Source organism: Cryptomeria japonica, chromosome 10, assembly GCF_030272615.1.
Source record: "Cryptomeria japonica chromosome 10, Sugi_1.0, whole genome shotgun sequence".
In the NCBI taxonomy this organism is placed as follows: domain Eukaryota; kingdom Viridiplantae; phylum Streptophyta; class Pinopsida; order Cupressales; family Cupressaceae; genus Cryptomeria; species Cryptomeria japonica.
In genome coordinates, this window is record NC_081414.1 from 680,644,785 (window position 1) to 680,716,873 (window position 72,089).

Here is a 72,089-nt window from a genome sequence, read left to right on the forward strand (position 1 = left end):
GTATTAACTTGATATATCGAAATCCATGTAAGGAACACTCTGGTCATCTTGAATCATTATGTCAAGTTGCTTGTATTTTCTTACAATTTTTAGTTAGAGGATTTTGGACTAGCTCATTATTCATCTGCATTATAAGCATTCATTGTTAGTTGCATTATAAGCATATCATTTCATTAACAGATCAACGGTCATAAATAAAGATTGAGTATACTTGGAAAAACAAAACAATTTGCATTTAATCATTATAGGTGCATTCATTTTATAATCATTTCAATCATCCTCCATTTCATTTAGTTGCATTTTATCATTGCATTAGTTTGCATTTAATTAAGTGCATTTCATTAATCATGTAGTGTATCATCATTTCATAAAGATCATTTACTTGCATCTTTTCACTTAGATTCATAAACATTATAAGCATTACATATAAACTCAATCATTGCATTTGCCTTTGCATCATAAAAATAAAATACATTTCATATAGATCATTTGCATTTATATCATCATAAAATAAACCACATCAATCATTCATTTGCATTTCCATATAGATCATTATCCATCTAATCATGCATCCATATAAACAAATCATGAAGGATCATCATCAAATACAATAACATGCATGGTAGAAATCATCATCATATAGAGTCCATGTCTGCATATAGATCATCATAAAACAATAAAATTCCAAGTATACAATGATATCAAATAAACAATACAAGTGCCTTCAAATCAAGTCACGGTTGTCCTGTACCACTACCACCTGACTTTGTCTGTCTCTGTGGTTGTGGGCGAGAAGATCCTCCAGATGCCTGTCTCACATGATCACCACTCCTCTAAGGAGGTCCAATGACCCCACCACTGCTAGTATCCATCAACATGGTGGTATGATAACTACCTGCTCTCTAGCTCTCTGCAATTGCCTCCTCATATCATTGTCACCAGTATGAAGTCTCCTTCCCAGCCCGAAATAATGCTCTAATAGTGTCAACTGAGAGAATACCTGATCCAACCTGCTGAATGTGATCAAGATGGCCCTGAGTATCCTGTTGTCTCCAAACAGCTCTATCCCTCTCAGTCATAAGAGTCTGCACCTGTGCTCAAAGCTGATCAATCTATGCTCTCAGACTGTCAATGGTATCCTGCTTTGGTACATCATGCTCTGGTGCATCCTGCTCTAGCATGTCATGCTCTAGTGCAACCTGCTCTGGAAAATCCTATTATGGTGCATGAACCCCAATCCCCTCACCGCCAACCTGTCCAACTATTGGAATCTTGGTCTGAGTAACTCTCTGAACCCATCATCTAATCAGGGGAGCATGATCCTTAGGATCCTCATCATCTCCACCATGCACTGCAATAACCCTAGGATCTGGCTGAATCTATCCAAAATAAATGCCTCTCCCGCAACCCCCACCAGTCCAGTCACTCTGCCTCTTGTCAACGACAACCCTCTCGGTGATCTCATAGTTGTCCTGCCATGCTCCCTCCCAATCCATCCAACATCTCTCCCACCCATAGGATGTGGTCTACCAATCCTGTCAGCCAGTCCAAATGGTCCTCCATGGACTCTCAATCGACCTCCCCTCCGTCCAGGTCTCCTACCAACACCACCTCCATCCCCACCCTCATCTCCACCTCCCCCAGCCTCCCTAGCATCTCTGAACTCTCATCTCCTAAAAATTGGATCATCTGAATCATCATCCTCATCTCCTGAGCAAGGAGGAGGATCTGCTAGATTAGTAATACAAGGAAATGGATGAGCTAATATATACTGAGCATAATCTGCAGTAACCCCAGGATCAAGAATGTGCAATCTCATATCATAAGCCACTCTCGGAGTAGCAACAAACTCTGCACAAGCAATCTCAAATGATAAAGAAGGTCCCCAATCTCGTCTATCTTTGTACCGTCAAGCATATACCGTTACACCAGTAGGCATAGGTTGGATCATCCCAAACTGTCTTAGAATACGACTAATCACTTGTCGCTCAATAATGTATGACATCCGACCAATGAGATATCTACTCTGCATAATAAATGGTAATGTTTGTGCATCATCCATCCATGGTTCACAATCAAGACATGGTCTCCAAATAATGCTATCCAATGAATCAAACACCCAATGCCAATACTCCATCTTACCCAGCTTATGTTGAGTAAGGATACCTACATAAAAATATACATATGGTTGTCTCTCTCCATGAACTCTGTGATGGATAGGCCGAGTAACAACAATGTGCTCCCAACACCAGATCTGCAATAAAGTGCATCCTGTAGAAAAACTCGCACTCTCGTCATACACCACCTGATGAAGATCATGATATAAATGAGTCAACATACAAACACCCCATGCATATTGAGTACGATGCTACATCATACTCGGGAGAATCTCACCCCATCCAATAGCAAAACCTTGTGATTTCCTATCAGGACAAATAAATCCTCCACTCAAACCAGCAAGAATCACGAGAAGAGCCTCATAATACATCACCATATCTACCCAGAGGATCTCTCCTCTACCAATGCTCTCATCAGCAAACATGACTCTGCAAGCCTCTATCCCAACCCGATCCTGAAAATCAACTGCACTAGCTCGCCAGTCACTAGGATGTGTAGAATCCTATAGACATCCTTAAGAGTCACACTAATCTCACCCATAGGCAGGTGGAAAGTGTTATGCTCGTTATGCCATATCTCGGCTAACACCGTCAATAATCCTCTATTATGCGTAATCTCAGGCATATACAACAAATGGCGTAAACCACGAGCATCTATGTGTCTAACCTCTACCTGGGTCAGCTCTGGAACTAAATGACGCACTGTTGGTAATTTCTCCCGACACTGGAGAACATCAATTTTCTCCTATTTATCCATAGAAATCAAATTGAAGCAATCAATTATCAATCAATCTATCAAATCGATCAACAATCATTATCCATCTATCAAATCAAACTGGAGCAATCTATGCTATCTATCTATCAAATCAAATTGAAGCAACTTAAGCTATCAAATCATTTTAAAACCTACCAATCATGGTTTTCTATCAATCACTGATTTCAATCAAAACTCTACTAAGCTCTTGCATCAGAAATTAAATTGCTTTCTTAGAGCTAATCAAATCTATCAATCAAATCTATCAATCAAACCTATTCAATCAAATCTATCAATCAAACCTATCAATCAAACGATCAATCAACAATTGAGCAATCAATTCAATCACGCAATCAATCTATCTATCCAACAACATCATGCAATCACTCAATCAAGTCCCTATTTCATCATCAATGTGTATTAAACACGTTAAATCTAATCATCAAAGTGATTTTTAGCCTTTGCATTTATCAAAAACATCAAATTTGAGAAAAAGCGTTATCCTATTGAGCATTTGCGCTAAACTACAGCAAATGTGCTAAATCTAAAAGCATTTGCACTAAACTAGTGCATATGTGCTATCCTTTTGAACAAATGCACTAAATCTACAAGCATATGCGCAAACCCGTGTAAAAGTGCAACCTTAACAAGCAAAAGCGCTAACAAATGAAACATTTGCGCTATCCTATGCATTTGCACTAACATCCTATGCATATGCGCTAACAAAAAGAACATTTGCGTTAATCTATGCATTTGCGCTAAACCTAACTGCATATGCACTAAAACAAATTGCAAAAGCGCTAACCTAACGTCGAAAAATTCAAAAAAAATTGAAAATTCAAAAACGCACCTAAAAACATGAAAATTTGCACGAAAACTTCAAAATAAAGCTCGGGATAAGATACATACCGGATACCCATACTCGGCAGGTCGCTGATATCATTGAACACGCTCAAAATGATAGTTCTCCATGAGAATCACCATTTCGCCACCTCAACAAGAATATTTTCAAAACAAGCTGACAAGGATAACAATGAAATAAAAATTAGCCTTGGTTAATTTTATATTTACTATTTGAAGAGTAATTAATGCTATTCAATAGGACAATTTAATTTATTTTTTACAAATGAATATAATTGACTAAATTTTTCTCAATTATCATGAGATCAATTGTTCAACCCAAAGTTTTCAACAAATTCACGATCAATCTCCTGAGGGGGCACACAATCAAGATTTTCAATCTTCATGAGGTGCATTATCGAGACTTGATTTAATCTTTGAAACAATGTTGTCTCGACATCATTTCAAAGAGGGGCAAAATGTATACACATAAAAATGGCTGAGTGATTAAATAAATATTTTATATTTATTTAATGATTATTCTTCTATTAAATAGTTAATTTGAAAAGATTAATTTATTTAATTTATTTTCGTATCTTTCTATTAATTAATATTTTATTAATTAATTCATCTATTCTATTCTTCTAATTAATTAAATATCTAATATTTAATTATCCTTCTAACCAAGTTAATTAAATATTTAATGTTTAATTATCTTCCTTCAATCAATTAAATATTCTAATATTTAATAGTTATTCTCCTATCCCATAGTCTCAAATATTAAATGATTTCCTAAATTATTTAATCTCTCTTATCCAACTCACCCTCCATCTCCACTTCATCTTCCCTTCGCCAACTCATCAAACATGTGGCTAAGGAAATTAATATTTCTTAAATATTAATTCATCATTTATCTCTAACTTCCAAAATTTAATGAAAATTGTGTACGTACACATATTTCATAACCATTTCCTATATTCTCTCCAACACCCCCTACATCTTAGGAAGGACTTGAGTCCACTTGTCCTCTCATGCCTAAATCTTCTCTAATCATCCCTAGATTCTCTCAGTCAGCAACCCAGTCAAGGTGAGATGAGTGACACTTGTCTTCTCCTTCCCCCTTTCTCTCAATCTTCACCTTTTCTCACAGCCATTCAAATCTGTAGATCTAATCATGACCATTGATCTAAGCCACATCATCTAATCCTCTCAAGGTCTATAAAATCAAGAGCTTCAGTTGAGAGAGAGTTAGTCTTCAAATTGATCATATGCATCTGTGAGTTTTTGAAGCAAATAGAAAATAGCAAATAGTAATAGAAAATATCATATAGCATTTTAGCATAATCATTTTAGCTTAATCATGTAGTATTGCATATCATAGTATCAGTTAACTACAAGTTACCAGTCCATTCTTCATATGTCATCTTGGAAGTCATCAGTGCATTGTTTGAGAGCACACCATCTGCAACCAGGAACAGTGGAGTTAGGACACAATGAGACATAAGCCATGAAGGTAATATTAGTATTTTATTTTAAATGTATTTCATGTAGTTTCATTAGTTGAATTTGGATTTCCTGTAGTATTTCCATTTGTATTTTGTGAAACTAACTTATTACAGGTAGCATTCTGAGGATGAAATTCAAGTCGACACAATAGATACTTTATGTTGCTAATTGATGATTATTCCAGGATGATGTGGGTTGTCTTTTTGAAGGAGAAATCAAAAGCATTGGATAAATGCAAGATATTTAAAGAAAAGGTTGAGACTTAGTCTGGATTGAAGGTGAAATGTCTGCGATTTGATAAAGGTGGAGAATTATGTTCCGGTGAATTCAACTCATTTTGTGAGAAGCATGGAATTAGAAAACAATTATCTTCTCCTAGAACCCCTCAACATAATGGAGTTGTTGAAAGAAGGAAAATAATTGTCTTGGATGCTGCAAGGACTATGATAATTGAACGAAATGTTCTGAAAATCTACTGGAGAGAAGATATTAGCACTTTTGTTTACACATTCAACAAAGTTCATATTGAAGGTGATACCGATAAGAATCCTTATGAATTGTGGTTTGGTCATGTTCCTACTATGAGATATTTCAGATTATTTGGTAGCAAATGTTATATCAAGAGAGATGAGGATATAGGAATGTTTGATGCTAGAAGTGATGAAGGAATTTTCTTGGGATATTCAACAAAGAGAAAAGCCTACCGGTACTACAATAAAAGACTAAGAAAGATAGTAGAAAGTACAAATGTGAAAGTGGATGAGAACCTTGGAAAAGAGATCAGAGCATGTGGATATGATGATGGACAACATATTGTTCTAGCCCCTACTCGGACTGAAGAACTGAAGCAGACTGATCCAATAGAGACAGTTAACCCGAATGTTGTTGTTGTGAGTGAAGATGTGTAGGAACCTGAGAATCAAAACAATCAAAAGACCCCAAGGTATGTAAAATTGAATCATTCTAAAAATAAAATTATTGGATAAAAACAAAGGTGTGATGACTAGAAGAAGGCTAGTTGTTGAAGAAGTGTGTTTGATTTCTAAAGTTGAACCTAAAGATGTTGTTGAAGCTTGCAAAGATGAAAATTGGATGAGATCTATGGAAGAGGAATTAAATTAGATTAAAAAGAACACATGAAAGTTTGTGCCTTGACGTAAGGATAAGAATGTTATAGGTACTAAATGGGTATTTAGGAACAAATTGTATGAAACCGGTGAAGTTGTCAGAAATAAAGTTAGACTGGTTTGCAAAGGATATTCACAGAAAGAAGGAATTGATTATGAGGATACTTTTTCTGCAGTGGCCAGACTTGAAGTTGTTAGAATGTTGCTTGCATATGCTTCTTATAAAGATTTCAAGGTATATCAGATGGACATCAAATTTGCCTTTTTGAATGGTGATCTTGAGGAAGAAGTCTACATACAGAAACTTGATGTATTTTAATTATTAGATGATAGAGACATGGTATGTAAGTTGAAGAAAGTTCTTTATGGATTAAAGAAAGCCCCCTACAACCTGGTATGCTAGATTAGATAAATATTTTCTAAAATTGGGATTTAATAAAGGTGTTGTTGACACTAATCTATATTTTAGATTGAGAATGATAACATCTCAATTGTTGAAGTCTTTGTTGATGATATTATCTTTGGAGGAGATGATGACTTGAGCATGAAGTTTGTTGGTGATATGCATAAATAATTTGAGATGTCTATGATTGGTGAGATGAAATTTTTCCTAGGTTTGCAAATTTCATAGACTAGAAAATGTTATATTTATTGTAGACACCTGAAATTGTCCAATCTAATTAAATAAATATCTTTATTTATTTAATTACTTTAGCCTAATTCATCTATTAATTAAATAAATCCTTATTTATTTAATTAATTCATTTATCCTCTTCTAGCCTTATTTCTCATTTCGATAAATACATTTATTTATTTTAATTTTCTTTTTTCTAAATTAAATAAATATCTTATTTATTTAATTATCCCACTTCTTCTATTAATTAAATGAATCTTTATTTATTTAATTGATTCATTAGAATTTTCTACCCATGACACATGTCATTCATCTCTTAATTCATACACTACCTACCCCTTTCATTATTTTATTATTTCTTTTACCTACCCTCTAATCATAGCCGACCTCATTTTACACCTCTCAATCTTATCCCTCCATTTCATACAGTATCTTCTATATAAGGAGATGCTTCCTTCATTATCAGACCCCCCGTTGACTACTTGACTACACTACGCTTTTGAACATAGGCGATCCTACTTGCAACCACATTCCGTTCTTTGTTGAGCTCTTGTGCACATAAAATCTGAGAGCAAATATATCAAGCAAGATCAATGGAGATAGGAAGAATGGAGATCCAAACCCTATTGGACATATGATGGTATAATCTTTGTGATTTCATTTGATTTGTATTGTCTTAGGTAATCTTCATATGTTATGGTGGATCTTTGTTGTTGTTAGGCTAGGGTTTTGTGATTGAATTCATTTAGCCTTTCAATATCGTTATTATTGTTATCCATTTTCACCATAAACATTTTGGCACGCCTGGTGGGACATGGATTTTTGTTAGATCTTTATTTTTTGCATATTTTTCTAACCCTATATTGTTGTTTTGTAAAACAATTTGGAGAATAACCTTGTGCAGCTAGGGTTTTGGACACAAAATCAAGATCTTGGAGAGATTTGATCATATCTCACAAACGGCTTCGAAATTTTGCACCAAATATTTTTTGCAAGTTGAATAAAATATCAGGAGCTCTCAATACAAAATTCAAAATTTTTGGAGAACATTTTCATTTTCTATGAATTTTTTATGATTTTTCATAAAAAATTAAATTTGAGAGCAAATGAGAGAATTTTTTAGATTTTCTTACATTTTTGGAAATTTCTCATAATTATACATAGGATCTGTTCTTTGTGATTTTAATTTTGATGCAAAATATTTCCCTAAAAATTGAATCTTTAAAAACTAGGGTTTTTCCTTATTTTGATCAGATCTCACAAACAGCTTCAAATTTTGGCATCAAAGTTTTTGTGCAGGTCAAGAAAAGTATCAGAAGGCTTTATTAAAAATTTTAGATTTTTTGGATCAAAATTTCATTTTATATGAATTTTTTATGATTTTTCATAAAAAATTAATTTTGAGAGAAAATTAGTGAATTTTTCGAATTTTCTTACATTTTTGGAAATCACTCAAAATTATATACAAGATCTATTCTTTGTGATTTTAAATTTGATGCAAAATCATTCCTCAAAAATCAAACCTTTGAAAATTAGGGTTTTGCATTATTTTACTCATATCTCACAAACTGCTTGGATTTGTTGCAGAAATTTTTTTATGCAAGTTTGGTAGATTATCAAAACTCTCCAATAAAAATTTTAGATGTTTTGGATCAATTTTTCATTTTATATGAATTTTTTATGATTTTTCATAAAAAATTAATTTTTGGAGCAAATTAGCAAATTTTTTGGATTTTCTTACATTTATGGAAATCTCTTGAAATTTTACAGGTGGTATTTTTTTATGATGAATCAAATCTTTGAATTGGTCAACAAAACGCATTGTTGAAGGCCCCTATTTCATAAAGTTTTTTGGATCTAAAATTTACCTAACTTGTGTGCTTGCAGGAAGGGGTGATTATTTCAGACAATCCAAACTACTAATAGATCTTTGTTGCAGGACCTTGGCAACAGTTTTTGATCTTTCATTGTATGTCTTATTTTCATAGATTAGCAAACACTTCAATTGGTGCACTAAAATTGAACCATTGTCTTTTGTGTCTTGAGCAATAGGCTCTTTTTGTTTAATCTTTAGAGGGTCTGTCTTCCCGTGTGGTCATTAGGACTACTAGTGAGAAGAGAATGACCCAAGTGGTAGCGAGGAAAAACCACCTCTTCTGAACCACTATAAACAACTGTATTCATGGTGAAAACTATGGATAACGTGTGCTGATTAGTTCATACCGACACTATGTCTCCCCATAAACCCGTTTGATTAAATTTATTTGATCAGTTGTAGGGCATAACCCCTACTGGCTGGGAGCCTTCTGTATTTATAGAGATAAAAATGCCACATGTATGGCCACATGAGCGGATGCCCTTACTAGCACCTTTTTGTTTTAGAATCCAAAATCCTTCTAGTTGTTGAGGCAGGAGGTCGGACTTCTGGTAGCGGCCCACACACATACAGTTTTTAGTAGAGATAGAAAGTTCGCCACGGGGAGTTTTCATGGGGACTGATGCTTGGCTGACCTGAGAAGTGAGTGCCAAGGGTGGAGCTAGTGAGGTCAAGCATCTAAGTATCCACTCTGAATAGCATAGCCTCAGGGGTAAAACCTCATGTGGAATCAACAACTATTGTCTTGGCCAGCCATAAGAATTGTGCTTGACTTATTTTAAACATTCAAAACATTCAAGACCAAATAGCAAAACATTGTGTCTTTTGTGTCTTCAAGTGTATGCAAAACATTTTTACATCAAACAACACACTTTTCTTGGAGTCATTTTGAGTCTAAACACTTGCAAACATTGAATCCTCATCAACATTGTGTCCTCTTGTCACGAAAAACAGTCAAACATTCAAAGTTGGTCACAACCAACAACTTCACAAATTGGAAAAATTTTACAGTCCAACAAACAAGAGCAATCAGTTTCGGAATTCTTGAGCTTCCTAGGTTATCTCTTCAGGTTTTCATCTAGCATTCAACCTATCTTTGGGTCTCACAAAGTCCATCATTGCTTTACATCTTGCATTAAATTTACATTTGTCTAAACTTGAGTCAAAAGGTCACTTGCTTGTCCTCATCATACTTTGTCAACACACTACATACAACAACATTTTGCTAAGTGGTCCCTCATCAAGGTCTATCACCTTTGGGTCTCATTTTGTCTTACTTAGAGTCAAAGTCAACTTACCTCATCAAGAAAAACTATCCTCTCTTTGGAAATCACACCTACTCTACTACATACATACTTGGTCTTACACTTTGGACATTGCAAGTACACCTCAGATTCATTTACATTCCATCCAACTCTTGGTCTTCCATACTTTTTCCATTTTTATCTAGTCTCACACATCTCGATCAATACCTAGTTCATGGTTGAAACCTGTCTTCAAAGATCTAGGAGAGAAACTAAAGAGGCTCAAGAGTCCGCAAACATGAGTTCTTATGAGTATGACAATGATATCTTTTTCAATTCTGATCATACTACATTACCTGACATGGATACCTATAGAAACATTCCAAATGTTGAGATCATGGACACTACAAACAACAATGATGATATGGACAACTTTTCAGTACATTCAGCAGATGTGGAAGAATCCATTATGGATCCCCATTTCAATCGATTGGTTGAGGAAATAAAGAGGAGGGATAGACAATACTTCTTACAAATGATGGCACAAAGTGGAGCCAAGATACCTCATGATTTTGACATGTCTCAAATAATGGAAAATCGACCTTTGCAACAACCTCACTCCAACATGGATCAAAGGAGGCCTAATAGTGGAGGCAATAGAAGACCACATCTTATGCTTGAATCACCATCATCTTTGTTTCAAAAACCAGAGGTCCCACATACACATGGTCAAGCATATGATACTCACTTTCGCAGACCATTATGGAAGTCTTATGCAGAGAAATATGCTCAATCACATATCAATGCTAAGGATCAACCACCAAAGCAATTGGATATTCAAAGGCATGCTCAAAATTTGGACACAAGGAAACCCCGTGTCAAATTTGGGGGCAGCACATTAGAACATGACATGCCTGTAGAGTATGGTATACATGGAAAAAATAGATATTTCGTTCCTCAACATGAATCTATACCAAGTGGTCCATATATGCAGCATCACTATAGACATCCTCCATATGAACATGTCTATGATCAATATCATCCATATATGCAACATGCTCCTCCTCCAATTGGTGCCTCAAGCATAGGGTATGGTCCAAGAAGTCGATCTCCACCTAAGAACAATTTGGAGCAACAAATCAGGGACTTACAAAAGAAAATGGAGGACATAAATACACCAAAGCCAACATACACAATGAGAGACATATGTCCTTATCCATTTGACAAGAGCATTCCAATGCCTCCTTTTCCTACATACTTTGTGACACCTAAGTTTGATAAGTATAGAGGAAAAGGGGATCCTAAGGCACACATAAGACAGTTTTTCATAGCTTGCATTGAGGTAGCTTCAGAAGAGACATATTTGATGAGATTATTCCCACAAAGCTTAGGTGATCAAGCTATGGAATGGTTCTCCCAACTTCCACCTAGTATTGAGTCATGGGGTGACTTAGCAGAGGCATTTATTCAACATTTCTCCTACAACATAGAGACAGACATATCAGTCACTACTTTGTGCAACACCAAGCAAAAAGAGGGAGAGTCTTTTGCATCATTTTTACAAAGATGGAGGAATCTAGCCAACAAATGCTCTTGTGAAATTCCACAAAAACAAATGGTAGAAATGTTCACCCAAAATGTTAACAAAGAGATTGGTTATGACTTAAGGAAAGCTTGTTTGTCCACCTTCAAGGACGTCATTGAAAAAGGCTTAGCAACAGAGAAGGTCCTAATTGAACAAGGAGTCATTAAGATATTCAAGGAAAACAAAGATGACTTTAAAGGAAAAGACAAGCCAAGATTTTGGAATAAAAACAAGAACATAGTCAATGATGGTGTTGTTGATGCCAATACAGTGCGACCCAAATTCATTTTTTCCAGATCAAATCAAGTGAATACTCAAACAACTTCCAAATCATGAAGGAAGTACACCCCATTGGGAGAACCACTTGAGTCAGTTTTCAAAAAGCTAGTGGCAAACAAAATAATAAAAATTCCAGATTTTCCTCCATATGAACCAAAGGTTAAACCAAATTGGTGGAATGATGATGAATATTGTGAATTTCATAAGAGCAAGGGTCATAAGATAGGAAATTGTCATCGACTGAAGAACATCATACAAGATCTCATTGATAGAGGTGACATTGAGATTGAAGGACACTCATCCAATCAAGAACATGAAATGTTTAAGGAACCATTCCCAAAGCATGACAAGGGAAAAGCTACAGCCACAGATGACCAAACCAACTATACCAAAACATCTTATAACTATGATTCAACCATCAATCACATCTCAATGGACAATTATGTCTCTACCATTATCATCAAGGACAAAACCCCTGAGAATTCTACCTAGAGACCCAAGATCGTTCTAAAAGGCATTGGATCTTCTTCCGAACCTACCTCTGAATGTCATGTTACAACCAGTTGAGGCAAAATCACTTTGCAAGGTGCTCCAACCAAGAACCCCGCTTCCTCATCAACTAAACCTGAGTATGACCTTGTAGAATAGTTAGGGAAGACACCCGCACTCATCTCCATCCTTGAGCTTTTATGCATATCCCCCGCACATAAAGCCATTCTTGACAAAATCTTGAGAGACACTTCTGTCCCTACTGATTTGAACGTGGACCAGTTTCAAGCCATGGTGGGATACCTTTCCGTTCCACACTCCCTTACATTCACAGAAGTCGATGACACCTCCGTAAGTCAGCCACATAATGCACCTTTACACATTGAAGCCTTCCTACACAAACATTGAATAAAACGAGTCCTGATAGATGGAGGAGCTGGTCTAAACATTTGTACATTGACCACTATTAAACAATTGGGATATTCAGACAAAGCTATGAATGCTACAAACAAAATTTCCATCAAAGCATATGATGATGAAGAGCGTTCATCCAAGGGCACAGTCACCTTACCTCTCAGAGTTGGGCCAGCTACAAAGGATGTGGTTTGTCAAGTCCTAGACCTTGATCTCACATACAAAATATTGCTAGGGTGTCCATAGATTCATGAGATGAACGCAGTACCATCTACATATCATCGATGCATCAAGTTTCCCCACAATGGAGTTCAAGTGACCGTCAAAGCTGACCCAAATCCATTCATATATTGCAACAATCTACAACCTCAATCAGAAATAACAATCCCAGTCAACCGAGAAGCTATTCCTTCATCAACATATGTGGATCCAGAATCCTTGAAACCTTCTACATCAAAGCAAGCAGAGCTCAAAGAAAAATTCAAGGTTAAAGACCTGGGATGTGGTGAGTATATCTTTCATGTTGATCAACTCCCACTATCTCCTAAGGTATTCAGTCTATAGGAACAGTCTACAAGCAACTTCCAATACCAAGGAATTGGGTGTGAACCACCTAGTGTTGTGGCTACTAAGTCTGAATGCAAATCTCCTCCAGTGGTACAAGCAACTCTTGATATTAATAGTCGTAGGAGTGGTTCCAATGAAGAATCTATTGAGTGTATCACTAGCCCTCTTGAGAACTCACATAGCTTTACCATATCATCCACTCATTCCATTTCCACTCCGCTCCCAGACTTGGATCAACAAGAATTACAAAAGCCCTTACTCATTGGGGATCAAGAATCAAGATTTGAAAAGAAAAATCTAAAAGTCAATAATAAAGAAAAGTCCTTTAGTCCAAATCAAAATCAAAAGCTATTGGACTCTACAAAAATCAAAGTCAAGGATAAAAATCCTATGAAGAAAAAAGAGCAAGAGTTTATCTCCCCTAATATCAAAATAACTGGGGGCAAAAGTTCTACAATTTCAAATTAAAACACATACTTGTTGATCCTAAGTCTCCATCATGCTATCCTACTTTCACTTCTTTTCACAGTCATAAGCCTTCATAACTCATCTACTTGTTCCACACATCCTTTTCCTTCTGGTGATACGTCATGGACCTTTAATGGAGCTTCCTCAAAGGACTTTTTTATCAGGGATGCCCAAACTTCTTCAGGTGACACACATATGGGCCTGTGTAGTCCACACACTAGTAATTTTATCGTAGTTCCTTCATCAAGGAAGACAGTCACTCAAGCTACACATCATTCAATCAAGGAATGACGCAACTACAATCATAAGGTAAAGCCTTGCACATTTGAGGTAGGTGACTTAGTTCTCAGAGAAAATCCCAAAAATCAGCAAGACAGAGAGAAGAAGGGCAAGTTCGAACCAAATTGGCTTGGTCCTTACATCATTACAGCATCATATGGATCTGGGGCATATCAGCTCTCAACTATAGAAGGTGAACCTTTGGAGGATCCTATCAACAACATGCACCTTCACAGGTTTTACACATAGCTCTTCAGAGTATCCTAATTCAAAAAATACAAAAAAATTCAAAAATTTCAAAAATACAAAAAAAATTATAAAACAAAAAAATCGTTACTTGGTGAAAACCTAACAAACAGGCGCCTTGTGACACACACACAAAAAAAAAAAAAAACATTGAAAAATCGAAAAAAAATAAAGAGAAATAATTTCGTCCAACGGTGAAAACCACTTCGGTGGCGCCCTGGGCAAGTACCATGGTGAAAACTGGGTCACCAGCGCCATGCGTAGAGACATTGCTCCTCCCTCCTTTAGGATTCACTTTCATCCTTTCACTTTGCACACACTCACAACCTATTCGTTCATAACAAACTTACCCATTCCCATCATGGCTTGTTATTGATCTACCTAAGATTGGTTAGCCATTCATAATAAACCTCCCTTTTCACCTCCCTTTCCATCCATAATAAATCAGATCCTATCTGTGGCTAAGGCAAATCCTACGTCTATTGATGGGTGTGGAACTGAGAACATCACATGTTTCGAGGAGTACAGTTTCTTCCAGCTTCCTTCAGTCTATCCGCGCACAATCCGCAATAAAGCAACATTTGCATCACAGATCCGCAATAAAGTATCAGTTTCATGGATTCAATCAGTTTCAGATGAGACACAGCAGCAACAATGGGCTTCAACAAATCAAATCTTTTAACAGACTCAGACAACATATGGTTCAGTGCTATCTATCCTTTCTGTGAAAGTAAACATTGTGACCACAATCAAATAAGACTTATACAAGTGACAAGAGACACTGAATTTGAGGACTATAGTGGATGTTGGTGTCGAGTCTTGGTTTTTTTTTGATTTTATCTTTCTGGTGACATGTCTTTTAGCTTTTCCAGGATGTCTCTGACTAGAGATTCTATCTCCAGGATGTCTTTGACTAGAAAGGCGAGGATGGGGTATCATCACCTATTTTTATTTACTGTCTGTGGATTGTCTCCTAGTAATGCTATGACTTGTCCACAGATATGAGGACACTGAGAGTCTAGTGTGAACTGGGGCATTCCTTGTTTGCAACTGTCTTATCTCCATGCAAATGGGTACAATGACTTTCTGGGTCGAACATATGCCTTGATTGTCATAACCTATTTTGCCATAATAAAGCTCAATGATGATAAAGCACAAGAAGCTCTTTCACTTTCATATCTTCTATCTTTCATCCCCCTTTCTGGATTGACTTCCATCGTCCTTCTCGAGTCCGCATAGCCTGCTATCACATGACTGAGTATAATGACACACCAAAAATATTTGCATTTCATGTAGTTGCACCTGCATTACGACATATAAGCATTTCATACATATATATAGATATCACAACTGCATCACATCTTGCACACAACATCTGTTAGCACAATTTACATTTTCATTATCATATTCATCTGCATTACATACATTCACATTTGCATCATGCATACACATATAAAACATAGAAGAACAAAAAAATATATTGCATTGCATCATATACATATTTGCATCCATATCATAAGCATCACATAGAAACATACATCACATAGGTACGCATGCATATAGCTTCCGCAAAAATGAATCATCTCATATATATATATATATATATAAAGTGTCATGATACAATGATGTCAAAATCATATGGCTACAATCACCCGAAGGTGTCTACATCATCATACAAAATGGTACAAAATTGATACATAGGGAGCCCTCTACGGCTATGATGAACTCCCTCCCTCGAAGCTAGCTGGCCTCGATGGAGTCTGAGCCCTGGAAGGACCCACCCCATGATCATCTCTCCTGTCCCCTCTGTCTCCTGAGCCTAGTTGTCTCATCCTCCTCCTCTCCTCCTCCTCCCTGATCCCACAGCCAATCCTTGTGTCGCCCTATCCAGACAGAGGAACCCACTAATCACTCCTGCCAATACTACTGGTAGTACTAATCCTGTCTGTGTCATCGTGTCCCATGCCATGTGTCTAGCCCTCATCTCTAGTCCTAGATCCTGAATCACTTATCTCAAGGCCTCCCTATCTCCATCTCGATTGTACGGAATCAGCTCCCCATCGATCGGTATCCGCAAAATCCTGTATACATCCTCTAGGGTGACTATCATCTCCCCCATCAGCAAATGAAAAGTGCAAGTCATAGAGTGCCACCTCTCCACTAGTGCAATTAGCAATCCCATGTTCGCCTGAAACTTAGGCACATACAGAATATGTATCAATCCCATAGCCTCAATCGCAGCTCGATCCTCGGCTGTCAACTCAGGTCGCAACCTCTGAGTCAATGGGAATCTCTCCCGTGACTCCAGCATAGGCAAATACTCCTACAGTCACACAAATCAATCATCTCAGTCCTAGTGACACTCACTGTTCATCACAAAGTGTTGCTTCTATCCCAGTGGTACTCCCTGTTCATCACAAAGTACTATATGTTTGGCACTCCCTGTTCATCACAAAGTGCTGCTCACATTTGCACTCACTGTTCATCACAAAGTGCCTTGATCTATCTTATCCTAGGGCCTATGCTTGAGTGAATCCTCTTGAGTAGTTTCCTAATTGGCAACGTATGTTCTATCACAGAATTGTCAATCCTAGCCCTATTTGCTATCCTAGTTTTCCCTAGAGGACCTACTTGAGTGTATCCTCTCAGCAGCTTATCCAATCGACAACGTATGTTCATCACAGAACTGTCGATTTGACCTAGAAGACACAAATTCACATTTTTAGACACAAACGCATTTTCCTGACATAAACGCACATTTATTACATTACCTAGCATGCATTAATGACAACAATAAATGCATCAAAGTACAAGGAGGTTTTGTGGTACTTACTGACTCTCTTGCCTCTACTGGCCTCTAGAATCGACGAACGCAGTCGAATCTATGAACCAAAGCCATCGTTGCTGACTGCTGCTACTCTTTTCTCTCTCTACACTCTAATCTCTTGGAGGTGTAGATGAAAATGAGGATGTATTTCCCTCGTGGTCTATCTTATAGACTGCCCTAGCCCTCGTTTCCTGAGTCAGTCTTCATTATCCCGTGACTCTGTCACTTTATCCGGTCAGTCCATTCTATCCCGTCTTTCTTATCGAGAGATTGTCTGCAATCTTTTCAGACATTTTTTCATCCAATCTCTCAAAGGGGCATATCATTCCCATCTTGGGGCAACTTTGTATCAGTTCATATTATCTTCTTTGAAACAACGCGACAAGCTGCATTGTCTCAAAGAGGGGCAAAATGTAGACACCTAAAATTGTCCAATCTAATTAAATAAATATCTTTATTTATTTAATTACTTTAGCCTAATTCATCTATTAATTAAATAAATCCTTATTTATTTAATTAATTCATTTATCCTCTTCTAGCCTTATTTCTCATTTAGATAAATACATTTATTTATTTTAATTTTCTTTTTTCTAAATTAAATAAATATCTTATTTATTTAATTATCCCACTTCTTCTATTAATTAAATGAATCTTTATTTATTTAATTAATTCATTAGCCTTTTCTACCCATGACACATGTCATTCATCTCTTAATTCATACACTACCTACCCCTTTCATTATTTTATTATTTGTTTTACCTACTCTCTAATCATAGCCGACCTCCTTTTACACCTCTCAATCTTATCCCTCCATTTCATATAGTGTCTTCTATATAAGGAGATGCTTCCTTCATTTTTAGACCCCCCGTTGACTACTTGACTACACTATGCTTTTGAACATAGGCGATCCTACTTGCAACCACATTCTATTCTTTGTTGAGCTCTTATGCACATAAAATCTCAGAGCAAATATATCAAGCAAGATCAATGAGATAGGAAGAATGGAGATCCAAACCCTATTGGACATGTGATGGTATAATCTTTGTGATTTCATTTGATTTGCATTGTCTTAGGTAATCTTCATATGTTATGGTGGATCTTTGTTGTTGTTAGGCTAGGGTTTTGTGGTTGAATTCATTTAGCCTTTCAATATCGTTATTATTGTTATCCATTTTCACCATATATATTTATATCTCAAACTAAATATGTGAAGGAATTACTAAAAAATTTTGGGTTAGATGACTCCAAACCTGTTGGAACTACTATGGTGATTGGTTCTAAATTGTCTAAGAATGATGAATCTCCAAAATCTAATTAGGTTTTATACAGATCTATGGTTGGTGGACTGCTATATTTTACTCAGACTAGGGCAGACATTATGCATGTTGTGTGTATGGCTGCTAGATATCAAGTTGATTCGAAAGAGAGTCATGTCATTATTGTTAAGAGGATATTCAGATACTTGAAGGGAACTGTGGATTATGGTTTGTGGTATCCGAGGAATGATGATTTCATGTTATGTTCTTATACTGATGCTGACTGGGCTGGTGATGTTGATGACTGGAAGAGCACTATCGCTGGAGCATTCTTTTTGGGGAAGAAGTTGGTTTCATGGGCTAGTAAGAAACAAGATTTGGTATCTTTACCTATTGCTAAAGCTAAGTACATTGTTACTGCTAGTAATTGCACTCAAGTAGTTTGGATGAAGCAAATGCTAAAAGATATCAGAGTTATCTATGATGATCCTACTATTATATATTGCAATAATTCAAGTGCTATTAGCATGTCAAAGAATCTGGTGCAACATTTAAAGACTAAACATGTATCAATCAAATATAATTACTTGAGAGAGAAAGTCAGTGGAAAAAAAGTGAAGTTGAAGTATGTATCTACAAAGGAACAAATAGCTAATATTTTCACTAAGCCTTTGCCTACAGATACATTTGTCTATTTAAGAGACAAGTTAGGGGTATCCACCCCTCCTGATGAGAACTAGATGCATTTAATTGCATCAATCTGGTGGATTTTAGAGCCTTATCTTTCTATCTGGATTGGTGAGTTGGTGTTGCTCCTTTGGTGGAGTAGTATGTGTTTTAGGGGGAGAGATTCTTGAGATTCATGTTTCTATTTTGAGATCTTTCGTATTGTTGTCAAAGGGGGAGAGAGATCATGTGAAAAAATTTCTTTATCTATTTTGATTTTAGGGGGAGTTTACTAGAGATATCTTCTTTCTTTGCATTGATTGTTTTTCACATTCATATGTTGCCATCAATGCCAAAGGGGGAGATTGTTGGGCATTGTTGTTGTCATTGATATCAACATATTCCTATGATTTTCTCTAGTGTTTGCAGATTATTTGCAGATTGAGAAGATCTTATGATCCGGTTTGCAGTTTTGTATTGTTGATCAGTGGTTTGCAGAGTTCACTATTTCCTTTGGTATATTCTGGTGTGATCAGTATTTGTGTATCTTCATTTCAGATGGATCATGATTTGGTGCTCCGCAAGTTATCTTTCTTTATAATATATGCCAATTGGTTGTGTTCCTGAGTTTTCAGACATTGACAAATGAAGATTTGATAAGTGGTGTTGATGTAGTTGTTTCCGATAATTCTAACTTGCTTGTTGGTGTTTCCTAATTATGTCCTATTTGTTTTGGTGATCTGCATTGATCGTTGTGTGAGGTATTGATGGTTTTCATTAACCAATGAAGATTTTCGTGTTATGCAGTATTTCTAGTGGTGTAGCATGTTGCGGTTGATCGTCGCATGATTTTTGATGGAGTTCTACATTTGGAAATTTGAATTAGGGCCATGATATGTCATGTAAATCATCATATTGGTCTGATGGTCGATCTTTTTATCGTGTGATGTAATTTTGTATTTGTGAGTTGAGGGTTTAGCCGCCCTTGTTGTCAAGGTTGATGGTTTGTATATAGGAGATATTGTCATGTAATTTGGTAGTATTGAGGTTGTGTCTGCATTATCAAATAGTGGTGTATGTGCAATCAAGTGATTCATCATTCAGTGTTGTGATTGAAGAGAGATTGGCATTGCAGAGCAAATAATTGTGCTTAACCGGAACTGTAATTAGGCATTTGAAGATGATATTCTTTCAGTTCATTTCTTTCGGATTGTAGTCTGAATATTTTTGTAAGTCAGTGAGACTTTCATGAGGATTGTAGCCTTCTGGGTCATTATCTTTTGAGCAGTGAGCTCTAGGAAGTGTTCTTGAATGGATGTGCATTCCCCATTGTAATATTTTCATATGCTACTGCAAAGTACGTGAAAATATTGCAGAGTAGGTTTCCACTGTGGTTTTTCCCTTAATCGAGTTTTTCACATCAAAATCTTGGTGTTGTGTGTTGTGCTTTCAATTTTCTTATCCTTGTTATTACTACAGTTTATTAGATCTATATTTCTGATTAAGTTTTTTGATCTGATGAAGACTGATTCACCCCCCTCTCAGTCTTCCTTCATTGTTGTCGCCAATAGTCCAAACATTTTTTTAAGGTAGTGAATTGGAAAAATGGTGGTGTACACCTTGCAGAATAATATTTCATTATTGTATTATTTTATTATTGTGTGAGGTGGACATGGAATCATATTGTAATATCATATTGTATTGTTGCACCTAGGAGCACCTAGATGGACGGGCAACATGTAGAGATTCCCTTGAAATATTCTTGTAACCACTTGACGATTTGTATTGACACATTGGTATTATTATATTGTATTTATTTAATTTTGGAGAATGTAATTGTGATGAAGTACCCAATATTAAATGTGGGTCAAGGGTAGGTACAAAATATTATATTTTATTGTCACATAGTTTTGGGCTCATGGTTTTGATGCAATACCACTTGGTGGTTTTGTGGGAGCTTGTGTTTATAAAAGCAACCACAAGGGTAGTTGTTTAGGTTAGCCAAGTTAGCATGACATAGGATGTGTGGATTCATGTTTGGTCACATGGAGTGCATGGTTATGGTTGGGTTTTCGAAGGCTTTCCATATTGTATTGTAATGCACACATTGATGATAATACATGGTGGGTGATTCTTTTGGAGGATGGGTTTTTCCCTCATGAGGGTTTTCCCAGGATATATCTTGTGTCACATTTTCATGGGTATGTTGTCTATTCTTTGCATATGGCTTCTATGTGTTGATTTCATTAAAATCTAAATTGGGTTATGTGGGAATTGTCGTGAAGTTGGTTGCAAGATTCCTTATAGTGAACTTTGCCTAAGGGTTGGAGCCTTCTAGGTCATTGTAATTTGACCAGTGATCTCTAGGTAGTGTGCCTGAATACATGTGCATTTTTCATTGTAATATTTTCACATACTACTACAAATTTTCATCTTATTGTGGGTAGGTTCCCACTATGGTTTTTCCCTTAACCAGATTTTCCACATTAAAATATTGGTGTTATGTGTGTTGCTATCATTATTGTCATCTTTCTTTTTGTTGCAACTAATCAGATTTGAAATTGTGCTTAATTTGTTTAATCCGATGAAAACTAATTCACCCCCTCATCTCAGTTTTCCTTTTTTTCTATTGCCAACAATTGGTATCAAAGCTAGATCCTTCAGAAGAAGTTTAACCACTTGAAGAGATCTGGGATGGCAACCTATGTGTTCAAGGAGAGTCTTATATTTGATGGAAATAATTATATTATTTGGAAGGACCGGATGGAAGTTCATTTTAAGTGTCTTGGAGAAGATTATTGGAAGATTACAAAGAATGTCTACAATATTTCTACGAATGGACTGGTTACTACTGATGAAATCAAGAAAGCTAAACATAATATAAAGCCAATTCACCCCCTCATCTCAGTTTTCCTTTTTTTCTATTGCCAACAATTGGTATCAAAGCTAGATCCTTCAGAAGAAGTTTAACCACTTGAAGAGATCTGGGATGGCAACCTATGTGTTCAAGGAGAGTCTTATATTTGATGGAAATAATTATATTATTTGGAAGGACCGGATGGAAGTTCATTTTAAGTGTCTTGGAGAAGATTATTGGAAGATTACAAAGAATGTCTACAATATTTCTACGAATGGACTGGTTACTACTGATGAAATCAAGAAAGCTAAACATAATATAAAGCCTAACAAAGCGTTGCTGAGTGCCTTGACCGATTCAGAGATGACTAATGTGATGGTGTCATGCCCAAACTTTTGGGCACGAATGGGATAAAATAAAAAATTTAAATAACAACCTAATAACATTAAATTTGCTAACATGTAATGCACTAGCAAGTTTTGTCTTAACTATGTGTGAGTAACTCTAACCTCTAACTCAAGTAAATGATATTAATTTAAATCAAATGCGGAACACTAAAAGAATTATTTATTATCTCATCGATTTTAATCAATAAATTAAATTAAATCCAAAAATCCTTAATTTTAATTGACACGGATATTATTAATCTCTAATAACTTTTAATTGCTTAGGAACTACATTAATTAGTCCTAGCACTTAGATTTTTAAAACCGATTAAATATTTAAATGATAATAATAATAAGTCTAAGTTTTGTCTAAAGGGCCGAATAATTCCATAATGAGATTTGCCCTATAAAGTTAAACCTCAATAACCTATTTCTAGGTGAACTAAAATATTCCCCCATAGCCAAAATTAACTTACCAAATTTGTTATAAAATTTTCTAAAGAATTAAACTTCATAAGTATTTTAAATTTAAACATCTTTTTTTTAAAAGAAAACCCCATATGTTTATTAAAAATATCTATAAACTATAAACATTTAATAAAATATTTAATCTACATTTTGCCCTAACCATTCATATTTTTCAACTCTATATATATATTTATATATATTTATATATATATATATATATATATATATATAAATATGTTTTTTTCACATTTTATAAATTATCCATGCAAAAACCCTAAGTAAAATATATATATATATATATATATATATATATATATATATATATATATATATTATAAAATGCCCTACATTTTATAATCTCTTCTTTCTTTTATACTACCCTAACCTTACCCGGGCTAGGGTTTTATTCCTCTCTTTTTGTGCAGGGCGGTGGTTCACGCAGGAGGAGCGGTAGTTATGGAGGAGGTGGCGGGTTCTCCCTGGCCATCACTGTGTGTACACATAGTGGCAGTGGTGCCCATTGTGTGTCCAACCAGTGGTGGCGTGGGTGCCACCCACTGTGTGTCCACACAGTGGCGGGCCACAGGCGCCACCCACTATGTGCCCACACAGTGGCAGGGCGTGGGCTGCCCACTATGTGTCCACACAGTGGGTTCGGCCCCCCCGAAACCTAAGGTTTTTTTTAATTTTAAAATTTAATTTCCCCCCCTTGTTTTTTGAAAAAAAAAAAAAATATATATATATATATATATATATATATATATATCATGCATAAGAAACTAAAGCTAACTTTACTATGCAGTATATAATGTTCTTTTTTTTTTTAACCTTTTGACAAATTAATTAATCTATTTAGATTTAGATCAATATATATATATATATATATAACCTTACTTCTTAAAACAGAGATAGATTAAATAATTTAGATTTATTTTCTGCTATAAATGATTGACAGAAAACCAATAAAATTAAACAGCAACTATAGAATATGACATTATGATATTATTCAAATTAACTAGACTATTTAACTCTAGATTTTATTTTCTGCAAATAAGTAAATGACAGAATTAAATAAATCTTAACAACAACTTTATTTATCTAGAATCATTTGAATTTATCCTTAGAGATATGCAAATAGGAAATAAACTAAACATTTATTTTCAAAGTGACATGCATGCAATCATTAAACTTTTAAAAACAATACAAGCTAAAACCCAACAGAATCATTTCATTTATGCAATAATAAATTAACAGAAATAATGCATTTATTTAAGGCATTTTTAGAATACAATATAGACATTATTACAAGAGGGTGAAATACCCAAACTAGTCCATCATTTCTATTAAATGAGGTCTTCAATTAAAATAGATACATTTTCTTTTCAAGTAATTATAACATATAGTTTCCCTTTCACATTGCTGCACTTTAAAATATAAAATATTCCATTCTCAAAATTGTTTATCTGCAAACAAATAAATCCAGCAACTTCTACTTGTCCTTTACTTTTCTTCCAACAACCTGCAATAAAATCATTGGCTACTATGACCATGGAGTGCTCACCTCCCAGCCTAGGCTTACTAGAAGCCACCTCCGAACTTGGAGAACCAAGCCCTAGACAGGTTACACACATGCAAACACAACAAGCAAGGGAAAACAAACACAACAGCATATTCCCAACCAAGGCTACACTACACCACACAATGTGATGTCTTTTCAAGGGTGGTAGTGGACCAAGTACCCTAAGGAGACTGCAAGTATGGTAAAACATAAAGCCACCTCATGGCACAAACAAAGATATATCATAAGTATAATAACCCCACATCCTTATGCCCCCCAAGGCATTCATGCCTTATTTCCCTCCTTATGACCCCCAAATGCATAAACAAGCCATGCAGCAAGGGTCACATAAATATCCCTTGAGATCACTCTCATAACGAGAGCCTCTCACTCGAGGGTTGTCAAAATTCTACCACCCACAAGACCATCCTCTCTCCCAAGAGTAGGAGGCCTTGATTACTCCCAAAACATAGAATGCATACAAGAAATCAAAGTCATAATGCGTAATAATTTTCACAAAATAAAATGCAAGAGAATAACTTTTTCCACACAAACAATCTTTCCAAAATAACATGCAACATGAAAGAAAACAAGAAGAAGTTAAACCAACCTTCAAACTTCCCAAAGGTATGCTAGATCTAGTTGAGGATGAGCAACCCAATTCCACAATCCTTGTTTCTCTACACTTAGCCAAATTCTTATACCAAATCTTTTTCTTTCAAAATTGCATTGTCTCCAAAAATGGAGAGTGGGTGATTACCCACAAAATCTCTCATTCTTGCCTAAGAAGACCTCAGTGAGAGTTCTCACAGGTTTCTAAAATTGAAAAAGGAAAAAGTCCGAAAAAAATCAAAAAGGAAAGTTAACTAACCTAGATGATGCCTTCTAAATTCAATTTTCGCACATCTTAGAAAACTCACTTTTTGGAATGACTAAACAGTCACATGGGAGTTGTCACATGCCTAAAATTACTCCTAACCCTTAGGTATACCTTATGGGTTTTAGTAAACACCTTTAAACTACCCCTAAGAGTCCATTTGACCCCTTTTAAACCCATCTGAAGTTAACTTTTGGGTCAAACCTACGTTGACCACCCCAAAGATTCTCTACCCAAGGAAAATATAGAACCACATTAAATTATTTGAAAAAACTATGGTTAAAACAACTCCCTCCAAGAGACAATTCAAAAATCAAGACATAAATCAACACGTGTCAAGTGACACAATAAAATACTTTACAACATTACACATGAAATTTTGTCTCTTGTTGGATTTACACAAATTAATAAATTCAATTTAACACACATGCAACATTTACTTTCACGAATAAAATACAATACATACGGGGTGTTGTCTCTCCAAATAGACAACCCCTGGCTTTACGAACGTACATAGGTCTAGGTTTGGTTCTCCATAATATTTCCATGGTCACATGGATAATTTTCCTGCGCATCTCAATTACACATTAGTACTTCCAAATAACCTCATATAATATTTAAACACATGAATAAGAATACACGTAAAACACTCTGCATACAATTGATATTAAACAAAAATCAATGTGTCTTGTATCAAAATAAATCCACATAAGCAATTATCATAATCCTCATAATTTTGATCCATACATAAACATGCATCCTATTTCTATCATCATAGTAAAGTCTTGCAATTCCAATAATGACATACATCATCGCAAAGTAATCCTATTCTAGAATCATATAGAGTTCTATGTCTATAATGCATAGAAATGAAGCAACAATATATATCAATATTATCCAAATCATGAAATCATATAAGTTCCAAATCCATAATGTATAAAAATAAAGCAACCATAATAGTCTCAACATGAAAAATACTGAAATGCTAGGATGAGTCGGGGTAGGGCCTCACAGATGGGTTTAAAGAATGTGCATGAGATATGGAAAAAGTTAGAGGTCTTGCATGAAGGAGATGCACAAGTTAAAGTTGTTAAGTTGCATAGTTTGAAGGGAAAGTATGAGACATTGAAGATGGGAGAAGATGAGAACATAACATCCTATATGGCTAAAGTGAATGAACTTGTTATGAGCACCATATGTGTCGGTGGAACTCTCAAGGAAGATGAGATTGTTGCTAAGGTGTTGAGATCCTTGCTTTCTACTTATAAAGTTAAAGTTGTTGCTATTGATGAGATCCGGAGTGTGACTACTATGACAAGAGACAAGTTGGTTGGTAAGCTTGTTGCATTTGAGTTGAGTAAATTTGGAGAATCGCATGGTAAATTTGAGACTGCATTTAGAGCCTCTATATCCAGGAAACAATTGTATGACCTGGGAGAGATGTCATCTAAGGTTTCTAGATATGAAAGAGAGATGAGAGAGATGGAAGAACAAGAGAGAGAGTTGGATGAGTTTGAAGCACTTATTGCTCAAAGATTGCCTAAGGGGGCCAGTAAGTATGATGGAAAGTTGCCTTTGAAATGTTTCTCTTGTAATAAGATAGGACATTTTGCTTCTAGGTGTCCTAAATGAATGTCTAGATATGATAAGCATGATAAATTTGAGAGGCATGATAGATCTGATAAGCATGATAGATATGAGAAGCATGATAAAATCCCTACCAAAAGTACATAAATTAGAAGAGATGTTATTATGCTCCTAATGAAGGTGTGATAGATGAAGGATTAGACAATGGGAATTCAAGAAATGAATTTGTATGTATTGCTATCAAGGAAGATTATCTGGTACCAGTGAATCCTACAAGATGCATTGTTGAGGAGAAGCTTTGGCTTCTAAGATTGAAGAGAAAGATGAATGGGTAATCGATAGTGGTTGTTCACATCATATGACAGGTGATAAAAGTAAATTTGTGAATATGGAAAGGTATGATGGTGGTATAGTAAGATTTCAGGATGATAAAGCTTTTGTGATTCGTGGTAGAGGTTCTATATCTTTTGATGGTAAGAATAATACTGATAATGTCTTATATGTTGAAGGTTTAAAGAATAATAATTTAAGTGTTGGATAGATGGTTGACAAGAGATATGATTTGAATTTCAAGAATGGTAAATGCAAGATTTTGAATGCCTCTAGTATAGAGATTGCAACAGGGACTAAAACTAAAGATTATATCTTTCACTTGAATGTTGGTGACAAAAGTTGTTTTATTGCTCAAATTGATGAAATTTGGTTGTGGCATAGGAGGATGTGTCATGTTTTTTATTAAGGGAAAAACAGGTTTTGAGGGGGGCCCAAAACCCCATACAATAGGTTTTGAAGGGACCTGAAACCCTCAAATTTTGCCAAGATCTAGAACCTACAATGAAACTTCTACCAAAAAGATAGGCAAATAAAATCAATCGACTACATCAACAAATCTGGCTAGTGCCAGTCAAAAGCCAGCACAACCACAAGCTGAAATAAGCCAGCCAAACTAAGTGAAAATTAAGACAAAACCTGCTAGTAACACAGCCTAAGCCTTTAGCTGAGGTCGATAGACTCCCTCATCCAAACATCAGGGATTTTTCAGGTTCCCCAACCCATATACAGAAAATATGAACAACAAAAGGCTAGGTCAGTCCTTAACCAAAAACTAAAACAATCTAAGTTGGGCCCTTCAAAACTATCAGCATCCAGCCAGACATAAGCAAGGGGGTTTTGAAAAGCTCCCCTAACCTTTGATTTGGGTTTTAAAATGGCTCCAAAACCACCAAGAAATAGCCAGCAATCCCAAAGTAATTGATCATGCCTTTAACAACAAAACACCCATCCACCTCAATAGGGGTTGAAAAGAGGTAAATCAACCGCAAAGAGACCCAATCAGCTAGCCACAAATCAAAATCCAATGACCAAGAGAAGGTACAGTGAAGCTTTGTTGGACAACTAGGTTTTGAAGAGGCACCCACAACCTCAATAGGGGAAAGAGAAAGAAAAGCAGAAAGCTGACCATCCTCAAAACTCATGCAAAAACAAAACAAGGCATCATCAGCCCTTGGTTAGTCCAAACCATCAGCATCATAAATGGCCACTTGACCAAAAAACCTCTTAACCACCCAATCACCATGCACCCACTCCACCTCAATAGGAGGGCACAACACCTCAAGAGGAGAGCCATGGGAACAAGCAGTAAGAGAACAAACCCTCAGAAAGAAATTAGTAGGGGAAGCATCGAAGGTACACATAGAGAAGACAAATCCACTACAAGTGAAAAACTCCATCTCCAAAGGAACAACCCCCACCTCAATAGGGGGAAAATGGTCCATCAAAAGGAGAAGCCACACCATCCACAACCCAAGATCCGAGTAGCCTTTGTCAAACAAAACCACATTAGAAATGGGGCATCCGACTCTAACCATGAAGAATATCTCCATCTCTATGGGGGATAAAACCAACATTACAAGAACAAAGAGCGAAAAAGGATGCATGATAAGGATAAGTTCTTTTCAAGTTGTTAGATATTTGTCTAATATTGTGAAGCCTTCTAATCTGGTATGTAAGAAATGTCGGTAAAGAAAACAAGACCATCATTTAAAAGTAAGTTGTATACATCTAATGGTATATTCAATCTTGTGCATATTGACTTGTGTGGTCCTACAAGAGCGAGAAGCATGTAGGGTGACAAGTATTTCATGTTGTTGATTGATGACTACTCTAGAATGATGTGGGTGACTTTTCTAAAGGAGAAATAAGAAGCATTGGAGAAATTCAAGATATTCAACGCAAAGGTGGAGACTAAGACAGGATTGAAGCTGAAGTGTTTGAGATCTGACAAAGGAGGAGAATTCACATCCAGTGATTTTGATACATTTTGTGAGAGGAATGGAATTAGAAGATAGATATCTGCTCCTAGAACCCCTCGGCAAAATGGAGTTGTTGAAAGGAAGAACATAAAAATCTTGGATGTTGCTAGAACGATGATGATTGAAGGAAATGTTGTGCAAACCTTTTGGATATAAGTTGTTAGCACTATTGTTTACACATTCAACTAAGTGCATATAAAAGATGATTCTGGTAACTCTTTATGAGCTATGGTCTAGTCATGTTCCTACAGTTAGATATTCTAGAGTTTTTAGAAGCAAATGTTATATCAAAAGAGATGAGGATATACGCAAGTTTGATGCAAGATGGGATGAAAGAATCTTCTTCAGATATTCTACTAAGAGCAAGGCCTATTGGTGCTACAATAAGAGGTTGAAGAAGATAGTGGAAAGTGAAAATGTAAAGGTTGATTAATGTCATGGGAAGTGTAGAACACAAGATGCCACTGAGAGGAAGCTGAATCAGTGGTTGTCAATATTTTTAACTTTTTAATCCTGACTAAGTGTACCAGTTAGAAACCCAAACACAAAGTGAATACACCACTGAGATAAGGGAAGAGATCAAGATGCAAGCACACACAAATACACATCACATAACACTGGATATATGAGGAAAACCCAATGTGGGAAAAATCTCGGTGAGAAATGTTATTGGAGTCTACTACTCCAATCCAACCTCACAATAAACAATTGTATTACAAAATTTTGGAAGCCAATCCAAGGAGCACCAACCCCTGTTGATTTAGGGTTACAACCCAAGGAGCACCAACCCCTAACTATTTATGGGCAGCAACCCAAAGGAGCACCGAGCACCAACTCAGTGAATACAATAAATACTATCAAAGCAATACATTAGTAATAACCTGGTTACAAATAAGTTATTTAACCCCTTCAATTGATTCTCTCTTTTGGTTTAACTCCTCTCTTCCGGTTCAACCCTGCTCTATTCTCTACCGGTTCTCTGCTCACTCTAACCCACTGCTACATGTCACCACCGGTACTTTGCTCACCCTCTCTGAATCTTCTACTACTCAACCTCAGCTATGTGTGACCTCCCCTGATTCTTGATGAATAATGATGAACAGTAAATACTCAACAGATACTAAGAGGGGAGGGTGAATCAGTATGGACAAAAAGAAACTTCATAAACAACTCAAATTGCATCACCGATCTAGATCAAGATGCTATCGGTAGAACACAGTATGACTGTAACAAACATAAACCGGTTCATCTAGATCATCTTCAGACCTAACATCTCATCTCAATCTTCACCCATATGCTTAAGCAAGTAATATCAGAAATACTTATGATCATTGGAACAACATGCATTACCGCTTAACAGAAAACACTTAAGACATCACATGAAAAAACATCACACATAACACACTGATTTTTCATGTGGAAACTCAACTGGCAAAAACCACGGTGGGGATGAATACCCACAAGTTGTTCTTTGAACTCTTCTGAAGTCCGCTCTATTAGGAGCCTAGTTCGGTTAAAGACTTTTACAACATGTTCTGCTAGGAACTGATCCTAATAGGGATCACCTGGTTAAGGGATGGCTAAATACCCGGCTAGAGGTTAAAACCCTGTCAAAGTCTACCTTGTCAAAGGATTTAAAGAACTCAATGATTTTGAGTCACCCTCTTAAATGATTTACAAAAAGTCTGTTAAAGCTACCCAGTAAAGGTATTTTCCAACTGTTGAAATGATTAAAAGTCAACAGGTAAAACACTGATCTAATAATAGCACTTCATGCCAAGGCAGATCCACTTCAGCTCCTATACTTCTACAATCACACTCTGTAGGTATCTATTCACTTCTCTGGTCTAGCAAGAATCAAATCTCTTACTCAAATACACACATAACATTTGCCAACAACTTTACAATGACAAACATCATCAAACTTATAGACAACAATTAGGTCGGTAGCATAAACCCTAAACCCTAAGCATCTAGGTTATCAATACAAATGGTCCAATCTTGACCGTTCAATCACATTGCATAGAGTAAAACAAGCTTGGACACATCTCAAGACATTCTCCATCATCCGTTCATCACCGCTTTTGGAATTTGATAACCCGTCAAGCGCTCTCCATCGTTTACTATGATTTTGCACATTCCTGAGGTGGATTGAATCAATCTTCTTTATGCAAGATCCTCAAGATTCTTCACGTGCACAAGGCTAATGTGGCAACATGATCTTATCATCATTTCAATTCTAACGCATCACAGGATGTTGTCGATCGAATCACACAAACTTGAAATGTATCAATCGGAAACCCTGAAGCCGAGACTACCAACCAGAGTCATATCAAATGAAACCTCGATACAAACTTTGCATATACCGGTTCACATTCCAACATATCGATTCACCTTTCTACATATACCGGTTCATTCCATCATACCGGTTCACACGTCAACATACCACTTCACTTGCCAGTTCACTTACTGCAATATACCAGTTCATACTTTAGCATATTGACATCAATGACAACATACCATATCATCATGGCATCAAACTTTGCACATATGCCAACAATCTCCCGCTTTGGCATTGATGACAATATACAAAGATATATCTACATCTTCTCCCCCTTTGACAATAATGCCAAAGTGAAGGCAAAAACATCCATGATCTACTATGTTGCTCCCCTTGAGGAGTAGCATCCTTCAACACACCAATCCTGAAAAGATTTGATAATGCAATACCTGACTGATGTGGAGCACATACCTTTAGTTCACCTCTTTAAGGGGCAGAACCCCTAATTCACCTCTTAAATAGGTAAATGTAGCCTTCGGTAGAGGCTTGGTGAATATGTTTGCTAACTGCTCCTTACTGGAAACATGTTCCAATACAACCTCTTTGTTCTGAACTTTCTCCCTCAAGAAATGATACTTGAGCTCGAAGTGCTTAGTTCTAGCATGCAATACTGGATTTTTTGAAATATTAATAGCACTTGTGTTATCACAAAATATACTCACTGGTTCCGATAAAGGGACTTTGAAACCACTTAATACATGCTTCATCCAAATCCTCTGAGTGCAGTTCATAAATGCTGCTACATATTCTGCTTCTATTATGGACTGAGAGATACAACTCTGCTATTTGCTCATCCATGAGACTAGTCTATCACCGAGAAAGAATGCACCATCAGTTGTGCTCTTCTGGTCGTCCACATTACCTGCCCAATCTGCATCACTAAACACTTTAAGATTTAAATCATTATTGTATGGATACCACAATCCATAATCTATAGTTCCCTTTAGATATCTAAGAATCCGCTTTATTTCTACCAAGTGAGATTCTCTTGGACTTTTTTGAAAACATGTAGCAATGCCCACTACATGTGCAATGTCTAGTCTGTTGTGTACTACATAGTGCAACTTACCAACCATTGACCGGTATTTCTTCTCATTCACCAATGTTGAATCATCTTCTTTTGACAATTTACAACTGGTCACCATTGGTGTACCAACCGGTTTACTATCTTCCATGCCAAAGGTCTTCAACACCTCTTTGACATACTTGGACTGAGTGATAAAGATACCATCTTTCATCTATTGAATCCGTAGTCCAATGAAGAACTTAATCTCTCCAATCAGTGACATCTCAAATTCCTTCTTCATTTCATCCTCAAATGCATGACTCATCTTGTCATCTCCACCAAAAATTATGTCATCAACAAACACTTCACATATCAATATCTGATCTCCTTCTGGCTTCAGATAGATATTGTTATCTTCACTTGTTCTTTCAAATCCAATCTTCACAAGATGGGAGTGTAAACGTTCATACCATGCTCTAGGTGCTTGCTTCAATCCATACAAGGCTTTATGTAGCCTACACACCATATCATTGTCTTCTGATAGGGAAAACCCATCCGGTTGCTCTATATACACTTCCTCTTCAAGTATTCCATTCAGGAATACAGATTTTACATCCATTTGATACACTTTGAATCCGCTGAAGTTTTCATATGCAAGTAGCATTCGAACTCCTTCCAATCTAGCTACTGAAGTAAAGGTTTATCTATAGTCTTCTCCTTCTTCTTGAGCATATCCTCTACACACCAATCTTGCTTTGTTCCTTACCACTGTGCCATCTTCATTCAGCTTGTTTCTAGAAACCTATTTGGTACCAATAACAGTTTTGTGTTCAGGTCTGGGTACCAAAGACCATGTACCATTCTTTTCTATCTAGTCAAGTTCCTCTTCCATAGCCTTGATCCAGTCTTCATCTTTGTGTGCCTCTTTAAATGTTTTAGGCTCAAATTCAGAGATCATGCAAGAATTTTCTGTGACCTTTATTCTTGTAAGTATTTCTACATCCTTATCCCCTATGATCTGCTTTGGATCATGATTTAGCTTTGCATACCTAAGAATGATCTTAACTGATTCCTCTTTCTTTTCCTCTTCATCCTCATCTTCATCTAAATTAGCATCTACTGGTGTAGGAGTATTGTTACTTGTACTTGGTTGTTTTGTAACCAGTTCCTAGAAGGTTAGATCCAGTTCATCTACCACTTGCTTGCTACAAGTTTCCTCACATTTCTCAGAGGTTTCATCAACTCTAACATTGATACTTTCAACAATTCTCTAAAACCTATTATTAAAGCATTTGAGAGATTTGCTCTTGTTGGAATACCCTGGGAATATTCTCTCATCACATCTTGCATCAAACTTGCTCTGGTGTTCACTTCTCTTGATATAACACTTGCTACCAAACACTCTAAAGTAGCTTACTACAGGAGTCTTACTAGTCCAATACTCATAAGGAGTTTTATCTTTACCTTTCTTGATGAGTACCCGGTTTATAGTATAGACTGCAGTGCTCACTACTTCTCTCCAAAAAGTGTGAGCAACCTTTCCTTGAATCAACATTGTTCTGGCAGCTTCAACTACAGTTTGATTGTTCCTTTCTACTAGGTCATTTAGTTGTGGAGTCCGAGGGAAGACAGTTGCCTCTTGATGCCATTCTCTTCACAATACTTATTGAATTCTCCAGAGGTGAACTCACCTCCTTGATCAGTTCTAAGGCATTTAATCCTCTTACCACTTTCCTTTTCAACTAGTTCTTTGAAGGCTTTGAACTTTCCAAAAGATTTAAACTTGTCTTTCAAGAATGTGACCCACATCATTCTTGAGCAATCATCAGTAAGAATCATAAAGTACCTATCTCCCTGAACACTCCTAGTTTTCATAGGAGCACACAAATTAGTATGCACAAGATCAAGTAAATTTCTGTTGTGAAAGATTTATCTTTGAAGGTTGAGGAAGACATTTTCCCGAGTTGGCATTCTCTGCACAAAGGATTCTTTAGTTTGTTCAGCACAGGTAATCCTCTAACTGCCTTGATCTCATTGGCCTTCACAATATTATCAAAAGTTACATGGCAGACTATCCTATGCAATATCCAACTGTCATCAAACTTAGCCATTAGACATTGACTGATATTTGTATTTAACATAGATAGGTTACCTTTGGTCTACATACCTATGGCCATCAGTTCACCACTCTTTCCCTTTATTTTGCACACTACATATTTAAATTCCAGAGTGAGTCCATTATCATTCAGTCGGGCAACACTCAAAAGGTTATGCCTCAAACCTTCTACCCAATACAGATTATCAGCACTACTTTTTCCATTTAGAGAAATGGACCTTTTGCCTTTTACCATACATGGTGCATCATTACCAAATCGAACTATACCTCCATCATACTCTTCCCGAGATAGAAACTTTCTTCGGTCACCAGTCATGTGGTGAGAACAACCACTGTCAATAATCCACTCATTAGAATTATCAAAGTGAGAGACAAGAGCCTTCTTGTCTGGCACATCTTCCTTAACAACAACAAACACTATGTCTCCATTTTCTTCATCTTCTAATTCATCATCAGTGACACCTTCATCAACTTGCAACAAGCCAGTTTCTCTTGTTTCCTCCTTTAAACTTTTTAAACTTCTCTGGTTTGTCCTTGTTATCATTGTTAGGACAGTTGACAACAATGTGTCCTATCCCATTGCAAGAAAAACATTTCAAAGGGATCTTACCTCTGTATTTTCTAGTCCCCTTAGGAAGTCTCTTGGCAAGGAGAGCTTCAAATTCCATCAGGATCTCCTCATCATCCATATCTCTGCTTTGTTTGGGTTCACAAATGGTACCAACTTCTTTTCCCTTTCTAGATGGTGCATCAGATCCTTTAAAGGCTGATTCGGTCTTTTGAACACTACCATCATAACTATTTAGCTCATATGCAATCAACTTAGCAATAATAGAGTCAAGGGATACCTTTTGTCTTATCAATAGATCTCAACTCCTAAATAGTGGCAACCCTTATTGCATAGAGCAATAACAAGGATCTCAAAACTTTGCTAGCAATGGTGGAATCATCCATTGTACCTCCTGAACTCTTGATATCTCCAACAACAATTTTAATTCTTATCCCATATTGTTGAATGGTCTCTCCTTCAACCATCCACATATCTTCAAACTTTCCTCTAAGGCTTTCTTCCTTAGCCTGCTTCACATGCTCATCACTACCATAGATAGACTCCAGAGTATCCCATACATCTTTGGGATTGTCTTTATCCTAAACATCTATAAACTCAATATCAGATAGACTGCTGATAAGAGCTTCCATAACTTGCCCATTCTCCCGAATTTCTCTTCCTTGATCATCGGTGAGAGTACCGTTAGGGACAACATAAGTAATCTCAACATAGCTCCAGTGTTGAGTACCCATGCTTTTAATGTATATCTTTATTATGTCCTTCCATATCTTAAAGTTATCTTTGTTAAACTTAGGACCTTCTCTCTTCATCATTAGAATAGGATCTTTTCTTCAAGTGGTTAAGCTTATAGTACAGAGGACCCGGAGGACCACTCTGATACCAATTGATGAATAATGATGAATAGTAAATACTCAACAGATACTGAGAGGGGGGGGGTGAATCAGTATGGACAAAAAGAAACTTCATAAACAACTCAAACTGCAAAGACTGCACTAACCGGCAAACTGCATCACCGATCTAGATCAAGATGCTACCGGTAGAACATAGTATGACTGTAATAGACATAAACCGGTTCATCTAGATCATCTTCAGACCTAACATCTCATCTCAATCTTCACCCATATGCTTAAGCAAGTAATATCAGAAATACTTATGACCATTGGAACAACATGCATTACTGCTTAACAGAAAACACTTAAGTCATCACATGAAAAAGCATCACACATAACACACTAATTTTTCACGTGGAAACCCAACTGGGAAAAACCGAGGTGGGGATGAATACCCACAAGTTGTTCTTTGAACTCTTTTGAAGTCCGCTTTGTTAGGAGCCTAGTTCGGTTAAAGACTTTTACAACAGGTTCAGCAAGGAACCAATCCTGCTAGGGATCACCCAGTTAAGGGATGGCTAAATACTCGGTTAGAGGTTAAAACCCTATCAAAGGTTACCTTGTCAAAGGATTTAAAGAACTCAATGATTTTGAGTCACCCTGTTAAAGGATTTACAAGAAGCCTATTAAAACTACCCAATAAACGGATTTTCCAACTGTTGAAATAATTAAAAGTCAACAGGTAAAACACTGATCTGATAACAGCACTTCATGCCAAGGCAAATCCACTTTAGTTCCTATACTTCTACAATCACACTCTGGAGGTATCTACTCACTTCTCTGGTCTGGCAAGAATCAAGTATCTCTTCACTCGGATACACACATAAGATTTGCCAACAACTTTACAACAACAAACATCATTGACCTTATAGACAACAATTAGGTTAGTAGCATAAACCCTAAACCCTAAGCATCTATGTTATCAATACAATCGGTCCAATCTTGACCATTCAATCACATTGCATAGATTAAAACAATCTTGGACACATCTCAAGACATTCTCCATCATTCATTCATCACCACTTCTGGAAGCTGATAACCCATCATGCACTCTCCATCGTTTACTATGATTTTGCACATTCCCGAGGTGGATAGAATCAATCTTCTTTATGCAAGATCCTCAAGATTCTTCACACGCACAAGGATGACGTGGCAACATGATCTTATCATCATTTCAATGCTAACCCATCATAGGATGTCATCGGTCGAATCACACAAACTTGAAATGCATCAACCGGAAACCCTGAAGTTGAGACTACCAACCGATAGTCATATCAAATGAAACCCCGATACAAACTTTGCATATACCAGTTCACATTCCAACATACCGATTCACACGTCAACATACCGCTTCACTTGCCAGTTCATAGTTCAGCATATTGACATCAATGACAACATACCATATCATCATGGCATTAAACTCTACACATATGCCAACAATTCTCACTCTACACTGCTTCACACTCTGTAGCCTTCTTACCAGTTCACTTGACTGCTATAATCTTTAGTAGCTTACAGGTTACTTTGCCCTCACCAATTAAACCCTCTATTGAACTCTCTTATCGGTTAAACCCTTCTTACCAATTCACCTTCAGATGCTCAGTCACTTCACTCTTCTCAACTAGATCAACTCTTTGTTCACACTCTTTTCCTGCATCTGGCAGCATCAAACTACTAAGGTCTTTGGTCAGCATATTTATATTTGAACTTTCCTGCCAAGATGGATTTTCAAACTTGGTGTGCTAGGGTTTACTCCACCAACCCAAATCCGTAGCAGATCAAATCAGATCTCATCTTCGAAATGGACAACATGCAACCACTCAGACAACACCACCAAATCTTTTCCTTTTTGTACATGTTTACTAACTTAGAAAACATGGGCTCTTCTTCTGTCAATCACATTAAATGAACCAGCAGCTTCCTTTTCCAGATCGACAAGATGATCATATATCTTCCTTCAATCAACTCACCAAGAGTTGTCCTACAATCTGCTTTGAGCCGCGATCCTCTATAGGTCACCCATGAATTTTGTCGGCTGCATTAAACATAAACTTAGTCGAAAACTACCTCACCGACACATGTTAGCATTGTGTTGTCATTGATGTCAACCGATATGTGAGATTGATGAGCAGTGTTGTCATTGATGCATACTAGATGTGATGTCTTTGATGTCGCCTAGCTTATCTGGTCACCGATAAGGTAGTGTCATCCATCACATTGGATTTATCGGTACTTAAGTTAGTGTTGACTTGTGTTGAAGACATGGACTAGACACCAGTAAGTGACATGTTGGTAGTGCGTTGTTGCCAACTGTCAAGAGAGAAAAATGCTGGGTTGTTGATTGTGATGAAGAGGCAGAATGTCATAAAAATCACATCAACACAGGAGGTGAAGTATGTGCAGGCCACTGGTATGTCATGCGGATATGAAACAATAGGAATCCCATCGGATAAAGATGCAGTCACCATATGAAAAGATGACTGATAGTGAATGTGCCCAACTAGATCATATATGCTTGTTTGAAGATATGCATGCTCAAACAGGGAAGCCATATTGGTGCAATGCTAGATGCAAATGACAAGGATCCACATAAGTGGAGCTTATATCCTATTATGCATGGAATGCATCATAGTTCTTCGAGATAAGACAAAAGAGTTAAAGGCAAGAGTTTTAAGGCTCACACCGAATCAACCATTGAAACACTAAATTACCTAAGGTGCATGAAATCAGTAATATGCACCGGATCAGTTGGGTGGACATGATGAGTTGTTGGTACAGAGAAGGAAGGATACGTTTGTCACTTTGACAAACTAGTTGATAGGAGAACCAGTCTATTGATGAAGAAGGCAAAGTTGGAACAACTACAAACAGAGAATTTTGCCAGAATGGAAATGAAGTTTGGTGCCACCGATGTGCTTGGTATCTTACCAGTACACATGCAGAAGATACTATGGTATAGATGTCAACCGGTAAGCTGAAAAAGTGTAGATGCAAAAGGTTCCCATCTGTTGAAGGTGTGCATGAGGTATGTTGGCAAGTGTGTTGATCAGTTTAGGTTTTCCACCAGAAGAGAATAAAAGTGCAAGGTTGAAGACAGACCAGTTGGGGTATAACTAGTAGAGTCTATGAACCGATAGATGAACTCGTTTGTGTGGTTGGTCGGTGATCTTGTCTGGACCGACATAGAAGACTTAGTAGAGGTGGATGCCAACTATGATCACACATAGGAGATATGTGTCATGCACACTATGGTCAATGAAGTGTTGTTGGTGAGGTAGGTGGTGACTGGTTGACATTAATGTTGATAGCATGTTTCACAGGTCGAGAGAAGAAGAGTGCAGCTCGAGACTGATCAGAGGATAGAGATCTAATTTGATGACTTCATGATTGAGGCCGAGCATCCAGGTGTTGATCAGGGTTGGTGAAGCTATCTACATGATTGCTTCATAGTTGTTTGACATGTGCAAACCAAAGAAGGTGTCGTGTTTGCCAAATAGGGCAAACATGTTCTGGACGCAGCGCGATTGGCAGTGATAGGTGATCAGTTGCAAGTGGGCAATCTCTGGAAGGAGATCTGATTGGATTTGGTTTGCCTCGCGGTCGATTAAGGAACCCTAATGCACCAAAATTTTGAATGTATTTTTGGCGGGAAGGCATAGTATAAACATGCATATTGAAGACCAGATTTGTTGCTACTGCATGAGAGAGTGAGGCTAGTGAAGAGAGCCGATCAGTCAAGTGCTCAACTTCAATTAGAGAAGAGACTAAGAGATGGGTTTCCTCTTCATCTTCATGTGTTCCATTTCTCTTCTTTCTCTCACAAACCGGTTTTGTCGTGCTAGGTTCATTTCCATAGAGCTTCTTCAATGTATCCCACAAGATCTTTGCAGATTTGCATATGTCAACCTTTGAAGATACATCATCAAAAAGACCACTAAGAATAGACTTTGTGGCTTCAGTATTTCAGTCATACTTCCTCATAGAATTTCAATCGATTAGAGGACAAGCAAGGACAAATTATCCATTTACAACTGACATCTAGACATCATATCCTAAAGAGGATAGGTAGACTTCTATTCTACAACTCCAAATAGAATAGTTTAAACCATTAAACACCCGAGTAGGGATTGACTCAAATTTAACCACTATGTTCACACAATAGAATCTACCCAAGCTAGAGAAATCTTATCTAATCGAGAACCTAGGCTCTGATACCAAGTATAGAACACAAGATGCCACTGAGAGGGAGGGTGAATCAGTGGTTGTCAATATTTTTAACCTTTTAATCCTAACTTAGTGTACCGGTTAGCAGTCCTAACACAAAGTGAATACATCGATGAGATAAGGGAAGAGATCAAAATGCAAGCACACACAAATACACATCACATAACACCAGATATACGAGGAAAACCCAATGTGGGAAAAACATCGGTGAGAAATGTTGTTGGAGTCTACTGCTCCAATCCAGCCTCACAATAAACAACTGTATTTACAACATTTAGGGCACCAACCCAAGAAACACCAACCCTTGTTGATTTAGGGCACCAACCCTTAACTGTTTATGGGCACCAACCCTTGCACCAAGCACCAACTCAGTGAATACAATTAATACTATCAAAATAATACATTAGTAATAACCCGGTTACAAATGAGATATGTAACCCCATCAACTGATTCTCTCTTCCAGTTTAACTCTTCTCTTTCAGTGCAACCTTGCTCTATTCTCTACCGATTTTGTGCTCACTTTGACACACTACTACTTGTCACCATTGTTACTCTTCTCACCCTCTCTGAATCTTATGCTACTCAGCCTCAGTTATGTCTGACCTCCCTTGATTCACACTTTGCACTACTTCACACTTTGTTGCCTTCTTACTAGTTCTAACACTACCAGTTCACTTGACTGCTACAATCTTTAGCAGCTTACCAGTTACTTTGCCCTCACTGGTTAAACCCTTCTTATCGGTTCACCTTCGGATGCTCAGTCGCTTCACTCTTCTCAGTCAATTCAACTCTTTGTTTGCACTCTTTTCTTGCATCTGGCATCCCAGCATCTGGAAACATCAAACTACTAAGGTCTTTGGTCGACATATTTATATTTGAGCTTTCCTGCTAAGATGGACATTCAAACTTGGTGCACTAGGGTTTACTCCACCAACCTAGATCCGTAGCAGATCAAATCAAATCTCATCTTTGAGATGGACAACTTGCAACCACTCAAATGGCACCGCCAAATCTTTTCCTTTCTATACACGTTTACTAAACTTGGCAAACACAGACTCTGCTTGTGTCAATCACATTAAATAAACTAGCAGCTTCCTTCTCCAGATCGACAAGATGATCAGATATCTTTCTTCAATCAACTCACCAAGAGTCATCCTACGATCTGCTTCGAGTTGTAATCCTCTACAGCTCACTCATGAATTTCACCGATTGCATTAAACATGAACTTAGTCGGCAACCACCTCACCGACGCACTCTTCATCACTACATGTTCGCCACTTAGAGACCATGTGTCATCTCTTTTGGCATCCACCTTAGTTCACTATGTCGGTTCAAGCTCAAGCATGACCCAAAACTCACTATTGGTATTCACCTTATACTATCGGTTAACCTTCATGCCATGCACTTTAATTTACTGTCGGTTAGGTCATGATGCCTTTTCTCTGCATATGACTTGATACATTGTTCCTTCTAGGCTCATCTTGTCCCTTGTAGCTTATCGGTGAACTTACCTACTTGCATGTTGGACCGATATTCATTCTTCTTCATAGAGCACATATCAATCAATTATTAGTGTGCTCTTTGGTTCACCAATCTTGATGCAGTTTCAATCATAGATACATGTCGATGTTATGAACATATGTTCTGAACCACAACACTCGAATATTCTCCAATTGTCTGTACCAGTTGCATGAACACTGCTTTGTTCCTATTTACCAGTTGACAATACTCATGCCTGTATATCGATAACATCCTTGATGACTCCATGCCATCAATCTCCAACTATTATGCACCAATCTCTATCTGCATCCTGGTATAACTCCATGTCTGCAATGGTATAATTAGTATGAGATGTGGAAGCCATTGAAGAGTATTTCAAGAACACGAAAAATACCTTTCAAATGTGAATTTAGGGCTTCCTGATTCTGCTTCACTTCACTCTCTGTCGGATGCCAAATCATCACTTTGTGTTCTCCACTACCACTTGCAAACTGGATTTGAATTTATTTCAAGGTTATTCAATTTCTTCAAATCAAAGCTCAAATCACTTTTTCTTCCCTCGAAAATAGATAGTGAGAAATGATTTGAAAAATGAATTTATACATGTCTCTCACCTACCATCATTAATGCTCCTCTATTAGGACGTAAACCCTAATTTGCCTTTTTACCATTTTTGGTCTTCTACTAAGCGACAGGTATCGCATACTGGTTAAGGTCTTTTATCAGTGTCAACCGGGGGTTCAAAAGCATTTCGTCGTTTGCTCCCCCTAAGCCTTTAAGGCTTAGTTTGTTGGTTCCGATATTTCCACACTAGGTGCAGAAACAGGTTCCTCTTCCGACATTATTGGATTCTTCTTCCATGGTTTCTTCATGTCTCCTTGAACTTTTTCAACATTTATTTCTCCTTCCTGAGTGACCAGTATATCATCAGATATACTTTTTCTGCTTCTACAGAATCTTGCAATGTGACCTGGTTTGTTGCAATGATAGCAAACAAGTCCAGGTGCTCTCCAAGGTCCATTGTACATGTTTCCATTCTTCCTTCTGCATGTTGCAGTAGAGTGGCCATGACCATGACCATGATAGATCATACAACTTTCTCTCCATCCCATTGCTGCTTGATGACCACCGCTTCTTGATTGATGATTGAAGACATTAAACCAGTTGTGGTTCTGATTCATACAAGGTTCAGGACCAGTTCCTTGGGTCCTCTGAGGATATCTTCCAGTGTTAGTCATTATAGACCTACATTCAAATGCTCTATGCCCAAGCTTGTTGCATGCATAACAATGACCATTGAATTTATTGGATATAGGTACATTGTTGATAAAATAAGGAAAATTATTGTAGGCTTTGCTCCTACATACATTGGCAGTGTGTCCTTCTTTAAGACAGTTAAAGCAAACAGGTTTGAATTTTTGCTTACCTTTTCCTTTGAGTGTCGGTTGCTTCTTTGATGCTTCAGCATTTGTTCCTGAGGATTCTTCTTCCTCATGTCCACAAAAACCAAGACCATTGGTATTCTTTGCCAGTCTAGATGACTCAAGCTTTTGCTCTAGCTTGATAGTACTTTTGCCAAACTTAGCAAGTATTTCCTTTGACTCAGAGTTCTTTGGAAATAGCAGTGTTTGTCTCCATTAGACTTGCATTTTCTGAGATGGCTATGTTTAGTTCTCCTTGCATGTCTTCCTTTTCCATTCTGTTCTCATGAAGGTGAGTAGTCAGTGCACTAATCTCTTGTTTCAACTTGGAGATCTCATGATCTCTGTCCTTTACCAGATCTTCAGCTTTCCTCCGGTTCTCAAGCTCTTGACTAAACCGAATAGTCAGTCCTTCCAACTCCTTTCTCAGATTGGAGTTTGAATCATTCATCTTATTTACTTTAGCAATCATGGCTTCCATGTTAGCTTCATCTTCAAAACTACTTTCAGATAGTTCCATCAGCCTCTCTGCATGTTCTCTCCTTTTTGCTTGAGATGCCTTGTATTTGACCATAAGATCATCATAGGCTTGCTCAGACTTAGTGAGTCGTTGAGTAAGCTCCCTCAAGGTGTATTCCCCCATATCTCTTTCCAAGTGGTTAAACTTATAGAAAGGTAGGCTCTGATACCAATTGATGAATACTAAGAGGGGGGGGTGAATTAGTATGCCAAAAATTACTGCACTAAAACACTTACACAGTCTAAAGATAAACCGGTAAAGCAGTCTAACAGTCAGACCGGTTGCCACACATGCAAACCAAAATGCGAATAAAGCATTCACCCACAAAAGCAATACAACCATAACACAAGATATTTGACATGGAAACCCAACTGGGAAAAACCACAGTGAGATGGAACTCACAAGTCACTATCTGCAGAATAGAAACCAGACTGGTTAAGGTCAGACTAGTTAAGGTCTTACAATGTTCTTCACCAGAACATATCCTGTTAGGAATCTCAATCTCTGTTAGGAGATAAGTCCGATTAAAGACTACCTTGTTAGAGGATTTTAGATGCACATGTGTGAACCACCTTGTTAGAGGATTTTAGATGCACATGTGTGAACCACCTTGTTAGAGGATTTTACAAAGGCTTTGAGGCCTACCCGGTTAAGGGCTACAGACTTGTTAAAGATGTGAGTAATCAACAAGTGTTTGATCTATCTAATAGCACAAACTGCTTGGTTAGATCCAGTATTGCTCACAGCTAATGCATTCCAGCATTACTTCAATCTTCTCTCTCTCTCTCTCTCTCTCTCTCTCTCTCTCTCTCTCTCTCTCTCTCTCTCTCTCTCTCTCTCTCTCACAATTACAACTTGATCTTCTCAGACAAGATCATTCTCAATCTTCCACCTTAAACCCTAGCTCGACATTAACCCTTTTTGCAACAACTTAAAACCCTAGACATGATGTCGTTTTAAAGGAATCTGATTTCATGTCGGTCCAATAGGATTACATTACAATTTCCTAGGTTCAATGAATCTAGACATACTCAGTAACACGACACAAAAAGCACCGTCAATGTGTCGGCACCATCAAGCAATCGGTGGATTGGTAACTCATCACAAAATGCTGGTTGGTAACTCATCATAGAGTATTACCGGTTCATACAAAAATACTAGTTGCTGGTTTGACAAAAATGAAGACTAGTAAGAATGTGTTGTGCCACTTTGCTCCCTCGTACCGCTTGAGATCTACGAACCTCTTGGGGTCGACATGCCACTTCAGACTGGGAAACACATTCTGCAAAATCACCACTAGTCTAAAGACTAGTATACCACATACTGGTTGGAACAAATACCAGTTGAGCATGAGCTCATACATATAAAGGGGATCTCAATACAAGTGTCTGTCCATCAATGACAATCACAACATAAACAACAAAAATGCCAACACAATATATGTGAAATGCTATGTTAATAATTATGACAAATTGCTATGTCAATTCTATGAAAAAATCCTATGCGAATTTGATGACATATTTCTATGCAAGGTTATGACAAATTAGCCCCAAAAGTAGCTCATAATTATGACAAAATTGAACACAAAAAGAGGATAAATTACGGAGGGGGGATTAGGAGAGAAAAAGGTGGGAAAAATTATTAATATTCATTTCTTAATTTGTCTCACAAAAAAGACAAATTAGCCAATTAAATATTTGATTTAATTGTGACTCAAAAAGACACTTAGGATAAATGAATAAACACATTTAACCTAAAAGGAGTGTTAGTAGGTTTTAATAATTAAAGAATTATTAAACCCTATGAGATAGAAAAGAGAGGAAATGAATTAGGCCACAATGCAATTAAAGTCACAAACACATGATGACGATCATGATCAAAGAGACAATTGACAAGAATTTGATATTGATTGAATTTATAATGACAGATACCAACGAAAAACTGGTTAAAAATGATAAAGGGGCCTAAATTGATAAAGGACAAATTACAAGGGACCAATGACTAATTGATCCAAAATGACAAGGGTTTGATAATTGATTGAGACAGATGACGAATCGATCAAAGATTGACAAAAGGTCAATTTGATGAAGATTGATTTGATAAAGAGATTGACATAGACCGATGGCGAATCAATTAAAATTGATACAAATATTGATGATGACCTATAATTGAAAATTGACAAAGATACAAAATGATCCAAATTGATTGACAAATGATTGAAGATGATTGATATTGTAAATGATGAGATTTAGGACAAGATCCTAATTGATACCGATTAGGGTTACAACAATGTCAAATTAATATGATAGGTTGATCACGATCACTGATGGAGAGTCAAAGTTGATATTGACAAGACCTAATTCAATTTGCGAGAAAATTGAAATCTAACAAGAAAGAATGCAGAAGAATGACACAATGTTGACAAATGATAAAGATCAAATGCACAACATAGAGGAACCGTTAGCAAAGTGAAAAACCTAACCTAAGGTCACATGGACATGTTAAATTATGGCGTCGCAAGCGTTGACCACTTTTAGATTCCTGCATTATGCCCCTCTTTGAGACAATGTGATTCCAAGCGTTATTTCAAAGAACAATCAAGAAATATGCCCCAGACAACGATAAGTTGCATGTATTCCCCTAGAGGAATTGGTTGAAAAAATCTAGAAAAGAGGCCAATTGATCAACAATGAAAATAGGAAGCCATTGGTTTAGATAGAATGAAAATCAAAGGTCGAATGCAAAAGATACAATCATAACAAGGTGAAAAAGACCACGACCAATACAACGTGGAGAAGTTGCACATCCATCTAGACACCTCAAAAGGCTATAAAAGGAGGTGAAAGGAGTGAAAATGCCTCATTTTTACTTTCTAATTTCGTGAATTTGAAGCTCAGGAGAAAACAAGACTGTAGCAGGATGGTGAAATTCCAGTGGAGAATCACCTTGGGAAATGCATATGCATCTTCAAATGACAAGAGGGCACTAGAGCACCGGCAAGTACCTCAAAGGCCCATGTTTCAATTCAATTTGAGTGCACGCACTTATAGGACATTGGGAAAGTTGTTTCAGGGGAAGAAAACAAGAATTGTGCCCTTGCATGCACAATTTGCACCCTTGTCAACTACTATTGCACCCTTGTAAGGGCACACCTGCACAAGTGTATAGGTTGAAGGAGTCGGGCAAGTGGAGGGATTACGGGGCTTGGCTTATATGGGTTTCTAGAAGAGGAGGTTTATATAAAACAAGCAGAAAGATTTGTGTGAGAGTAAGGAGGACTATGTTTTCATGCTCAAAAAGATCTTATATGGTCTTAAACAGGCCCCTAGGGCATGGTATTCCAGGCTTGATCAACATCTTCTACAACGGGGTTTTCATAGAGGTAACGTTGGAAGTAATTTGTCTTTCAAATCCATTGGAGATCAGGTATTTGTTGTGGTTGTATACGTTGTTGATATTATTTCTAGTGGGAATGATGAAGTTTGTAAGGATTTTGCTAATCAAATGCAATCAACATTTGAAATGTCTATGATAGGGGAGTTATCATATTTTTTCAGATTGCAAGTGTCTCAGTTGGATGCGGGTATATTTTTGTCAGACTAAATATACCAAGGAAATGCTTAAAATGTTTCAAATGGAGGAATGCAATTAGGTTAGCACACCAATGATTATGTGTTGCAAACTGAGTAAGAATGACAATTCACTAGCCATGGATCAAACACAATACAAGTCAATGATAGGCAGTCTATTGTATCTCACAGCATCAAGACCTGATATTATGCAATCTATTTGTATGGTTGCTCATTTTTTAGGTTGCTCCTAAGGTTTCACATCTTAATGCAATTAAAAGAAAATTCAAGTATCTCAAAGGTACTATAGATTATGGTTTATGGTATCCTAGATCTAATGATTTTACTTTGACAACATATACAAATTTTGATTGGGCGGGTCGTATTGACGATAGGCAAAGCACCACTGGTGGTGCTTTGCTTTTAGGGAACAAGTTGGTTGCATGGTTGAGCAAGAAATAAGAATCTCTCACTTTGTCTATAGCAGAGCCTAAATATATTGGTGTTGCCTCTTGTTGCACACAAGTCTTGTGGATGAAGCAAACTCTCACAGATTTGAAGGTGGTTTTCGATTGTCTGATTTCCATTTTTTGTGATAATTCTAGTGCTATTAACATTTCTCAAAATCTTGTTCTTCATTCTTGCACTAAACATTTCTCTATTGAAGAATACAAGAGATCATTGAGAGGGGGGTGAATCAGTGATAGTTAGAAATTTAAACCTTTAAAACAAATGTGCAAATTCTAATTAGTAGATAGATTAATTGCACACACACATAAGAGGTAACCACATAACACAGAGATATACGATGAAAACCCAATGTGGGAAAAACCTCGTTGAGATTAGCTACTAGAGTCTACTACTCCAATCTAGCCTCACAATGAAAAAATGATTAAAATAGATTTATGGGCACCAACCCAAAGGAGCACCAATCCCTATGATTTATGAGAATCAATTTAAAGGAGCACGTGATGAATAATGATGAATGGTAAATACTCAATAGATACTGAGACGGGGGTTGAATCAGTATAGATAAAAACTTCTTTAACAAGTTAAACTGCAAAGATTGCACTATCTAGTAAAAAACATCACCGATCTAAATCAAGGCAATACCGGTAAAACACAGTATGACTATAATAGACATAAACCGGTAACACTTAGATCATCTCACAACCTAATATCTCATCTCAACTTCACCCATATGCTTAAACAAGTAATGCATTAGAAATACAATGACCATTGGATCAGCTTGCATTACCACTGAATAGAAAACACTAAAACATCACATGAAAAAACATCACACATAACACAGTCATTTTTCACATGGAAACCCAACTGGGAAAAACCACGGTGGGGATGAATACCCACAAGTTGTTCTTGAACTCTTCTGAAGTCCGCTCTGTTAGGAGACTAATCCAGTTAAAGACTTTTACAATAGGTTCTGCTAGGAACCGATCCTGCTAGGGATCACCTGGTTAGAGGTTAAAACCATGTTAAAGGTTACCTTGCAAGAGGATTTTAAGAACTAAATGATTTTGAGTCACCCTGTTAAAGGATTTACAAAAAGCCTGTTAAAGCTACCCGTTAAAGGGATTTTCCAACTGTTGAAATAATTAGAAGTCAACAAGTAATACACTAATCTGATAATAGCACTCAATGCTAAGGCAGATCCACTTCAGTTCCTATACTTCTGCAATCACGCTCTACAGGTATCTACTCAATTCTCTAGTCTAGAAAGAATCACCTTGCATATAATCATTTGCCAACAACTTTTCAACAACAAACATCATCGACCTTATAGATAACAATTAGGTCGCTAGCATAAACCCTAAACCCCTAAGCATCTAGGTTATCAATACAGTCGGTCCAATCCTGACCGTTTAAACACATTACATAGAGTAAAACAATCTTGAACAAATCTCAAGATGTTCTCCATCATTCGTTCTTCACCGCTTTTGCAAACTGATAACCCATCACGCGCTTTCCACCGTTTACTGAGATTTTGCACATTCCCAAGGTAGATAGAATCAATCTTCTTCATGCAAGATCCTCAAGAAGATTCTTCACGCGCACAAGGCTGACGTGGCAACACGATCTCATCATCATTTCAATGCTAACTCATCATAGGATATCGTCAGTTGAATCACACAAACTTGGAATGCATCAACCAGAAACCCTGAAGCTAAGACTACCAACCGGTAGTCATATCAAATGAAACCCTAATACAAACTTTGCGTATACCGGTTCACATTCCAACATACCGCTTCACTTTCTGCATATACCGGTTCATACCATCATACTGGTTCACTTGCCAGTTCGCTTACTTCAATATACCAGTTCATAGTTCAGCATATTGACATTAATGACAACATACAATACCATCATGTCATCCTACTCTGCACATATGCCAACAATCTCCCCCTTTGACTCTAATGGCAATATACAAAGATATCTCTACATCTTCACATTTTCTCCCCAATCTCTTTCATATTATATGTCTTCAATACTGCAGATATCTTCTCTGATCCACATCTTCTCCCTCTTTGACAACAATGCCAAAGTGGAGGCATAAACTTCCATGATCTACTATGTTGCTCCCCCTGAGGAGTAGCATCCTTCAACACATCAATCTTGAAAAGATTTGTCAATGCAATACCTGACTGATGAGGAGCATGTACCTTTAGTTCACCTATTGAAGGGGAAGCACCCCTAATTCACCTCTTAAATAGGTAAATGTAGCCTTCGGTAGAGGCTTAGTGAATATTTCTCCTAACTGCTCTTTACTGGAAACATGTTCTAATACAACCTCTTTGTTCTGAACTTTCTCCCTCAAGAAATGATACTTGAGCTCGAAGTGCTTAGTTCTAGCATGCAATACCGGATTCTTGGAAATATTAATTGCACTTGTGTTATTACAAAATATACTTACCGGTTGAGATACAGGGACTTTGAAACCACTTAATACATGTTTCATCCAAATTGTCTAAGTACAGTTCATAAATGTTGCTACATATTCTACTTCTGCTGTGGACTAAGAGTTATAGCTCTGCTTCTTGCTCATCAATGAGACTAGTCTACCATCGAGAAAGAATGCACCACCATTTGTGCTCTTCCGGTCATCCAAATTACCAGCCCAATCGGCATCGGTAAACACTTTGAGATTGAAATCATTACTGTATGGCTACCACAATCCATAATCTATAGTTCCCTTCAAATATCTAAGAATTTGCTTGACTGCTACCAAGTGAGATTCTCTTGGACTTTTCTGGAAACGTGCAGCAATGCCCACTGCATGTGCAATGTCCGCTCTGGTGTGTACTACATAGTGCAACTTACCAATCATTTATCGGTAATCTTTCTCATTCACCAACGCTGAGTCATCTTCTTTTGACAATTTACAACCTGTCATAATCGGTGTACCAACCGGTTTGCTTTCTTCCATGCCAAAGGTCTTCAACACCTCTTTGACATACTTGGACTGAGTGATAAAGATACCATCTTTCATTTGTTGAATCTGTAGTCCAATGAAGAACTTAATCTCTCCAATTAGTGACATCTCGAATTCCTTCTTCATTTCATCTGTAAATGCATGGCTCATCTCGTCATCTCCTCCAAAAATTATGTCATCAACAAATACTTCACAGATCAGAATTTGATCTCCTTCTGTCTTAAGATAGATATTGCTATCTTCACTTGTTCTTTCAAATCCAATCTTCACAAGATGGGAGTGTAAATTCTCATACCATGCTCTAGGTACTTGCTTTAATCCATACAAGGCTTTATGTAGCCTAAACACCATATTATTGTCTTCTGATAGGGCAAACCCATCTGATTGCTCTATATACACTTCCTCTTCAAGTATTCCATTCAGGAATGCAGATTTCACATCCATCTAGTACACTTTGAATCCCTTCAAGGTAGCATATGCAAGTAGCATTCGAACTCCTTCCAATCTAGCTACTAGAGCAAATGTTTCTCCATAGTCTTCTCATTCTTGAGCATATCCCTTACATACCAATATTGCTTTGTTTCTTACCACTGTTTCATCTTCATTCAACTTGTTTCTAAAAACCCATTTGGTACCAAAGACCATGTACCATTCTTTTCTATCTAGTCAGGTTCCTCTTCCATAGCCTTAATCCAGTCTTCATCTTTGTGTGCCTCATTAAATGTTTTGGGCTCAAATTCAGAAATCATGCAAGAATTCTCTCTGACCTTTCTTCTTATTAGTATTCATGCATCCTTATCCCTTATGATCTGCTTTGGATCATGATTCAGCTTTACATACCTAGGAATGATCTTAACTGATTCCTCTTGCTTTTCTTCTTCATCCTCATCTTCATCTACATCAACATCTATCGATGTAGGAGTATTGTTGCTTGTACTTGGTTGTTTTGCAACCGGTTCCTAGAAGGTTACATCTGGTTCATCTACCCCTCGCTCGATGTTGGTTCCTCGGGTTTCTCAAAGGTTTCATCAACTTTAACATTGATACTTTCAACAATTCTCTGAGTCCTATTGTTAAAACACTTGAGAGCTTTGCTCTTGTTGGAATACCCTAGGAATATTCCCTCATCACATTTTGCATCAAACTTGCTCCAGTGTTCACTTCTCTTGATATAACACTTACTACCAAACACTCTAAAGTATCTTACTATAGGAGTCTTACCAGTCCAATACTCATAAGGAGTTTTACCCTTACCTTTCTTGATGAGTACCCGGTTCATAGTGTAAGCTGCAGTGCTCACCGCTTCTCTCCAAAAAGTGTGAGCGACCGTCCCTTGAAATAGCATCATTCTGGCAGCTTCAACTATAGTTTGGTTGTTCCTTTCGACTAGGCTATTCTGTTGTGGGGTCCGGGGGGCATACAGTTGCCTCTTGATGTCATTCTCTTCACAGTACTTATCTTTCAAGACTTCAGACTTGTCTTTCAAGAATGTGACCCACATCATTCTTGAGAAATCATCAGTAAGAATCATAAAGTACCTATCTCCCTGAACACTCCTAGTTTTCTTAGTACCACACAAATCAGTATGCACAAGATCAAGTAAATTATCTGTTGTAAAAGATTTACCTTTGAAGGTTGAGGAAGACCTTTTCCCTAGTTGACATTCTCTGCACAAAGGATTCTTTGGTTTGTTCAACACAGGCAATCCTCTAACTGCCTTGGTCTTACTGGCCTTCACAATATTATCAAAATTTACATGGCAGAGTCTCCTATGCCATATCCAACTGTCATCAAACTTAGCCATTAGACATTGACTAATATTTGTATTTAACTTAAATAGGTTACCTTTGGTCTGCATACCTCTGGCCATCAATTCACCACTCTTTCCTTTTTATTTTACACACTCCATCTTTGAATTCTAGTGTGAGTCATTTGTCATTCAGTTGGGCAACATTTAAAAGGTTATGCCTCAAACCTTCTACCCAATACACATTATCAGCATTGTTTTTTCCATTTAGAGAGATGGACCCTTTCCCTTTTACCATACATGGTGCATCATTACCAAATTGGACTACACCTCCATCATACTCTTCCAGAGACAGAAATTTTCTCCGGTCACCAGTCATGTGGTGAGAACAACCACTATCAATAATCCACTCATTAGAATTATCAAAGTGGGAGACAAGAGCCTTCTTGTCTGACACATCTTCCTTAACGGCTACAAACACTATGTCTTCGCTTTCTTCATCTTTTGATTCATCATCAATGACACCTTCATTGACTGCAACAAGACAATTTCTCCGATTTGTCCTTATTATCACTGTTAGGACAGTTGACAACAATGTGTCATATCTTATTGCAAGAAAAACATTTTAAAGGGAGCTTACCTTTATATTTTCATGTTCCCTTAGGAAGTCTCTTGGCAAGAGGAGCTTCAAATTCCATCAAGATCTCCTCATCATCCATATCTCTGCTTTGTCTAGGTTCACAGTTGGTTCCAACTTCTTTTCCCTTTCTAGATGGTGCAGCAGATGCTCTAAAGGCTGATTCGGTCTTCTGAAAACTATCATCATAACTATTTAGCTCATATGTGGTCAACTTAGCAATGATGGAGTCAAGGGATACCTTTGTCTTGTCAATAGATCTCAACTCTTGAATAGCGGCAACCCTTATTGCATAGACCGGTAACAAGGATCTCAAAACTTTGCTAACAATGGTGGAATCATCCATTGTACCTCCTGCACTCTTGATGTCTCCAACAACAGTTTTAATTCTTATCCCGTATTGTTGAATGGTCTCTCCTTCAACCATCCGCATGTCTTCAAATTTTCCCCTAAGGCTCTCTTCCTTAGCTTTCTTCACATGCTCCTCATTGCAATAGATACAGAGTATCCCATACATCTTTGGGATTGTCTTTATCTTGAACATCTAATAACTCAATATTAGATAGATAGCTGATAATAGCTTCCATAACTTGCCCATTCTCCTAAATTTCTCTTCTTTGATCATCGGTGAGAGTACCGGTAGGGACAACATAAGTATTCTCAACATAGTTCCAGTGTTGAGCACCCATGCTTTTAATGTAAATCTTCATTTTGTCCTTCCATATCTTAAAGTTATCTCTATTGAACTTAGGACCTTTCCTCTTCATCATTAGAATAGGATCTTTTCCTCAAGCAGTTAAGCTTATAACACAGAGGACCTGAAGGACCACTCTGATACCAATTGATGAATAATGATGAACAGTAAATACTCAACAAATACTGAGAGGGGGGGTGAATCAATATAGATAAAAACTTCTTTAACAAGTTAAACTACAAAGATTGCACTATCTAGTAAACAACATCACCGATCTAAATCAAGGCAATACCAGTAAAACACAGTATGACTATAATAGACATAAACCGGTAACACTTAGATCATCTCACAACCTAATATCCCATCTCAACTTCACCCATATGCTTAAACAAGTAATGTATCAAAAATACAATGACCATTGGATCAGCTTGCATTACCACTTAACAGAAAACACTAAAACATCACATGAAAAAGCATCACACATAACACAGTCATTTTTCATGTGGAAACCCAACTGGGAAAAACCACGGTGGGGATGAATACCCACAAGTTGTTCTTGAACTCTTCTGAAGTCTGCTCTGTTAGGAGTCTAGTCTAGTTAAAGAATTTTACAATAGGTTCTGCTAGGAACCAATCCTTCTAGGGATCACCCGGTTAACGGATGGCTAAATACCTGGTTAGAGGTTAAAACCCTATTAAAGGTTACCTTGCAAGAGGATTTTAAGAACACAATGATTTTGAGTCACCCCATTAAAGGATTTACAAAAAGCCTGTTAAAGCTACCTGATAAAGGGATTTTCCAACTGTTGAAATGATTAGAAGTCAACGGGTAATACACTGATCTGATAACAACACTCAATGCTAAGGTAGATCCACTTAAGTTCCTATACTTCTACAATCACGCTCTATAGGTATCTACTCACTTCTCTGGTCTGGAAAGAATCACCTCACATACAATCATTTGCCAACAACTTTTCAACAACAAACATCATCGACCTTATAGACAACAATTAGGTCAGTAGCATAAACCCTAAACCCCTAAGCATCTAGGTTATCAATACAGTCAGTCCAATCCTGACCATTTAAACACATTGCATAGAGTAAAACAATCTTGAACAAATCTCAAGACGTTCTCCATCATCCGTTCTTCATCACTTCTGGAAGCTAATAACCCATCACACACTTTCCACCATTTACTAAGATTTTGCACATTTCCGAGGTGGCTAGAATTAATCTTCTTCATGCAAGATCCTCAAGAAGATTCTTCACATGGCAACGCAATCTCATCATCATTTCAATGCTAACTCATCACACAGACTTGGAATGCATCGACCAGAAACCCTAAAGCTGAGACTACCAACCGGTAGTCATATCAAATGAAACCCCGATACAAACTTTGCATATACCGGTTCACATACCAACATACCGCTTCACTTTCTGCATATACCAGTTCATACCATCATATCGGTTCACACTTCAACATACCGCTTCACTTGTACCATTATACCGGTTCATACTTCAGCATATTGACATCAATGACAACGTACAACACCATCAGGTCATCATACTCTACACATATGCCAACAACACCAACCCTTTTTCTGAGCACCAACTCAGATTACAAATGATGAGAAACAATTACAGTTTAGGTACCATGTTACAAATGAGTTTTGTTACTTTCTATGATTCACAGTCAATCATGATCTACTATGGCAACTCTATGATTTGTTCTATTCTCTATTAACAACTACTACTCTTCGTGTGTTATCAATCTTTCTGAATTTTTCTACACACATAGAATGTCTCTATTTTATTTCTCACAAATTCTCATTCTCTCACTTGAACAACAAAAAAAAAACACTCTATTTGCACACCACCAAATTACTTACATATGAGAAATCATATCTTTTTACATAAATTTGATTCTCTGTGCATGGACAGCTCTCCAATAAATGTTGTCAAATCATATCAGGCTTCTAAATTTCTATTTTCTCTATCTGATGCTCAACTATCCTATTTGTTGTCATCTCCATATCCCACTTGAATATAGAGATTTATTTTTATATTCCTTCAAAAAATCTTCTATCTGCAGAAGCGTAAGTGTCATTAATTTCATCATCATGTAGTTTTGGATTCATCACTGAGAATGGATTACTATATTTTGTAATCTTCACTAACTTTGTCCCTTGATGTCCTTTCATTTGGAAATGTTTTGATGTCTTCATGGCCAAGAGATCTCTACACAAAATCTTTTGAAGTTATTCAACCAACATGACTGATTCAGCTTGTGCCTTCGAGCCCAAACAAATAATTTAGTTTGCCTTCATAAATGAGTCTCTAGTCGGCATATCAGATCTTATTAACAAGCGTCGGCAACCAACTACAAAATTGGATTGTCTTTCAATTTTTCTGCAAGCTCCACATCATCAATTTATCCTTCTACATAATTTGGTCTTCGTTGATCAAATAGGCCATGTGGACACTTCAACTATAGGTATCCTCAGGCAAGACAAAAACCTATCATTTGGTTGATATTTGCATTTGGGAATATTTCGGCTAGACTTTGTCATCATTACAGCGAAAACTCTTTCTCATCGCTATAGCTTCCACGGTCTGCAAGAGCTGATTTGGGTCATGGCGAAGTGCCATGTTACATCAAAAGAAAACAAGTGTCGAAAAGACATATTACAAGTCACACTGAAAGGGACCATTTTGATGTACATGAAAGGGCACCAATAGGAGGAAGTCATCTTGCCAAAAAGGAAAGTTATGTCAAAAAAGTAGTTGCTGCCATACAAAACAGGGCCCCACACAACGAAAAAACCAATCTGCACCTACCACAAGACATCACCGAGTACGAAGGAGAAGTGGGGACCCACCGATGCACGTGAACCAATCAATTGTTGCCATGTGGAAACAATGAGCCCGATTGAAGCCCCACCAGCAAGAAGAAATAATTTTGGTGTAGCACACAAGATCACAAAGAGTGGAAAAGGTTTCACCTAAATGGCTCCCTACACTGAAAACAAGGATGTCGCCAAAACCTAAGACATATCACACTGAAAAACAAGGATGTTTCCAAAACCTAAGATATATCACAGCAAAAGGGAAGCATATCGATATAAGGCTTGATGTTTGCAAAGGCTGATAGCAATCATGCTAAAGTGCGAGGTTACACCAAAAAACACTGTATCGCCCAAATAGTTTTTTGTCACACCAAAATCTGCAGAAAGAAAGATTTTTGACATTTTTAAATTCTGCAACTTGCACACATCAAATGGAGATGAATCAAGCACATTGTGGGACACTTGTAGAACATGAAACCACCTTGTGTACACCTCTACAACACTTAACATCACTTCATTTGTGCCTACCATTTCCTCTGCACCCTGCAACATTTGTGTAGCATAAAATGACGTGTTATGCACAACTACATGCACGACTGCATAACCTGTGTGTTATGTGCTTCACCTGTCTTCGTGTTATGCACACCTATTACACCAACTTCTTTGCAACCTCTTGACATCCCTGCAACTTTTTTTGACATCAATGACATTAATGCCAACAATCTCCCCTTTTGGAATTGATGTCAACATGTAGTACTTCCACTCCCCCCTTTTGACAACAATGGGAAAGGGGTCTGTGCACACATACTTCCACACAATGCCTACTGAAGGATACTTTGTATAGGCCACGCTCCCCTTGTTTTATTTGCTATATTGTAGACTCCATTAGATGAACCATTATTACAATATAAAAAAGAAGTTCTAATACTACTTATAAAAAGTTCAAATCTCCCCTTGAGAGCAAGCATGAGGTTCAAGGGTAAAAAGTGTAAGACAATATGCTCCCCCTGAACCATAGACTACACAAAAACGCTTAAGTGCTAAAGGAGGGTGGAAGAATGCCCCATTTCTGTTTTAGATATTCAATGTTATCCTTCAATAGTGGTTTAGTGAAGATATCAACAACTTGTTCACCAGTGCACACATATTCAAATTCTACGTTTTTCTCTGCAACCTTTTCCCTAGAGAAAATGATATTTGATTGCAATGTGCTTTACATCCTAGAATGCATGACTATATTCTTTGATATGTTAATAGCACTTGTTTTGTCATACATGATGGGAATGGGTTCTGAAAATTCTACCTGAATGTCCTTCAATGTCTACTTCATCTAAAATTCTTGTGAGCAACATGTGGCAGCAACTATGTATTCAACTTCAGCAATTGATAAGGAAATTGACACTTGATTCTTGCTATGCCATGAAACCAGTCTATCACCTAGGAAGAAAGCTCCTCCACTGGTGTTCTTCCTATCATCAATACAACCAGCCCAATCAACATCAGTATAGACTTTTAAGATGAAAACACATTTCTTTGGATACCATAAGCCATAGTCCAAGGTTCCTTGTTGATACTTGAAGGTTCTTCTTACTGCATTCACATGTGATTGCTTAGGAGCTTCTAAAAATCTTGCTACCATGCACACTACTTGGACTATATTCGGTCTTGATATTATTAGATATAATAAACTGCCAATCACGGATCTATACAAAGTCTGATTTGCACTGGGTGATGCATCATCTTTACTTAGCTTGCATCCAGTCACCATTGGGGTACTAACCGATTTGATATCCTTCATGTGAAACTTCTTCAACATGTCTTTAGCATACTTGGTTTGTGATATAAATATACCTTAATCTAACTGATAAATCTACAAGCCAAAGAAATATCATATCTCACCAAGCAAATACATTTCAAATTTATATTGCATCTGATTAAGAAACTCCTTGCATAAGGCATCCTTATTGCCTCCAAATATGATATCATCTACATATATAACCACTATGATCATATGATTACTTTTTGTTTTGATGTATAGGTTTCTATCAACACTCCCCTTTTTGAATCCTTATTGATGTAGGTACTTGTCCAATCTGGAATACCATGCCCTTGGATCTTGTTTTAATCCATATAATGTTTTCTTTAATCTGTAGACAAAGTTCTCATCCTCATGAAGTTGGAATCCTTCAAGTTGCTCAATGTAGACTTCTTCCTCAAGGTTTCCATTCAAGAATGTAGACTTGACATCCATCTGATAAACCTTGTATCCTTTATAATCTGAAAAATGCCAAGAACATTCTTATAGCTTCAAGTCTTGTAACTAGAGAAAAGGTCTCTTCAAAGTCTATTCCCTCAACATGAGCATATCCTTTGCATACTAGTCTTGCTTTGTTCCTTATCACTTTACCTTCTCCATTTATCTTGTTCCTATAGACCCATTTAGTGTCAATAACATTCTTGTCAGGTGGTCTAGGAACCAATTCCCAACTCTTGTTCTTTTCTATTTGTTGCAACTCGTCTTCCATAGCCTTCATCCACTTGTCACTTTTGTTGGCCTCATCAAATGTCCTGGGTTCCAACTCTATTATAAGGTAGAAATTTTCTTGTTCATTGTTCCTAGCTCTCCTTCTTGTTTTCATACCATCATTCTTGTTGCCTATAATCTAATCCGCAGGGTGATTTTGATAAACATGCATATTTGGAGCCTTGCTTGTTGCCTCTTCCTCTTGTTCACTTTCAGATTGTCCTTCCTCTTCCACATATGGTTCCTCAATCTAATTTACTAAGATTTGTTTACCTTTATGTATATCTTCATCCACTCTCACATGTACACTCTCAACCACCTTCTTTAGCCTCTTGTTGAAACATTTGTAGGCCTTGCTATGTGTAGAATATCCCAAAAAGATACCTTCATCGCATCTTGACTCAAAAGTTCTGATTCAGAGGCCTCCTTACACCTAAGAGAAAGTCCAAAAGGTTAGGGTCTAACCCTTAAAATATCAAAAATGACCCTACAAGAAAGGGCTCCACATCTTAAGATTTAGAACTACTCTTCACTACTCAAATACAACACCTACTCAAGATGAGTCAAAGGCTTCAACTCCTCAAACATGCCTTACCAGTGACTCTGCTCTTAGGGATTTTGAATTTGGCCAATACCTGACATCTAGGAACTATTCCAAGCACTGGTTTTGGACTTAGGCATCAATTCCTCATACCTCCTTTGGAAACCTATCCCATAGACTAGTAGCCCTCCTATACTGGTATTTTGCCTTTAACTCCAAAATCTTCCACACACTCTAACAAACTACTCACCATTCCAGATACCCTTTTGGGAGTTACATTCGTCCCCAAAGTGGATTGGCAAGATATGCAAAATATAGGTCTGATCCCCTTAGAATCCTAGAGACCTAATTAGGGCGATTAGGCCTAATTTACAAAGCAACCTCCTTTACCGGTATCCCAATTGCAAAACCAACTTTATGAGCATGTGGGGAATGGAGAATAACTTTTAATTCAAGAGTTACAGGCCTGGAATCCATTGCTATCAGATTTTAGGATGACTGTCCTAATTTTGCTTAAGGTAGTCACATGGAGATGCCTACCTAGGTTCACTTCAAGCGCCTCACAACCAAGTATTTGTTGGCATATGTGCAGAGTGTGATAACATGATGATATTGTATGTTGTCATTGATGTCAATATGTTGATGTATGAACTGGTATATTGAAGTAAGAAAATTGGCAAGACAACCGGTATGATGATGTGAACCGATATGTGAAAAAGTGAAGCGGTATGTTGAAGTGTGAACCGGTACATTGGAATGTGAACCGGTATAAGGAGAGTTTGACAACATTTTGTGCAAAATTGCAACTTTTGAAAATGCAACTTTTGAGTACAAAAGTACAACTTTTCAAAGTGCCATTGGGGGAAGCCTTTCAACGAATCCAACCTCCTCCAAATTCAGTTGGAAACTATTGGAGAGTTGTATAAACCTTGTGGACATGATTCCCAAGGTTGCTATTGTTGTATCTGGACAATTTCTTTGAAGAACAAGTCTGCAACATATGAAGCATCACAAGAGGTTTTACATGGCAAGAAATGAACCATTTTGCTAAATCTATCCACCACTACAAAGACGTTGTCAAAACCTCTCCTTGTCCTAGGCAAACCCAATACAAAATCAATGCTTATGCTCTCCCATGGCCTAGAAGGAATGGGTAAGGGTTGGTACAAGCCTGCATTGGTGGATTTCCCCTTGGCTTTTTGATAGATTACACATGTCTCCACAAACTTCCTTACATCTACCTGCAACTTAGGCTAGTAGTAATGTCTTTTCACAAGGTCAAGGGTCTTGTCAAGACCAAAATGACCTGCCATTGCTCCATAATGTTTCTCCCTAATGATATTCAATCTCATTGAATACTTAGGTATACATAATTGTCCACCTTTGAATAGCAATCCATCTTGTATTAGAAATTCAGAAAATTCAACATGATATCGGTCACCAAAAGTTTCATATACCTTGTAGATCTCTCCAAAGTCTTCATCAGCATCATACATGTTCTTCAAGGAATCAATACCAACACTCTCCATCTTGATTTGGTTGACAGTTAAGACCCTCCGCTTAAAGCATCTCCAACTTTGTTCTTGACCCCCTTCTTGTGTTTGAGGGTGAAGGTGAAGGCTTGTAGGGTCTCTACCCACTTCATGTGTCGGTGATTTAACTTCTCTTGGTTATTTATGAAACTCAAAGCCTGATTATCAGTAAAAACTATGAACTCCTTAGCCAATAAATAGTGCCTCCACTTCTTCAAAGACTAAACCAAAGCATACATCTCCAAGTCATAAGATGAGTATCTCTTATTAGCATCATTTAGCTTTTCACTAAAAAAAGAAATAGGCCTTCCTTCCTAACTAAGCACTGCCCCAATAGCCATGTGTCTTGCATCACACTCCACCTGAAATATTTTGTTGAAGTCTGGTAGGGCAAGGACTGGTTGTCCTACAACTTTCTTCTTCAAAGTTTCAAATGAGTCATCTGCCCCCTTGGTCCAGTTGAACCTGCACTTTCGTCCTCCCTTTATGGTGTCAAACATAGGTGCACAAACATGACTAAATCCTCTTATGAACTTCCTAAAAAAGTTGCTAAACCATGGAAGCTCCAAACATCATTCATAGTCTTAGGTGTTGGCCAAGATAGTATAGCACTTACATTCTCTTGTTCCATTTTCAACTCACCTTGTGAGATTACAAAGCCCAAGTAGATGATCTCCTCCTGCATGAACAAACACTTATCCAAATTTATCATTAGTTGCTTTTCATGTAACCTTTTGAGAACTACATCTATGTGTTTGAGGTGCTCTTCCCTTGAATGGCTAAAGATCAAGATATCATCTAGGTATACTATGCCAAACTTTCCTATGAACTCCACCAAGACCTCATTCATCAACCTCATAAAGGTACTAGGGGCGTTGGAAAACTCCAAATGGCATGACTTTCCATTCATACAACCCTTCATTGGTTTTAAAAATTGTTTTCCATTCATCCCCCTATTAGCACATATTTTTACAAAATATTTTATGCTATATGGAGGCCTTTTTCTTTTATCATATGAGCATTTATTGTTGGTTTGTATGTGCAGGAACTTTATTAGCACAGGTAATGTTCTCTATAAGATTGGTTGTTTCGTATCACTTGGGCACACTAAGGGCATGCACTAAGTATAGACTGCACAAGGAATCCATTATGGAAATGTTTGTTAGCAGAGAAGTCATTATGGTATGATCTAGGATTGTCTTCTAGTATGTATCAGATCTTGTGGGAAAGGTTGGGATCACCAATAATTAGGATGGATGGCTCATCTATCCTAGATTGCAAAATTTCAATTATCGGCATAAGTAATCCCGATGAAACAGCATTTGCAAACAAAAGAAGGATTATCGGCAAAACTTATACCGATGAAACAGAAGGCAGATGCATTGGAGCACTTAAAAAATACTCAGCACGGTGCACGCTCTTGAAAAAGTCATACCATTGGGTTATCTTGTTCGATGAAGCAAAAGGCGATTGTTTTCTATAGGCATATATCAGCTTATCGACAAAACGTAGAAATTGTTATACCGATAACCTATGAAGCCATCGATGTAACTTGTGACGATAAGGCAAAGCAGGTCATGAACTTATAGTATCGAGAGATCGAAAGTAATGAGAAAAGTCTATCCTGATACCCGATGACTGAAGGGAACCAAAGGCGGGCCCATAAAAAAAAAGGACCATATCGAAGTAGTCCAAAAATGGTTAGGCCGATCCCCAATGACTTGAAGAATCGGAGGGCGGAACTATCGGTATTACCTATAGCGATAAAACAGACTCAGAGGTATAAAGCATAAAGGTTCATCAAAGACTTATCCGAACTTCGAGAGGAATAGAAAAAGGCTATTTTGACCCCCGATGAAGATAGAAGCACATACGGGGATATGGGTGTAGACTATACTAATAAAGTAAGCATTAAGTGAGGACTCATCGGGACATCAAAAGAAAAAAATTTATGTGATGCCGAGTCCCGATAGGATTGTTAAGGTGGATGGTGAGTTGCTAGGAGTTCTTCGGGGAACCTATGATGCGAGGTATGTATGTGCTTCATAAATTCGGATCTCTCCAGGTGCACCCTCTCAAACCCTAATTCTTTTGTTTGAAAGTAAGATGCCTTTGCATTTCTGTTTACATGCAAGTATTATTATGTCAAATTTTAGTATTATATTATTATTTTATATATCTTGGAAAATAAATCCAAATGCAATTTACTATGTGCAATGTTAAGTTTTTCTCAAAATCATGTTATCTAGACATTGAGCAGTTTTCTCCTACAGGGACATTAGACTGATTGAATTCCATAACAGTATTTTTATTTTTTTATAATTAGTCTTAATTGTATTAATTGGAGAGTATTTAAGTTTAAAAATATTAATTTTTATCCTCCAATTAATATTATCGCATTTAAAATATTTGCGTTATGAAACTATATGATGTTATAAAAACTAAAACTTTGAGCTCGTGTAATGTGCAGGAAATAAAAGATTTTGGGTTTGATCAAATAAAATGATCAAACACTATGTAGTCAATTGAAGGAAATAAAGAGTTTATTTTCAAAAGCAATATATAAATACTCTAATTTCCATATATATTTCAATCATTTAAATAAATGATTTAAGGGCACATTATGAGGAGCGTACTTTGAATCTTTTAAATAAAAGATTTAAAGTATTTTAAGGGAAGTAAAAGGTTTTTATTTCATAAGGTAAAGTAATTAAGAATTTTTCTCCAAAGGCAATATTATAGGGACTTCTTGATCTTGAAATTTTATTTATTTTAGGTGATTTCCATTTTATAGATCATTCTTGAAAATCTCCTAAATAGTAGGAGAATTTTGTGAGGGTTTTATTCCAATAAAAATAGCTTTGCCCTAAAGGTTGAGTTTTGGTAAAATACATTTCTTAGGGTAAATTATTTTTATTAATGAATTTATGATTCTAGAAAAATAAGTAAGTCATCGGGATCAGCATAATTAAAAACGTGCTACCTCTACCCCAATGAAAGATTAGGAGGTAAGTATATTGTTTCGATAATTGGTTTTTAATTTGATAATTAAAGGTAAAAATGATTTTATTTCTTCAAAAGATTATCAAACATCATTTTCACTTTTAAAGCTTTCTGAAGTAATTACTTCTCAATGTTATTCACCAACATAATTACATTTTAAGAAATTATTCTATGTCCCTTAAGGTTTATTTTATTATTTGATGAAGCATTTGAAATAGTTTTGCCTCAAAATTTTACCATATATGATGTAAATTTATTTATTTTAGGGCAAACTCTTTTACATGGGTTGTTTTTATGTGCAGGAAGGATATATTTGTTCCTTCCTTGGCATATATTTCACAAGAAGTATTCCTTACCCTAAGTTGGATATAATGTTTTATTTATCATCTCTTAAAACACAATTATTGTATTCCTTGCAAAATTACTTTGGTAAGAATCATATTCATTTTTAGTTACCTTTTGAATAATTATAAATGAATATATCTTGTCAAAGGGAAATTACATAGATGCTTTGAGGTAGAGGTACCTATAGATATTTCTTATCATTTTTTCATAAATATTGACACCCTAAATCAATAAATTGAATTATTTATTAGGGTAAATTATAAAGAGTTTGATTCACTTTTATGATGATATGTTTCCCTAATCAAATTGAAAAGTGAAAATATATTATTGCAAAGATGGAATATTTATCCAAAGAAATTATTTCCAAAGGGAATTTTATATGGTTAATGTTACTTTTGAAAAGTAAATTTGAAAATCATATGATATTAGGGATAGGATTTTTAGGAGCAAATTATTAAATATCCCTAGCAATATGAGTTTTTGATAAATAAATAAATTGATTACACTATTTAGTGTGCAGGATGTTCACATATGGAAGTTTACATTTGTCCCTAAAAGCACATATTGAGGAGGGAGTATTTCTCACTAACAATCTTTATTTACTTGCAATAACATTATGGAAAGTAAATATCATTTATAGCATTTGACATAATTATGATAATATTTTATTTTCCTTTGAGGAATTATAAAGATATATATGTTTTGCCAAAAGGGAAATTGTATTACATAATTAACATTATTTTGATGTATTATTTATCATTATTTCCACATTAATATTTTTACCCATAAATCATTAAATTGAATACATATTGGGGAAAGTATTATGTTTTATTATATGGATGATGCATTTAAAGATCAAAAGAGAAAATGTGTTTTATTTTGAAAAGTTCTTTTTTACCTTGAGTAAAATGATGAAGAAAACAGTTGTGTATTAAAATGGACTTATATTGCATATGCTTATTATTTGCCCTAGGTCATAAAATCAAATGTCTATATTAGGGTAAATTATTATTTTATTATGAATAAATATTTACAAGTATAAAGTGCTTTGAGTTTTATGAGGGAATAAAGATTATTAATACTTCAAAAGAAAAACCTAGTCAAGAGTAATATATGATTTATAAATGAAATTGATTGGTTTAATTTATGTGCAGGATATTTCATGATATTTCATCAAAGCTTGATGACGAGGAATATCAAAGAATGCATAAACGGACATGGAATTTTATCAAAGTTAAAGATTGAAAAGAGTATTATTAAAGTTTTTATTTAGTATGTATTTAGGGTTCTTATTTGTAATCATTTATTAAACCAAAGAGTGTGTCCTTTGGAGGGCAACTATTTGTAACTCCCTCCTGTGTGTGAAAGGGTGTGTCTTTTCATATGTGTCTGTTGATTTATATATTTAAAGGGAGTCAGTTTTATAGAGGAGGAGGCGGTGAGATTTTGATTGAACAAGAAGAAGAAGAAGAAGAAGTATCATTTTGTGCAAGCAAATTGTAATGAAGTATCTCCAAGTGTAGCTTTTGTGTGCTTTTATTTCTCAGAGATTAATATACAAGGTTCGGTGTTTCTACTTCAAATATAGTGTATACTTCTGTGTTGATGAAATATTATTTGTCCTCTTGATAAATCTGTTTAAGGATTTGTTATAATGTGAATCACATGTTGTTACATTCAATGTGAGATTGGGTTCTTATTGTTTATGTGACACATACTGAACCTTTATAATGATGATTAACATTGTCTCCTGAGTTGATAAAGTTATTTGTCCACAAAGTACCATATATATTCTTGGACAGAGGCACTAGTTTGTTATTCATTCTCTGAGATTTTGATTTGATACACATAAGATCCTTGAGAGAGAAACATTCTTCTAAAGCCTTTTGAACTAATCTATTGCATATTTCTTGAATGTCCTAAAAGTATTTTATTTCCAGAATACAACAATATTTATACACAATTATCTTTACATTCAATTTTCAATTTCAAAACCATTCAAATAAAAGCACTCAACAGTAGCAGGAAATTATTGTCATTCTTGCAAAGAGTTGTCTTAGCAAAGTTTAAATCCACTTTAAATAACTCTTGTTGTGCTTGAGAGGGGGAGGTATACCCACCTAGGTTCAGTGGAGCCTAAAGTGCAGAGGGATTTAGTCTTTGACTATCCTTGTTCGTTGGCCAAGGCTGATTGGATTGCTTGAGGATTTGGCAAGTCTTTCGGTTTTCCAGCCTATGGTTTTGGGCACCAACACCCCCGACCTTATTCTAATATGATGGTATCCACTTTTTAGATCCATTTTTGTGAAATACTTAGCACTCCCCAAGCAATCAAGAAAATCCTTTATCCTAGGGATTGGGAACCTTTACCTTATAGTTATCTTGTTGATGGCCCTTGAGTCTATACATAGCCTCCAAGTGCCTTCTTTCTTGGGTGCAAGGATTGTCGGTACTGCACATGGGCTTAGAATTTTGCCAATTAGTCCTGATTCTAGCAACTCCTCAATTTGTCTTGCCATCTCTGCATTCTGATCTGGAGTAAGTTTGTATGTTACCTTATTTGGTAAGATAGATCCAGGGATTGGATCTATGCAATGACTTATGTCTCTTACCAGTGGCAGGGATCTTTGCATTCCATCTGAGATGATTCCTTTATACTTGTCAAGTAATTGTATGATTGCAGGGTCCATGTGCTTCTATCCTCCTTCTTTGTCATCTTGGAATTAGGAAAGAGGGCATAGAAAACTGCCTCCTTCTCTGCAATCTCCTTCATGAACTGCTTTCATTCTACCAACAACACTTTGGCATCCTTTCCCTTATGTTCTAACTCACTCTCCATCAGGGGTAAAAGCTCTATCACCTTGCCATTCTTGTTGATTGAATAGGTGTTTCTAACCCCATCATGGTAAGCCTTCAAAACAAACTACCAAGGTCACCCAAATAAGAGATGACATGCATCCATCTTGGCTATATCAAATAGTAACCTATCCCTGTATGATCCAATTTGAAACTCTACCCATGCTTGCTCTTCTATCATTACTTGTTGACCTTGGCTGAGCCATGAGACCTTATAGGGGTAAGGATGTGGCAACCTTCTCAACTTAAGCTTCTCCACCATTTCAAGTGACACAAAATTTTCAGTAGACCCGGAGCCTATCAAGACCTTGCATACTTTTCCTCCTGCCTTGCAAGTAGTTTTGAAAAGAGACTTTCTTTGTGGGGGCTCCTTATCAGGTACCTTCATGGTGGTTATTGTTCTCCTCATCATCAAAGCCCTTCCTCTTTCAAGGTAGCCATAGCTATCAAGAGCATTAACACTTTGATAAGTGTTTGCACTTGCCACACTTTGGCAATCAGAATCCTGCACCAAGTTGCTCCTCCTTTCTCCCATGGAGCTTGTAGCCTTCTCCAAACACCTATTGGCCATGTGCCCTTCTTGGTTACAATTGGAGCATCTAGGAGGTCATCTACCTTGGGATCTTCCTCTAGAAAATGGTCTTTTGCCCCTAAAGTTCCCTCTTTGATTGTAGCCTCCTCCTTGGTTGTAACTTCTCTCTCCTCTGGTGCCTTCCTGATTAGACTCACCTTGGTATCCAAAACGATTTCCTTTACCTCGGCAAGGGCCTCTTCCCCCTCTTTGTTGTCTCCCTTTGCCTCTGCTATTTTATTCATGTCTTCTCTTTTGCTTCTCCTCCACCTTAAGTGCTAACTAGAAACATTTTTGGACTGTCTTCAGGGTGTGGAGGTTCAAATCTTCCTGGATGGCAAATCTTTGTCCATTGAGATATCTCGCCACCTTCTCATCTTCACTCTCCTTTACCTTGGTCTTCACACACAACTTCATGAACTCCTCTGTGTAGGAACTCACGTCCATCTCCTTTTGCTTCAAGTTTTGTCTTCTCTTATGCAATTGGACATTATAGTCCACTGGAACATAAGCTTCCTTCACCAAAGCCATCATCTTCTTCCAAATAGAAACTTTCTTTTTCTACTCTTTCACCCTCTCATCTTGGATGAAAGTCCACCAAGTCAGTGCAACCCCTTTCATTTTGGATTAGGCCATCTTCACCCTTTGGTGCTCTAGTCCGTCTTCACTCTCAAACAAATTGTCCAAGGAGTCTATCCACTCCATCACTATATCCGGTTTCATCTTACCGGCAAACACTGGCACATCCAGCTTCACATCCATTATTCTTCTTTCAATGGACTTGAGGACACTCATCAGGGATCTCTGGTCTGCGAGAACCTCTAGTTCTTCCTGCCTACGGATCTCCTCTTCATCCCCTTCTTCCACACTTTCAGAGTCTCTCTCTCCCCTCTCCACTTTGTCCTTCAACTGGTCCATTTCACCTCTCAAGGCCTAATTCTCAATCCTGACTACTCTTATCTCTAACATTCACTTCTTTACCAAGATATCCAACTCAACATTGGTCATCCTTGATGGAATTTCTTGGGATCCCTCTTCCTCTAACATCTTGTCTTCTTCTCTAGTCCAAAGTACACTCCTAAGCTTTGATACCACACTATGTAGAGGCCTCCTTACACCTAAGGGAAATTCCAACAAGTTAGGGTTTGACCCTTCAAATGTCAAAAATGACCCTACAAGAAAGGGCTCCACATCTTAAGATTTAGAACTACTCTTCACTACTCAAACATGAGACCTACTCAAGATGAGTCAAAGGCTTCAACTCCTCAAACATGCCTTACCGGTGACTCTTACTCTTAGGGATTTTGAATTTGGCCAATACATGACATCTAGGAACTATTCCAAGCATTAGTTTTGGACTTAGGCATCAATTCCTTATACCTCCTTTGGAAACCTACCCCGTAGGCTAGTAGCCCTCGTATACTGGTATTTTGCCTTTAACTCCAAAATCTTCCACACACTCTGACAAACTACTCACCATTCCAGATACCCTTTTGGGAGTTACATTCATCCCTAAAGTGGATTGGCAAGATCTGCAACCTAAAGGTCTACTCCCCATAGAAGCCTAGAGACCTAATCAGGGCGATTAGGCCTAATTTACAAAGCAACCCCCTTTACCAGTATCCCAATTGCAAAACCAACTTTATGAGCATGTCGGGAATGGTGAATAACTTCTAATTCCAGGGTTGCACGCCTAAAATCCACCACTATCAGATTTTAGGATGACTGTCCTAATTTTGCTTAAGGTAGTCACATGGAGATGCCTACCTAGGTTCACTTCAAGAACCTCACAACCAAGTCTTCCCTGCAAAAAACCATGAAAAACTTAATTTACACTGAACAATGTTGTATTCCACCAAAGGAAAGAACTTCTAGAGGTAGGAGATGCAGGATATGGCCATTATTTGGCGAAACCCTAGTCAAACCCTTGTTTTCTGGGTTACAGTCAGAAAAATAAGGGTTTCTCACTACACAAAAACAATCAAAGCCTCAGACCATGACCAAATCAAAGCTATTTCATTTCTCCATCTACTTCGAGAATGGTGTTGTTAGATTCAAGCCAGTCAAGGGCGTACAATCTCTGCAAACTTAGAATTTTTGGGAAAACTTCAGTATTTCAGTGTTTTATTGCTTCATCACTTCAAACCACAACAACAACAACCTTGGGAATCATGTCCACAAGGTTTATAAAACTCTCCAATGGTTTCCAACTGAATTTAGAGGAGGTTGGAGCCGTTGAAAGGCTTCCCCCAACTGCACTTTGAAAAGTTGCACTTTTGTACTCAAAAGTTGCATTTTCAAAAGTTACAATGTTGCACAAAATGTTGTCAAACTCTCTAAGGTTGGGATCCACACACTTGGATCAACCAAACACTCCTAAAACATCCTAAAAACCTAACAAACATAAAAACAAACACCCTACTACCCCTACGGACCACATTGTCCTAATTGGCTTATCAAATTGCTTAATTAGTGACATTGGTTTACATGCTGGGGTCTTTATTAAATACATGAAAATGCACAAACAAAAGACTTGAAAAATGATCCTAAGATCCTAATCTTCATCGTAATTTGCATGATTACCTTGTTGATGAGGTGCTCTGGCACCAACTTCCAATTCCATCTTCATCCTTTTTGATAAAACATTTGCTACCAAACACCTTGAAGTACTTGATTGCGTGTCTTATATCATACCATAACTCATAAGGTGTCATTCTGATGTTCACTCTTAGTTGTACTTTGTTCAATGTGTAAATAGTTTTGTGGACTACCTCTTTCCAATAAACATCAGGGAAATTGGCTTCATTCAACATTGTTCTTGCCATTTCCTTAACTATCATGTTTTTCCTTTCCACAACACCATTTTGTTGTGGTGTCTCTCATAGTTGTCTTAAAATTTATTAGATGTAAACTCTCCTCCACGGTCTGATCTTAAACACTTCAACTTGTATCCACTTTCCTTCTCAACCAATTTCCTGAAGACCTTGAAACTCTCAAAATCTTGTGACTTGTCTTGCAGGAAGGTGACCCAATTCATCCTTGAGAAATGATCAATCAGCAGCATAAAGTATTTCTCACCATTTAGTGCTCTTGTTCTAGTTGGCCCACATAAATCAATATGCACAAGCTTAAGAGGCCATATAGTTGAATACTCTTTTGTCTTAAAATTGACCTTTGTTTTCTTACCTCTTTGACACTCCTCACAAATGGTATTGGCAGGTTTGACAATCTAAGGAATGTGCCTAACCTATCATTTCCTACTTACCTTAACAAGGTTATCAAAGTTTATGTGACCTAGTCTCCTATGCCACAACCAGCTCTCATCAACTTGCCCCATCATGCATTAAGACTCAAAACACTCCTTAAGGTTATATACATTGCCATCTATCCTTTTGCCTTCAGCAACAAGCTATCCATTACCTTCCTTTTTGATCTCACATCCGTTGGAGTCAAAAGTGAATTTGTATCCCTTGTCACACATTTGACTCACACTTAGCAGATTATGTTTTAGACCTTCAACATAATTAACATCATGAGCTTTTAATTTGCCATCAATGTTTAGTGTATATTTTCCTTTGATTTTGATTGATGAGTTGTCTCAAAACCTTACTCAACCACAATTCAAATCCTCTAGTTTTGTGAATTAATTCTTATCTCCAATCATGTGATTGGGGAAACCACTATCAACTACCCATAGATTTTTCCTTTCAGCATGTAGGGAAGTTTGGACAATCAAACTTGACTCATTCTTATCTTTTTCCTTTTCTACCCATACGTGTTTTGATTCTTTCTTCTTCTTCTCTATTGTTGTTTTCTTATCTGAATTGACTTTTGGTTTCAAGGTTGACATTTTCTTCTTTTGTTTAGCTACTCCAAGTTTACAATGCTTTGCAATATGGCCAAAGTTTTGACAATGATAACATTTGACATTCCTATTGAATGATGGACTTGAGAAATTGTTATAGGAC